General features: G+C 38.6%; 5 protein-coding genes across 8 annotated transcripts; 4 read left to right on the top strand and 1 right to left on the bottom strand.

Annotated features, from left to right (window-relative positions):
• The first annotated feature begins 2508 nt into the window (after positions 1-2508).
• tdrd12 (tudor domain containing 12) lies at positions 2509-21524 on the top strand. The gene is made up of 29 exons (XM_059546536.1): positions 2509-2563; positions 7666-7830; positions 8141-8277; positions 10239-10358; positions 10445-10500; positions 10579-10664; positions 10800-11025; positions 11208-11314; positions 11398-11483; positions 11660-11702; positions 13531-13589; positions 13742-13822; positions 13948-14008; positions 14101-14208; positions 14428-14613; positions 15397-15550; positions 15648-15775; positions 15867-16058; positions 16136-16264; positions 16421-16538; positions 16873-17012; positions 17106-17323; positions 17445-17526; positions 18148-18329; positions 18493-18700; positions 18785-18877; positions 18979-19151; positions 20853-21074; positions 21431-21524. The coding sequence occupies exons 1-29, from the start codon at positions 2540-2542 to the stop codon at positions 21507-21509; spliced, it is 3663 nt and encodes a 1220-aa protein (XP_059402519.1). The 5' UTR covers positions 2509-2539; the 3' UTR covers positions 21510-21524.
• A 53-nt stretch (positions 21525-21577) lies between these two features.
• Positions 21578-23101, top strand: LOC132133368 (putative ATP-dependent RNA helicase TDRD12; the record flags this gene model as incomplete). Its single annotated transcript, XM_059546156.1, has 5 exons — positions 21578-21666; positions 21749-21862; positions 22016-22169; positions 22294-22354; positions 22945-23101. Coding segments are annotated over 5 exons (486 nt in total), but the record flags the coding sequence as incomplete, so codon positions are not given.
• A 3095-nt stretch (positions 23102-26196) lies between these two features.
• afg3l1 (AFG3-like AAA ATPase 1) lies at positions 26197-34794 on the top strand. The gene is made up of 15 exons (XM_059545692.1): positions 26197-26413; positions 26737-26827; positions 26903-26988; positions 27492-27641; positions 27813-28015; positions 29219-29489; positions 29568-29705; positions 29790-29943; positions 30103-30210; positions 30953-31078; positions 31300-31410; positions 31717-31832; positions 32130-32330; positions 32682-32876; positions 34248-34794. Exons 1-15 carry the CDS (start codon positions 26306-26308, stop codon positions 34470-34472), a joined length of 2283 nt encoding a protein of 760 aa, XP_059401675.1. The 5' UTR covers positions 26197-26305; the 3' UTR covers positions 34473-34794.
• A 2333-nt stretch (positions 34795-37127) lies between these two features.
• dbndd1 (dysbindin domain containing 1) lies at positions 37128-43785 on the bottom strand. 2 transcript variants are annotated; one of them, XM_059546594.1, is made up of 4 exons: positions 43465-43785; positions 41208-41354; positions 40638-40775; positions 37128-38270 (listed from the first exon to the last, which is right to left on the bottom strand). In XM_059546594.1, the coding sequence occupies exons 1-4, from the start codon at positions 43493-43495 to the stop codon at positions 38086-38088; spliced, it is 501 nt and encodes a 166-aa protein (XP_059402577.1). In that variant the 5' UTR covers positions 43496-43785; the 3' UTR covers positions 37128-38085. The 2 variants fall into 2 exon arrangements, with proteins under 2 accessions (XP_059402577.1, XP_059402578.1); XM_059546595.1 differs by having other exon boundaries at positions 37128-38258; positions 43465-43783.
• Positions 43786-48816: 5031 nt separating this feature from the next.
• Positions 48817-68018, top strand: LOC132133493 (nuclear factor of activated T-cells 5-like). 3 transcript variants are annotated; one of them, XM_059546345.1, is made up of 14 exons: positions 48825-48843; positions 49000-49124; positions 55214-55339; positions 58188-58764; positions 58914-59097; positions 59190-59380; positions 59474-59646; positions 59737-59871; positions 60015-60067; positions 60170-60302; positions 63552-63626; positions 63755-63864; positions 64020-66297; positions 67155-68018. In XM_059546345.1, exons 2-14 carry the CDS (start codon positions 49052-49054, stop codon positions 67367-67369), a joined length of 4323 nt encoding a protein of 1440 aa, XP_059402328.1. In that variant the 5' UTR covers positions 48825-48843; positions 49000-49051; the 3' UTR covers positions 67370-68018. The 3 variants fall into 3 exon arrangements, with proteins under 3 accessions (XP_059402327.1, XP_059402328.1, XP_059402329.1); XM_059546344.1 differs by having other exon boundaries at positions 48817-49124; XM_059546346.1 differs by lacking the exons at positions 48825-48843; positions 49000-49124 and adding an exon at positions 57569-57631 and having other exon boundaries at positions 55212-55339.
• Positions 68019-71223: the final 3205 nt, after the last annotated feature.

Here is a 71223-nt window from a genome sequence, read left to right on the forward strand (position 1 = left end):
TGTTTTTAGTATGTTTTTTCTTCGCTCATTGTGTTGTGGTTGGTCTTGTGGAGTATGCAGAAACAAGTGAATTTCCCCAGTATGGGTTTATAATAAAGTCTATCAAATCAAAATCAAATCTTTTTTTAAAGATCTGATGTTTTGAAGAACTGCCATGTTTCCATGTAGCATACAGTATATGTCTGTAAACCACCACAATCATATTTCCTGGAATGTTTAAGATTTGCGTGCACATAAATACATTTGTAGGACATTTTATGGTCCTAAAACAGCTTTTAATTAATGGATGCAGTGACTCTAGAATGCAGTTTTAGCCTCGCTATTAAAACAAACATAAAGATTATGCTTTAATTTGTGATTATAAGTATAATTTCAGCATGATGCTTGCCAATTACATTAAAATTAAACACCAGAAATTATGTCATGCCAAGACCTGCACACTATGCATGCATGTATATAATTAATTTGTAACGTGAAAAAAGGAAAGCCTAAAACCATGATAAACACCCCACTCAGATAATTGTAACAGTACAAAATATTTTTTGGCTAAAAGGTTGGCTGAAAAGGTGCTTTGCTGATTGTTTGGAGTGATGTAAGGTAAAAGTGCTTGTAAGTGGATTTTGTCTTTTCTGTTCAAAGGTGCTGAGGGGTTTTAAAAGGTATTTTATTAATTATCAGGAATGTCACTATAATTATCAGAGGTACAGCACTGAAATGTTTCAAGGTTTTAATCATCATTTTAAGGATCAAGAGTAAGCTTGAGAAAAGTTCACCGCCAAACACTTGCCTTTTCAAAATTAATTTAGTTTTCATAAATAGAATGAAAGCAAATGCATTTGACTTAAGTGCATTTTATTGAACAAAAGTTTGGCATATACCCCTAAACGTGGGATGACGTCATCCGTATTTAGGTGAGTTTTCCTGACAGAAAGATAATATTTAATATTTTACGCAACTGTAGTTAAAGCTGAAGAACCAAATCTTTGTTTTAAATAATAAATGTGATTTATATTTGTTGCACGTGAATCTCTGCTCGTCTGATTGATGGCGTCACTGATTTCCACGTGCACGCATTTCTTGATAAGCAGGTGAGGTAAGGGTCTTTTTTTTTCTTTCGTATTTATGCCTAAACGATCATTTTTCACACCACACACGCTATTAATTATCACATTTAACGATTAATAAACCTTAACGTCCTTAAGAACCACTCGAGAAAAATAGGGGTTCTAGTTTCATTCCAACACCAACTTTGTGCAAAAACGTTTGCTTAAACTAAACTCACAAACTTCCACAATACATCCAATATGTGTTAACAAATAGTTTACGTTTTTATATATAATTTTAAAAGTTTCACCTGTCCTGTAGTATCTTCCGTTATCTATTGCGAATGTGCTGTCGTGTTGGTCAGCGTGGTCCTCGTGCAGTTTATACGTGTAATAAAAACTGTTTTAATTATTAAAAACCGTCATCTGATTGTCAAGCAGCACTTGGACGTGACTCTTTCTGCTGGTCACATCGTTAGATGACAACAAATGACCGTATTTAATGGAGTTCGGTAAAACTGGCAAGATATTCACAGATTCGGCTTTTCCGGATCAATGACTCGCGAGCAAACTCTTTTATGGCAGTCAATCATTCATTCAACCGATTCGTTCAAACCGCTGAATGAGTCATTGAATCATCCACTGAACCGTTTTGTTCCAAAACGAGGAATCAATTCAGGAACAAGATCAAGGTGCTGCTTGGATTCGCGGCGGTTACTCGATATTAACATGTTTATTTGCTATTAACTTTTGTATAAAAGCGATTGTGCTGCCTCCTTGTTGCTCCATCAATTAACATTACCTTCTCAGGAACAACACACATTGTCATTGTTGCTAGTTCTTGCTAGTTCATGATGTTATTAGCAATAACGGAGGCTTTGGGCATTTTTAAATTTGCAACGGCAAAACCGTGTTAGTGTGGATTTACTTTAACTATCGACTATTTTCCCAACAGGTAACTTACTCCGAATTTGTCCTGTTTAACAGATTGTCCCGTCCTAAACTCATCGGCTGAACCAGACTTTGACAGAAAACACGCTGTGAGTCTTTGTCATCCAAAACAGTCTTACAAGACTTCATTTGGACCATTTTGATGGGTGATGTGATGCCATATATTTCTACAAATAATACAAATTTGACTGGCATTTAAAACTACAACAACGAAGTTTATTTAACTGTCTTTGTAAAAACATAGCTCATCTAACGTTAGCTAACGTATGTTGCTCTCTTTTGCAGAAGTAATGTCTTTGAGGGTGGTCTCCTAATTTGTCCTTTAGTCTTTTTACAAAGGCTAGGAGAAATTGCCCTCTGTGATTTTTTTTATATATATATTTTTAGTCACTAAGATCATCCCAAAAAAACTATTCATGAGATGTACATAGTATTTCACACTGGATATACATTTTCCATCATGTTGATGTCTTGTGAAGTATGAACTTTATGAGTATCTTATTCTTTTTCACTCTTTTGCAGACTTTGCTGTGGAAATCTGAGAAATGTTAGAAATACAAATAATCAAGGTAGAGCACTACATGATGGCCGTTTCTATCAGATACGAAGCAACCAGTATTATTTTAGTATTGTAAAGATACTATTGTTCATTATTTCAAGTTGTTTTTAAAATGTTTTGGTTTTGTCATTTTTATGCTTATATGGTATTCATTTCTATTTGCGTTTTATGTAGAAGTACATCAAGTCAAAGCAGATGAAAAGTCTAGTAAATTGTTTTATAAACAAGTAAAGCAAGTGTTTTTATGCTTTTAATAAATTATAATAGCCCAAATAGTAAGGCTCTTGCTGGGATGTCATATGTAACACTGATAATTGTTTACAAAAAGAAAAAAAGGCTAGGGGATATTTTCAAACAATTTATGACAAGATATTTACGTATTTGCCCTGGAGTGCTTTACAGTAGGCAGCACAGTATTGGCTTATTTCTAATAATTTAATTATTCAGTCTTTTCCACTTCCACTTTTTTAAAATGTCATTATATCTCCTGAGACACCATTGAGCATTATGCTGTTTTTTGCCTTAAAAGGATACTCCACCCCAAAATGAAAGTTTTGTCATTAATCACTATACCCCCATGTCGTTCCAAACCTGTAAAAGCTTTTTTCGTCTTCAGAATAAGATTTAAGATATTTTGGATGAAAATCGGGAGGCTTGTGACTGTCCCATAGACTGCCAAATAAATAATTGTCAAGGTCCAGGAAAGTATGAAAAGCATCGTCAGAATAGTCCATGTGCCATCAGTGGTTCAACTGTAACTTAATGAAGCGACGACAATACCTTTTTGTACACGAAGAAAACAAAATAATTACTTTATTCAACAATTTTTAAATGTATTTACCATAGACTGTATAAAAACACGCTGCTGATGTGTTATTTTTATTATTGGGTGCGCCAGAAAACACATCAGCAGCGTTGTACGTCAACTGTCACAGCAACCACACTCACAACAGACCCATAAGTTGTAATTTTTGCTATTTTTGGACCAAAGTGTTTTTTCGATGCTTCAACAAATTCTAACTGACCCTCTGATGTCACATGGACTACTTTGATGATGTTTTTATTAGCTTTCTGGACATGGACAACCCTTTAATTATTCATCCCCAAAATGTTTCATATATTCATTTACATATGTATTACATAAATAACGAAAAAAGGTTCAGCACATCCAGTGCCCAGTCTCCACTTTGTTAAAATGGCATACAGGTGCTGGTCATGTAATTAGAATATCATCAAAAAGATGATTTATTTCACTAATTCCATTCAAAAAGTGAAACTTGTATATTATATTCATTCATTACACACAGACTGATATATTTCAAATGTTTATTTCTTTTAATTTTGATGATTATAACTGACAACTAAGGAAAATCCCAAATTCAGTATCTCAGAAAATTAGGATATTACTTAAGACTAATACAAAGAAAAGATTTTTAGAAAATACTGCAACAGTGTGGTGTGGCATGGAGTCGATCAGTCTGTGGCACTGCTCAGGTGTTATGAGAGCCCAGGTTGCTCTGATAGTGGCCTTCAGCTCTTCTGCATTGCTGGGTCTGGCATAGCGCATCTTCCTCTTCACAATATCCCATAGATTTTCTATAGGGTTAAGGTCAGGCGAGTTTGCTGGCCAATTAAGAACAGGAATACCATGGTCCTTAAACCAGGTACTGGTAGCTTTGGCACTGTGTGTTGGGGCCAAGTCCTGTTGGAAAATGAAATCTGCATCTCCATAAAGTTGGTCAGCAGCAGGAAGCATGAAGTGCTCTAAAACTTCCTGGTATACGGCTGTGTTGACCTTGGACCTCAAGCAACGTGTATTGTGTGCCTCTTCTCTCTTCCTCAAGACTCTGGGACCCTGATTTCCAAAGGAAATGTAAAATTTACTTTCATCAGAGCACATAACTTTGGACCACTCAGCAGCAGTCCAGTCCTTTTTGAAGTTAGACGCTTCTGATGCTGTCTGTTGTTCAAGAGTGGCTTGACACCAGGAATGCGACAGCTGAAACCCATGTCCTGTATACGTCTGTGTGTAGTAGTTCTTGAAGCACTGACTCCAGCTGCAGTCCACTCTTTGTGAATCTCCCCCACATTTTTTTAATGGGTTTTGTTTCACAATCCTCTCCAGGGTGCGGTAATCCCTATTGCTTGTACACTTTTTTTTTTTCTACCACATTTTTTCCTTCCCTTCGCCTCTCTATTAATGTGCTTGGACACAGAGCTCTGTGAACAGCCAGCCTCTTTTGCAATGACCTTTTGTGTCTTGCCCTCCTTGTGCAAGGTGTCAATAGTCGTCTTTTGGACAACTGTCAAGTCAGCAGTCTTCCCCATGATTGTGTAGCCTACAGAACTAGACTGAGAGACCACTTAAAAGATCTTTGCAGGTGTTTTTAGTTAATTAGTGATTAGAGTGTGGCACCAGGTGTCTTCAATATTGAACCTTTTTTCACAATATTCAAATTTTCTGAGATACTGAATTTGGTATTTTCCTTAGTTGTCAGTTATAATCATCAAAACTAAAAGAAATAAATATTTGAAATATATCAGTCTGTGTGGATTGAATGAATATTAAATGGAATTAGTGAAATCAACTTTTTGATGATGTTCTAATTATATGACCAGCACCTGCAATGTCTCTTGAGACACCATTGAGCATTATGCTGTTTTTGCCATAAAAGGATACTCCACCCCAAAATGAAAAGTGTGATTTTTCACTAACCCCCATGTCGTTCCAAGTCCGTTAAAGTTTTGTTTGTCTTTGGAACACAATTAAAGATATTTTGGATGAAACCCGGGATGCTTGTGACTATCTCATAGACTGCCAAGTAAATAACAGTGTAAAGGTCCAGGAAAGTATGAAAAGCATCGTCATAATAGTCCATCTGCCATCAGTGGTTTAACCGTAACATTATGAAGCTACAAGAATACTGTTTGTACACAAAGAAGACAATTCCTCTCCTCTGTGTCTCTCCAAATCAGCGTAGTGCCATTTTGACAAACCTGAGAAGTACGCAGATGGTGTATGCTCTTCTGTGTCAGCCACACCACAAGGATAAATTTGGAGAGAGACAGAGGAGAAAAAATGAAGTAAGTTGTTAGTTTTGTTTTCTTAGCATACAAAAATGTATTATCGTAACTTCATAACATTACAGCTGAATCACTGATAGCAAATGGAGTATTCTGACGATGCTTTTAATACTTTCTTGGAACTTGACACTGTTATTTATTTGGCAGTCTATGGGACAGTCACAAGCCTCCCAGTTTTCATCCAAAATATCTTAAATTGTGTTCCAAAGACGAACAAAACTTTATGGGTTTGGAACGACATTGGTGTAAGTGATTAATGACAAAATATTCATTTTGGGGTGGAGTATTCCTTTAAAGCACATTGAAATGAAAGCTATCTTCCTTTTGTATCTTTAAAAAAAAATTGTGTGTACAGTCGTGGCCAAAAGTTTTGAGAATTACATAAATATTAGTTTTCAAAAAGTTTGCTGCGAAACTGCTTTTAGATCTTTGTTTCAGTTTTTTCTGTGATGTACTGAAATATAATTACAAGCAGTTCATACGTTTAAAAGGCTTTTATCGACAATTACATGACATTTATGCAAAGAGTCAGTATTTGCAGTGTTGGCCCTTCTTTTTCAGGACCTCTGCATTTTGACTGGGCATGCTCTCAATCAACTTCTGGACCAAATCCTGACTGATAGCAACCCATTCTTTCATAATCACTTCTTGGAGTTTGTCAGAATTAGTGGGTTTTTGTTTGTCCACCCGCCACTTGAGGATTGACCACAAGTTCTCAATGGGATTAAGATCTGGGGAGTTTCCAGGCCATGGACCCAAAATTTCAACATTCTGGTCCCCGAGCCACTTAGTTATCACTTTTGCCTTATGGCACGGTGCTCCATCGTGCTGGAAAATGCATTGTTCTTCACCAAACTGTTGTTGGATTGTTGGAAGAAGTTGCTGTTGGAGGGTGTTTTGGTACCATTCTTTATTCATGGCTGTGTTTTTGGGCAGAATTGTGAGTGAGCCCACTCCCTTGGATGAGAAGCAACCCAACACATGAATGGTGTCAGGATGCTTTACTGTTGGCATGACACAGGACTGATCGTAGCGCTCACCTTTTCTTCTCCGGACAAGCCTTTTTCCAGATGCCCCAAACAATCGGAAAGGGGCTTCATCGGAGAATATGACTTTGCCCCAGTCCTCAGCAGTCCATTCATTATACTTTCTGCAGAAGATCAATCTGTCCCTGATGTTTTTTTTTGGAGAGAAGTGGCTTCTTTGCTGCCCTTCTTGACACCAGCCCATCTTCCAGAAGTCTTGGCCTCACTGTGCGTGGAGATGCGCTCACACCTGCCTGCTGCCATTCCTGAGCAAGCTCTGCGCTGGTGGCACTCCGATCCCGCAGCTGAATCCTCTTTAGGAGACGATCCTGGCGCTTGCTGGACTTTCTTGGACGCCCTGAAGCCTTCTTTACAAGAATTGAACCTCTTCCCTTGAAGTTCTTGATGATCCTATAAATTGTTGATTTAGGTGCAATCTTAGTAGCCACAATATCCTTGCCTGTGAAGCCATTTTTATGCAACGCAATGATGGCTGCACGCGTTTCTTTGCAGGTCACCATGGTTAACAATGGAAGAACAATGATTTCAAGCATCACCCTCCTTTTAACATGTCAAGTCTGCCATTCTAACCCAATCAGCCTGACATAATGATCTCCAGCCTTGTGCTCGTCAACATTCTCACCTGAGTTAACAAGACGATTACTGAAATGATCTCAGCAGGTCCTTTAATGACAGCAATGCAATGCAGTGGAAAGGTTTTTTTGGGATTAAGTTAATTTTCATGGCAAAGAAGGACTATGCAATTCATCTGATCACTCTTCATAACATTCTGGAGTATATGCAAATTGCTATTATAAAAACTTAAGCAGCAACTTTTCCAATTTCCAATATTTATGTAATTCTCAAAACTTTTGGCCACGACTGTATATGGTAATTAAAACACAAAGCTGTCAGAAGCTTTTATTGCAAAGATTTAATAAATATTCTATCTACTCCAGTGATCAGTTGGTATATAGCACGCACACACTCTGTTTTTTGTCAGATTGAAGATCCAGGATGTCTGTGGGCTCGAGTTCTGAAAGGACCAGGCATTCAGCCGGACAGTCCGGAGGATTATGAGAACCTGAGAGTGAAAATGAACCTCTTCTACCATGATGTCGACCTGGACGTTCAAAAACTAAAGCCTGCTGAACTGAAGGAGGGGCTGGTATGCCATTTCAGAATATAGATATGATAGAAGATGGATATTGAGTTGTCTAATAAATGAACTTAACTGACTCAAAATGATGTAATGGAAAACAGTTGATTAAAAACCAAAACTTAAAAAAGGTGACCGTTTATGTCACAAATGTGCATTTATGTAAATCTTCAACTAAAACGTTGGAGTTCATTTAAAGAGGGTAGAATAAGAGAATGTTTTGAGAGAGTGTGTTGACGCTGTTTGATGTAATGGCTTTGAATAATGCCTGTCTGCTCTCAGATGATTGATCTGTCAGCTGACCTGTCTCCTCCCTCAGGTGTGTGTGGTGTTCAGTCTGGATCTGAAGAGTTGGTGTCGAGCGGTAGTCGAGTCGGTCTTTCAGGGGACGGGGGACACTCAGGCTTGGTGCTTGTTATTAGACCACGGAGATCGCATCATCGTCAGAGCAGATGAGTACGAGACGTTTTGCAGTTTGTATCTGATAAAGCACAGCTGTAGAAAATCATTAAGTATTACATTGTTAATGTTATAAAATATTTATCATGTAATTTTCTCAAAACGTAATAAAATCTTGGGCTCATAATAAAAATGCTTACAACTTTCATGAGGTAATACCAGCACATTATGTAAATCAGTGATTACAATGTAGAAATTATTTTTCAGTATAATAAATTTGAGCACAAAGCGTAAAATAGTTTTATGTAAAATAAGGTATTACATTAAAAGGCTTATTAGGCTACATTGTGAACCCAACATTTTTATAAAAATCGTACTAATTGTATGATTGACATGCTCTGTCATTTTGAGTCGGTTTAACCCAAAAACACATTTAAAGTTGAATGCACTAAATTTAAAAAACGAAGTGTCTCCTTTATGTAAATATGCTTATTTAAATGGTTGATTTAAAAACAATGGGTGGGTTGCGAGCGAGCGCCAACCTCCCACTCTCTCTCGTGAGCCCAACACAGAAGTGACTAAAAAAAACTCAGTCCCATAGACTCCCCATGTTAAAATGCAAAACTTTACAGCAGGAAAAAACATGTTTACAGCTTGGTGCAAAAAAATTATTTTGGTCTATATAGCTAATTTTGCTCTTCATAACAACTGTGAGGGGGGTGAATTATTTTTACAACTCATCCATTTAAATTATATTAAGACTTAAAGTTCTGCATAATTAAGGGCGTGGCCACTTGAGTGACAGGTGGATTGTTGCTGCTGACACTGCCGTCGAGCATGTGGGCGTGGCTTCAGCAAATAGCTCCCGCCTTTTTACCCATTTTCGATTGTCCGTGAGAGTCGTTCGGTGACGCGCCGCCAAGATGGTGATGGCCTGCTCTGCACACTTTGAATTCAAGAGTCTATGGGTGACGTCATGGACACTGGGTCCATGTTTTTATGTCTATGGCAGTCTATGGTTGCGAGACATAAAAAATGGTTTGCCAGGATGATTTAAGGAAAATGTATATGTTATATTAAAAATAAAATAAACAGTGTGTGTGTGTATATATATATATATATATATATATATATATATATATATATATATATATATATATATATATATATATATATATATATATATATATATATATAATAGGGGTATAACGATTCTCAGTAAAAAATCGAACCTGACGGTTCAGCATCCACTTGCAACGCAGTTCAACTGAAATCTGACCACATCTGTAAAATGGTTTGTTAAAAATAACATGTAAAACAGATAGAGTTAGGCTAATGTATGTTTTTGTTGATATATATCCATTCTGGCTTCCCAATAGATTATAAAAACAGCGAACAAAAAAACAAAGAGAACATGGATACACACTTTGTTCAATGCAAGGACCATATGAGTCATTGAAGCCGTGTGCATGTGAGACCTGAACAGCACACGTTTCTATCTGTGTTTAAACTAAACTCATTAATCCTTGCCAGTTACAATATTAACTAGAGCCAGAAGATGCGAATGAGAAGCTTCATCTTAAGCGCCGAATCCATGTCTCAGAGAGCACACAAATACAGAGTCCTCGTTCAAGACTTGTACTTGAAAAATGATGTCAAATGCCCATCTTGGTGAGGATCCCAGCAGTCTAATAGTCGGCTGAATGTGCAGTCTCTGTGTACTGGATCCGTGCATTGTCTTAAAGTGACACCACTTTCTTAATGTTCATCAAACAACAAAATACTAGGAAATATTCAGTGCTCTTGATTGAATAGCTTTTTGTAACTTTTAATAAGGATTCATTTTTAATAATCAAATATGCAATGTTATTTTACATTTGATAAAACATTTTATCAAATGAATAATGTAATACTTATTACAGTATGTGCAGTTATTACACTGAGTTGCTACAACAGTTCATCCACAGGACATCCACATTACATTAGCGCTTGGGTTTATAGAGTGTTTTTTCTCTCAGTGTAAGATCTCCTCTTGAGAGGTTCCTGCAGCTGCCTTTCAGAGTGAGACGCTTTAAATTGGCTGGAATTCGTCCAATGACACTACAGGTGCCCATCGCAGAAAACACAGCAGAGCTTGTGTAAGTCAGATCTCCTGAAGAAACCTTTTTGCATCAATATTCATGCATGCATTCTGAGCCACTGTTTGTATCGGTCTTGATCTCAGTCCATCTTCAACATGGGACAGCTCTGCCACAAAATACCTGCACAATCTATTACAAGGTAAAAGTGTGCTTTGGTTTGTCCAGCTCATGCTTACTGTCAGTAAGTATTGATTTTTCAGGCTCTGCTTGTTTTTAGTGTCGACTCTGGTTGAAGCCGTTCTGTGTGAAACCCAGTTAGGCTGCTCTGCCATTGAACTCTACTTGACTGTCAACAATACAAAGGTAAAATATGTTTACATGACATTATTTTGCCATCCTCAAATCACAGAGTTGTCCTGAGCAGGAATTTGAAGAAGCGAGATGGACTGCAAATGATTTGGGTTAAATGTTATGTTGCGATTCACTGTGATTTTGTAGATCTGTGTAAACGATGAGCTCGTCGCAAAGAAATTTGCTTGTTTCATGAGAGAGGAGTCCAGTGCGCTGGAAGGGAACAGGAATGGAGATCGCACTCCTATCAGCCTGGCGTGGGACATCTACTCCAGTCCTCACCAGCTCCTAGAAATGAAAGGACGCTGTCCTATCAAACCTCCACCTCCAGATATTCCCATCAGAAAAGAGCGGAAAGATGGTCCACAGACAGGTCAAGCGAATTAATTAATGAATATATAGATATATATATATATATATAAACATACATACACAAGGGTTAGACAAAATTAGTGAACATCAGTTATTAAAGGGGTTTATATCATGTGTATTACTTTTTTGCTTTTTTTTTTTTAAATGATTAATCACACTACATTTACTTTGTTTCTCATTTAGAAATAGATGAAGTTTCTCATTCGGAAAAGCAGAAACCACAGGTGTCAGAGGAAGCACACATGCCACCTCGAGCTCCAAAACTGACCCGCAATGCTGGAACCGATACTGTGAGTGTTCGTTTATAGTGATATGGCAGTGTGCGTTTGTGTGTCTGCCAGTTAAAGTGTCTCTTAATTTCTGGTTTGATCAGATTGGCAGAGGATGGCGTATCAGAGCGGAGGCCACTGACATCTTCAGAGATGAATGCTGTGGTCAGACTCGCATACACAAGCCTCCGTAAGACTTCCACCTGCACCTCATCCCTCCTGACTTAAGTCATTACTCGTGTATAATGGAGTTTTTGATTGAATTACCATCTTCATTAAGTCAGGTGTCAATCCAAACTTAAATACACAAACTAAGTTAACTTGCCAACAAAATAGTTTAGTAAATATTAGTTTTTCTTTTCACAGATACATGTTTGACACACTTTCACATTCAAAGCAGATTCCTCAAGTAAGTACTGATGTGTCTTTCAAAACTTTATTACTTATATAAATATATACACACACACATATATATATATATATATATACACACACACTAGGGGTGTAACGGTACGTGTATTCGTACCGGACCGTTTCGGTACAGGACTCTCGGTACGGTGCACGTGTGTACCGAATGACCGAATGCAATCCTGCATGGCGTGAGCGTGGCGTTTCTGCTGCGTGTCAGTTGTGTGACGGCTGCTTCACGTTTTCTGTGTCTTTACACACCAGAATCATGCCTGGCGCGCTGCTGCTGCTGCTACTGTAGGTGACATCTTGGGGGAGGATCTTGTCTTCACGACAACAATATGTATACTTCATGTTGAGCATAAATATAAAGCCTACTGATAAAGGACACCGTCAACAGTATTGACGGCAAAATAGACTATGTTTGACAGGTGCAATATGCCAGTGTGTCACCAGCCTAAGGTTTTCAAAAGGCATCACGCGAGTGTGAACATCACTACAACTAGGGAAAAAACGATTGTAATTCAAACGCAGCTCCCGTCGGCATTTAAACAGACCTTTGCTCTTAATTCTGATCGGTCCAACGCAATACCGAAATCTGAGCAGGTCTAAAAACTGAAACTGTTGATGCTGCACTTTACACTTTGGAAAATTTATATATATTTTTTTAATATGAGCAGGCCTACAAGCTGGGGTTGGTAATGCTGCACTGTAATCATAGTTATTTATTTCTATTTTTCATTATATTTTATTATGTGATATTGGTTTGAGACTGAGAGTATTTTATTTAGTGGAGAACTTTGCAGCAGTATTTTATTTCTTATTCTTTTTTTATTTTATATATATATTATTAAAAAGTATTTAAAAAAAAAAAAAAACATTGTTAAAAAAAAGTTTATAGTAATAAACAACCTGCAGTTTAGTGTTTGCATTTCTTTCCCTTACTGTACCGAAAATGAACCGAACCGTGACTTTAAAACCGAGGTACGTACTGAACCGTGATTTTTGCGTACCGTTACACCCCTAATACACACACACACACGCACACACACATATATATATATATATATATTAGTGGTGGGCATAGATTAATTTTTTTTATCTAGATTAATTTCACTGTAATCTTGGAATTAATCTAGATTAAAATGGCTCATTTGAATTCTGCCGAAGGCATTCAGAATATGCGTGTTACCCAAATAAAATAATGACTAAAAGTAACGTTAAGTCTTTGAGAACGGGTTTCTCAAGATAGGTGGTGCATTAGACCAGGGGCTCATCTCCTGTTTCCAAAATATGGCGTTATTTCCTGTTTTTATACAGTCTATGGTTATTTCCCTGTCAAATGTCGAGAGCGCATTATTGTAGCGTGAAAGTACATTAATATAATGCGCGAGCGCGAATCTCTCTGCTCGTGCGCGGAAACTTGGCGCGCGCTCTCAGATAAACGTTGCATACTCTCTGAGCGAGCCCAGAGAACATTCTTACAAGAGCAACGTGTATCTGAGAGCGCGCGCCCAGTTCCCGCGTGCGATGTACTTTCGCGCTACAATAATGCGCTCTCGACATAGGTGAAAGTCATCATAGTTCACGTAGTATAGACCCAGCTCCCAACCCAACTTTGAGAATAGATTAACGGCGATATTTTTTTTATCGTCCGATAAGAGTCTCACGTTAACGCAGCACGTTAACGCTGATAATGGCCCACCACTAATATATATATATGTGTGTATGTGTTTTTTTATCTTGTGAAATTGAAGCAGTTAGTACACGAGTGAAGAATGATCAGAAAATGAGTGACTGGGAAATGACAATTATATTAATATTTTCAGCCTGATCAAACTGATAATAACAGCATTGCTTCAACACCAGCTGCAAGCTCACCATCATGGTAGGACCAAACACAAGCTTGTCTGATTGGGATTGAGTGAATCTGAACTTAGCCTCATTATACTTACTTGAGACCAGTTATACATTCTGCAACCCAACTAACTGACATGAAAATGTGGTTTTGTTTGTGCTACTATGTTTGTGTCTTCACAGTGCGAGTGACTCCCCTGAAGAGCAGAAAGTGGCAGCTCTCTCACAAGAGCCCAGTCTTGAAGATCAGCTGACCTCTTCTAGGTAGCTTTTTACATTAATTCTAAACTTCTATTGCCCCTCAGGTCTTAAACGTCATATTTATTTAATCTGATATGCTTGGTCTTTTTCATCTGATTCCACTATTTATTTTATTTAATTGTGGACAGACTTATGCAGTTTCTAAACCCTGATCCACTCAATCCAGACCAAGAGTCTCTTGATGCCAAAGTAAGAGCCTCGTAGTTTGTATTCTGAATTTGATCATTTCTTAGTTCTCATATGTATTGTGGTATTCAGTCTTGCTTGTGTGGTTTTCACAGATTGAACGCTGTAATCCGGGACACTTAGGAGTTATAGTGCACACTGCCCTTCGTGTTGAACCCTGCCGGAAACTGACACGTGCACCCATCAGTGAACAGTTCAGAAAGGTCGACCAGCATGCTTTAATATTATCCATATCAGAATAATCATTGCATTATTTATCATTTTGCATTATTTGTCACAAAGTCAGTCCAACTCAGTTAACTTCATGCTGTAAGTGTACAGAAATCGAGGAATGTGAGGTATAATTGGACCGTTGTATTAATGATTTTAATATATGATTCTTGACCTGTTGTGTCTGATTAGGTTGTTTTTGTTTGTTTTAGTTCCTGTTGTGGAGGAAGTATAATGGACCGAATGTAGCAGAGAGTTACTGTTGGCCCTCTGTGGCACGAGGTTTTGACACAGTACTGGTGTCACACAGCGGAGACAACCCTCTGTCCTATATTCCTCCTCTGCTGATGCTGTTACAGACGGTTTCTGTCGTCTCCAGTCTCGCTGCTCGCACTGGGGTGAGATTCAATGCTCTGTTGTTGTTCACAGAAGAATAGTGTTACACACTAAATGGCTTAAAAAAAATTATGCTACCGCTTCACCTCTGGGCTCAGGAGACCACATGATGTAGCTCCACCTCTGGGTGTACTGGTCCCTTTGGTGTAGCTCCATGTTTGGTTCTGGTGGGGCCTGTGGTGCAGCTCCACCTTTGAGCTCAAGGGGGCCCCATGGTGCAGCTCCACCTCTACCATCGGTCTTGGTTGATCTAATTACAATTCAATACTACGCTAAATGCCCAAGTGAAAGGTGGCTAATGCAACTTAGTCACTCAAACCACTGTAAGGGGTGGTCAGAAACCTCATATTAGTGTAAACATCAAATTAGGGCAAAATGAGCATTTCAAATTTCCAACTTTGTATGGCACAGTTGAATGTAGCATGTTTAGAAAAGCCTATACATATGCACAAGAGCTCATAGAAGATCTCTGGCATGGTGCAGATCCACCTCTTTACTGGTCCCTTTGGTGCACCTCCATGTTTGGGCTTGGTGGGACCTATGGTGCAGCTCCACCTCTAGGCATATCTAATCAAATAACATTGAATGATGACAAAATAAGGGTTTAATTTTTGCCGATTTCATGTGGTTTGGGAAGAAAAAGGCTTGGTGTAGCATGTTTGAAAAAGCATACGGTGTAAGCACAAGACTTCACAGAACATCTCTGATACAGTGCAGCTCCACCTTACTATTAATGATCTGATCCCGGTTTTGCTGCTACATCTTCAGTTTCTCTCTGTCTGCAGCCCATAGCCGTGATCCTGTGTCCGGGCTGGGAGAAGGTTCAGACAGTGCTGGAGCTCCTGGAGGACAGTAAAGCAACTTACAACCTCCATCCCACCAGTGTGCTGCTGGGTGTGGACCAGGAAGAGCCCAAAAAGTTCAAGATCCAGAGGAACTGTGAGATTTGTCTGCAGTAGATTGTGGAGCGTTTCAACTCATTTGAATCTGGACCGATGCCAAAGCTAGCTTTAATGTTGCTGTGATGTTAATAAAGGTCAGTTGCTGGTGACCACACCGTTTACCATGATGAGGCTGCTGGATGCTCAGTGCTTCCTGTTCCTGAGACTGTGTCACCTGGTGCTGGATGAGGCTGATGTCCTGTATTCACAAGCACCTGAGCAGGTGACACAAGAGAAGAGGACAGCACATTTTTAGAAAATGGCACACACTCAAATTTGCCTGACCGGTTTTGGCTCTTTACCTCTCTGTGAAGATGTCAGTAATCCTGAAGCACTTCCAGAAGGTGGTCTCTGGAGAGGAGAGGTCGTCGTGCCCCAGGCAGATCATCGCAGTGGGCAGCCGCTGGAGCGCTGGGATTGAGGCTCTGGTCAGAGAGCACATGATCTACCCCTCCGTCATCATCACCGTGATGGAGGAGGCAGCTCTGTACGGCAGGGTACATCAGGTCAGTCTTCACAAACTGAGTTCTTTCTCTCCCGCCCTCTGCTGAGCGCTGACTTCCTGTCTGTGTTTCACCTTCAGAGGGTTCAGCTGTGTCTGGACTGCGATAAGATCTCCGTTCTGCTCGGGTCGCTGGACTTCCACCCGCCCAAGCCTCAGAAAACCCTCATCATTACCAACTCCGCTGAGGAGACCGAGCATGTGTATAAGGTACAGACTTCCACCAATCACAGTGAAGGATGAGTTATGACCCACCAATCGGATTAAATATATAAAATCATTCCTTTGTGGTGGTGAAAATCTAAATTTAGCTTTCATGCTCGATACTACAGTATGATTTCATGAGAAATTGTTTATTGTAACAAGGCTGTGGTCAACACTGCCGTCTTCACACTGAAAGCTCATGAAGATGTGACGGATCAGTTTGACTTTGTCATTGATCAGTGGAGGAAAGACATCAGCCGTGGAACGCAAGTCATTCTGGGTAAGTATCTGTAATATGACAAGCCGTCAAACTAAATGTCTTCTATACGTCAGTAATGAGTAAATAAGTTTTATTCTTTATTTGTTGTTTGGTTAACAAAAAGCTATGAATCTCATATAACAAATAAATAAACAGGTATTTATCATTACCATGATATAATATACCATCACACGAGATAACATTAATTCATGGTCGCATACACAAAAAAAACAAAAACACTACAGACATCATTTCTAGAAGTTAAGAATTGGTTTGCGAAGACATAACCAAACGAGATCATGTGCTAATATTAGGGAGCGTTGGTTCTTGTCTGAACTCTTGATTCTTCCTTCAGTTACCACCAATGACTGTCTCAAGGCTCTCGGCATCCGGGACGCCACGTGCGTGGTGCATTATGGGTTTCCCAGCTCCCCCAAACTCTTCGGCAGCCGCCTGTTCTGCATGTCAGAGCATTTCAGAAACCTTTCGGATATGGTACCTGCTTCGATTTCTGTTGTTCTCTACAATCGTTTGGGACATTTGTAAATGTTGTGTGATGTAAGCTTTGCTCCGTGACATCCCGCACAGGATCATGCCGAGAGCTCCTCTCCTGCAGCTCAGTCCGTGTTGCTGCTGTCGGAGCTGAACGCCCGTCACGTGTGTGGCGTCCTGCGGTACCTGAGGAGAAGCGGCGCTCTTCTGCCCCCGGAGCTGCTACAGTTCGCTCTGGGCGTCCAGCAGGCCAAAGAGGAGCAGAAGACCGACAGACCCCTCTGCTCCTCGCTCAAGAGCTTCGGCTTCTGCAGGTCTCTGCTTCATTGTAGTACTTCCACCAGGCCTTAATAGTGTTAAATGCAAGTAGAAATTGTAATACATCATTTGTGAACATATGTTGCTAACTTGAAAATGTATGCGACCTCTTTCCAGAGACAGCACAGTTTGTCCGGATCGACACATGATCAACAAAGCCCTGGATCAGCCAAAGCACCCTGACTCTGGGAATATCATGGTTAGTTAAAATAACTTCTCTGAATTTAATCATTAAAAGGGAATCTGTTGTACAATGTGGAAGGTCAAGAAATTTGGCAAGTTTTGGCTTAATGCAGTCTATCAATAGTAGGGCTGTAATCAAATTCAAATAGCTGTACGAGCTATCTTTTTAAAACCACAAAACTGCTTCTTTAAATACAAATTCACATTAAATGTGAATATCACATTTTGCATACATGTTTTAATTTATATGTCTGTTATATATCACTTTATTTGTCTAAAATAAAGGTAAGGGGAAAAGTAAAGGAACTGAGTAAATGATTTGAGCAGTTTGATACATTTGTATTAAATCACAAAACTTGTAATTAAAAGGAAAGATGATAGATTTTAAAGGATGAAACGGATTTGAAAATGATTAAAATGGAATTAAATCAATTAATAATGTAATGAAAAATAAATAGAAAACTAGGTAGTTTGTTTTTCATGCCACAAAATAGCTTTTTACAATCTGTTCTTTTATGTTTTGAGATCAGGTCATATTTTTCAATAGCACTGAATATTAATTCTGGACCTTTTGATTGTGTCTCAGTGTCCCTTCTGCTAGTGGTTGACTGTAAATGTTTCTTTTGACTTTCAAAAGGTTTTGCCGCTGTGCATAAAGTCAGCGAATGTGTACTCTGGCCGTATCGTGAGCCAGAAAGAGGATTGTTACGAGACTCTCGCTGCTGAAATGAACGCACACTACGCTAGTGAGAGACGCTGTGCTGTCCAAGTGCTGAAGGGAGAACTTTACGCCATTCAAGAGGAGAACATCTATAACCGGTAATCACACAGACGCCCTCTAGTGAACACGACGCTTTAATACTACGTTAACCAGGAGTCACTCTCACTACGCCTTATATCCTGATTTATTTTTATCACTTCTTTCCTAAATGACATGTATCAAATGTAAGTTGATGGGAAAGAATTGTTTGATTGGTTCTAGGGTATGCGTGATGGAGCTGCCGGAAAAAGGAGAGCAGCTGTTCAGCAGCGTCACTGCCTGCTTCATAGATGAGGGCCGCACACAGGAAGTGAAGTCACACCAGCTTCTCCAGCTTCCTCCTCAGTTCCAGGCTGTGCCCAGCCAGGCTGTGGAGATCATCCTGTGCAGAGCGCAGCCCGTCGATGGGGAGGTGGACTGGAACCCGAAGGTCTCAATAATCCTTCTGAAAGAACACAGCTCTTCAGTTTGTACATAAACGGTTGTTTTAGAAAAGAAAAATGTCTGTTTTCAGGTCACCAGAGCCATCAGTCAGAAGATCAAAGGGAAGCTGCATCAGGCCAGGCTTGTGATGAGTGTGGGAAATACTGTCTGGGTTGATCCTATGGTACGTGTTCAACATGTTTGCATCAGTTGCCTTACAAGGTTTAGCTGATCCAGTCTAAAGACACTCTGACGCTCTTTTCTGGATCTGTTCTCTTCACACAGGTGCGCATGACACGTGTTCCTGGTCTGAAGACCTACATTAATGAGTATAACGTCCATGCTGAGATCTTGGCCTCTGGGTTTGGTGTCAATAATCCTCAGCATGTGGACCTGCTGAAGAGAGTTTTCCAGGGAGACGAGAACGCAAGCATGCTCCAGCACTTGACCGATGACAGGTTTATTACTAATATTCAGATCAGTCTAATGTTTTAATGCAAATAATCTTGAAATGTTGGTCATGTTTTACAATAGAAAGGAATTGAAATTTATATTTTGTGTCAAGAAAATCAAACCTATTTTTAGGTACATTAAGGCTTATTTCATTGTTATTGTTTTTCACTGCTGTTGTTTGTTTTTAATAAAAAATTAACCCTTGGGTGTGCAGATCAATGAAAATCATAATGACGTCAAATGGGAAATGCAGGATCCGAACTCACTTGTGTATTTTATGATGATTTGTCGATTTATTTTATTATACAAAAAGCACGTATGGATCAAACGTTTCGGCACTCAGCCTTGCTCGGTGAATCATTCCCATATGAAATATTTAGGTCACATTTCACAATAGAAAAAAATAGAAATATATTTTCCTTTTGAAATGGTCCACATTGCATTGAATCACGATTGGCAGGAAAATCTTCATCCGAAAACTGAAGCCTGATTTGTTTCTAATTTGATTGGATTCTAGATGAAACACCTCTGATTGGTGACGTGTAGTCAAGTATGGTGTCCCATACTCTGAATCTGTGCTCTGCATTTCACCCATCCACGTGAACACATCAGTGAACGCACCCGGAGCAGTGGGCAGCCATATTGCTGCGGCCCCCCGGGGAGCAGTTGTGGGGTCGGTGCTCTATATGCTTCTGCATGTTAAACATTTGTGCAAATTTAAGCAGTTTATTCTCCCACACACACATACACACACGTCTCTGACCACCCGCACTTGTTGCGTTGGGTCCTGCAGGAGTGTAGGTCTCTGCTTCACTCTATGGTGGTCCTCCCAAGTTTTCCAGGCCAAGCTCCTCCAAGCCATGGACGAGTCCGGCCCAGATCCAGCAACTTTTAGGGAGCTGTGCAGTGCAACTGACCTTGCCCTTAGCCTACCAAGCACTTCCCCTTAACCAAGTGCCAGGGCCCCCACCCCAAAGTGACGCTGGACCCTGAGCTGCAGAAGCCACCTTGATCTGTCAAGAGAAAAAGGGCTTAGTCCAGCTGACACCTGACCTCCTTCGAAGAAGACTCTCGTTTGCTTTCCTTGGTTCAGGACAACAGTGCTCATGTTCTCTGCTCTGAAGTGCAACGTCTCCTGGTGAAGGAAGCCATCAAAACGCTCCCACCAGAGAACAGCCAGTTAGGCTTTACAGCAGTTATTTCCTTGTACCAAAGAAAGATGGTGGGCTCAGGCCTATCCTCAATCTCAGGCTCCTGAATCACACTTAATGAAGCGGCCATTCAGGATCTGAAAAGATCTGAAAGGTGCTTACTGTTAAGTTAGGTTTTATCTTCTGCGCATGTGCAAAGAGCACCATTTTGGGGGGTTAGCGCAGGTTTTTTTTTTAGTTCAGTTCGGTCTTGTATATGGAGCTGGTGTAGTTGAACGTGTTTGAGCAGTAAAGAGTGTTATTGCTAAAAACAGTTGTGGTTATTGAGTCAACACTTTCTTTCATATCCAAAAAGCCCCTCATCACGAGCCCTTCTTGAGATTCACATTCAAGGGGGTGGCTTACCAACTTGCAGTGTTAGTATTCGGAGGAGGATGGAAACTCACCCCCCAAAACATGATTCAACGCAATGCTAATTCCTGTTATCTCAGAGAACCAGGATTACTTTGGTAAAGAGTGATTTTGTTTCAAGAAACCAAAATTTTTGTTTGACAGGTTTGAAAGCCCTTCGTCATCCTCACAGCAGAGAGTTGATGTTATAGAAGACGCTCTGACCAGTAAGATGAAGGATTTAGTCTGCAGTCATAATGCAGTCCTGGAGTTCAGCCAGACTCCCATCAGCCCCCAGAACAACAGTGCTGGCCAGTGCAATGGAGACCTGAAGGACAGTAATGATGATGATGATGATTCTTCAGAGGGAAGCATGGATATCATGAGGTTTGTTTAACTGATGTATTCAAAAAATCTCACCTGCATGTATTTTAGAATTTCTTTTTGTCTTCTTCAGTGTGTTCCAGTACTATTATGCCAAGATTAGTAAGATTTCTTTATCTTAAATCTATTAAATTATTATTTGTCTCCGTTTGTTATACTGTGTAACTTTAGGCTACAGGATACATTGAGTATAGATGCTTTTCAGTTTCTTTCTGTTGTTTTGATTTATGTAACACGAACGTCATTTGTTCGTCATCAGACTACATTGGTTTATTTTCAACCAGTTCAGAATAAGAACTGACTCTTGATTTCTTCTCTGGTGTGTGATAACTGATTTTCTCATTGTTTTTAATTTTCAGCCCTGATCCGAATGGATTTTCATCTCCGAACCCGACCAGACCTGCCAGCTCTGAAACAGGCATTTTTATTCACATCTAAGGAATAGTTTGAAGTCAACTAGTCTGTTTGTTCCCATTTATAGTAACACTTGGTTATGCCCAAATTATGTAGACAAAGGTGAAGCCCTGAACATCAACAAATTGCAGACAGTCAATGATATCCACAATCCAGCCGCCTTCTTATTCCAGCCTACCAGGTGAGTTAGAAGTATTGTAGAAACTGTTGAGACTCTGATTATCGTTCACATCTGACAGTAACACAAAGTGTTTCCCGGGTAGTTTTCACCCACAGATCAAATGGTTCCAGAGGGCTGAGCTGGTCACGGTCTACATAAAGCTCATCAGTCCAGTGATGCAGAAGTGTGAATTCCACTCAGACGCAGTCGTTTACAGGTCACATGCTCATAGAGCATCTGTTTATTCAGTTGTTTATTAACTTTTATCATGTTAGAAAGGCAGTTTAATCGCTGTATTTTCTTAATATTACTGGCATGGTTTTTTACACGTGTATATTTGATGGGAATTTCTCATGTATTTGAATCTCAGTGGGTACGTGAATGACCGGCATTACTACGCAAAGCTTGAGCTGTCCGGTGACATCCTCGCTGAGGAGTCCTCGTGGGAAATGAGATGCAATGAGCCTGTGATCAAACTGAAGAAAAAGGAAAAGCGGGACTGGAGTACACTCCTCAAACACAAGGCACCATCTATATCTTCTTAAAATATTGACAGTTCATTAGAACAGAGAAAGGGTTTTAATACATGAATTGGGATTTATAATTTGATTTCTAATGACTGTTTTTGTCATGTCTGTTAATCCACAGAGCCCATTTGTCAGCTATGAATTTGACTACATTGATGAGACTCGTGTTTCTTCTGTAAACGGTGAGGAGTTGATATGTATCTAAGATGATGTTTGATTGGGGATGCCAACAGTGTAATTTAATTTTAAACCATAATCTCCTGAGGGTGTAATAACAATAAAATTCTGCACTTTTGTGGGGTTTCCATGTTATTTAGATCGGGGGTTCCCAAAGTAGGGGTCGGGTTCGCGAAACCACGAGGAGGGATCTCAAGATGATTTCCAGAAATCAAATAATTTAAAATAATTAACCACCTCAGAGGAAAGTGGGGGTCCCGAAGTAATGACACTGTTATTTTGGGGGTCGTGGGCTGAAAAGTTTGGGAACCCCAGATTTAGAGCGTATATATCCCTCCCTTTGCTCCATGCTAGGGTCTTCCTCATTTATTTCCCATGGTTGGTCAGTTTTGACCACGAATAACCAAAGAGGTGTGATGACTTATGTATGACCAGTTGTCATCAAGTTTTGAACCACTCAGATTAAGAAAACAATTAAATAATAATATATATTTTTTAAAGTTCCGTTTTAAATATTTCTTTTATTGGAGTTAAATCTGCATTTTTATTCTGTCACTTTAAATGCTGTGTGTTTAATCATGTTGTTGTGGATCAGGGCACTTGTTCCTGGCTGAGGTGGGAGAGGAGGGCTGTTACGTCAGCTCTGAGAGCGACAGTGACTGAAGACAACCGATCCCAAATACTGAACTCTTGTACAGTACATTCATTAGCTGAAATACAGATCCATTTCATTGTCCAATTACCCAATAATAATAATAATTTTCAGTATTTGTTTTGTTTATACAATGTCTATTGAATGACTCCCCTAGAGTTAAACAGTTGAGTTTTACCATTTTCGAATCCATTCAGCTGATCTCCGGGTCTGGAGGTAGCACTTTTAGCTTAGCTTAGCATAGATCATTGAATCGGATTAGACTGCTAGCATCTCACTCAAAAATTGTGTAATGAATAGTTGCTATTTTCTTGGCTGGGGGTAGGCAAGTTGGGTCCTGGAGAGCCTTGGTCCTGCAGAGTTCAGCTCCAGCCCTAATCAAACACACCTGAACAAGCTCCTCAATGTCTTCAGGATTACTAATTTACAGAAAAGAGAGGGGTTTTTTCAGGTTTGGAGCTGAACTCTGCAGGACTGCGGTTCTCCAGGACAAACTAGCTGGGGACTATTTTTGGGGGGGATTAATATCATTGGGCCTGCTGCACCCATGGTGCGGCATAAAAGTTCCTTGATTATTACGCCTGATTGAGAGTATAGTTCCTAGCCAAATCGGCCTAGAAAATCGCAACTTTTCATTTTCCATCGCTCTTAGTACACGATGTAACTACAGAAGAGTCAAGTTTTAAATAGGAAATATATCGAAACTCTTTGGTCATTTTTGAGCGAGATGCTAACGGTCTAATCTGATCTTATGATCTATGCTAAGCTAAAAGTGCTACCGCCAGACCTGGAGATCGACTGAATGAATTTGAAAACATTAAAACTCAACCATTTAACTCTAAGGGAGTTGGAAAATAAGCCTATTCTCAAAAATGGTGGAGTGTTCCTTTTAAGTTAAACTAGTTTTGTTCAAATGTTTTGTGAATGTCAACCTTGCTGATTGATTGCAGTGCAAAATGTTTCTTTCATAATCTTTTTTTTTTTCGATTTCATAAATTAATACACATTGTGTAACATAATTTTGTGTGTTCTTTATGAAGCAATAAAGCGATACCAAAAAAAAAAGTTTCATTGTTTGTCAGATTAAAGTTGCCATGAGTTTCACTCATTGAATTAAAATAAATTGTTCAAGCGATGATATATGTTTTAGTTGTAACTAAAATCATAGGCACGGCTAGTCATGTGATCTACATTAACTGTTAAATATGGTGACACGTGGATGGGAAAATGAATAGAAATTATATGCAGATGAGGTTATGCATAGTAAAACCAGAGCCGTTGGCTCCGAGTAAAACTGCGTTGTAAGCTCCATATAATGGTGATTTCGGGGAGGAGTCAGGGTGGAGAAGCACGTACGCACAATCTTCGGTCTCATTTATAAATGTTGCGTAGGCTACGCACAAAATGGCCGTAGAAACAGGTAATTTTCCACGCGCATATAGGTATTTACAAAAAATAAACTTGGCGTAAATAAGGATGCACCGTACGGACATTATAAACCATGCGTACGAACTCTTTTTCATGAAGTGAGAAAAGTAATGAAGTAAACAATGATTTTAAACTGTTTTCATGTCGATATACACATTTACATTAAATATTGCACTCGCATAAATGGAGATAAACAGTCTAAATACATAATTTAAAAAAAATAATAATAATTACATAATTTTATTAACAATAGGCTAAATAATTTTCCTTTGGCATGCTGTGTTTTAATGACAGCGAGGAGTGCTATAGGTGCACAATAATTCATCTTTAAACTAAACTACAGACCACATGTTATGAGAAATATTTTAGCGAGAATGATCAATGATGCAATTAAAAATTTATAATACTAATTTACCAGTAAATTAACCGTAGCATAGCTTGAGCTAAAAAAACATTACTATCAAGATATAACTTCACATCAACAAACCTTCCACTGTCCAACCACACACTGCAATCGATATACACTGTTGCATATGCACTGTTAAATATACACTGCTGCATATACTGTTAAATATACACTGCTGCATATACTGTTAAATATACACTTTTAAATTAAACTTGTACATATAGACTGTTGCATATACACGGTTAAATATACACTGCTGCATATACACGGTTGCATATACACTGTTAAATATATATATAAGTGACATTCGGCCAAGTATGGTGACCCACACTCATAATTTGTGCTCTGCATTTAACCCATCCGAAGTGCACACACACAGAGCAGTGAACACACACACACACACACACACTGTGAGCACACACCCAGAGCAGTGGGCAGCCATTTATCCTGCGGCACCCGGGGAGCAGTTGGGGGTTCGGTGCCTTGCTCAAGGGCACCTAAGTCGTGGTATTGAGGGAGGTGAGAGAACTGTACATGCACTCCCCCCACCCACAATTCCTGCCGGCCCGAGACTCGAACCCACAACCCTTCGATTGTGAGTCCGATTCTCTAACCACCAGGCCACGACTTCCCCTTTACTATTTTATATTACTATTTTTATCTATAGGAAATATAATAATAAAAAACATTTTGATATGGTGTTGTGTCAAACATTAATATAAAGCACATACACATTTATATATTTATATTTGCTTTATTCTAGTGTTTTAAAAGCAGTTGGAGGAAATTAGTTTAGCGTCTTCTATTAAAATGCACAAAATGTCTGTCTTTTGTGTATTTTATTATTAGATAAGAAAAGATGTTGGGAGCTGTACCTGTATGTGTTCAGTGTATTATTTATTTCTTCATTTTATAAAGATTGTGGCGTGGCGAGAATTCTAATAATAACTAATAACTAATAATAATCCTCAGCTCACACCTTTGACTGTACAAGCACCTGATTGTGAGACTCTTGAATGGGACTCAACGAGCCACTGAGCGCCCCCTGAAGGAAGATGCGAGTTACACATGACTTACACAACCAATGAAATCCTTAGAATCGTTTGCGGGGCGGGGTTTGCGCTTAAAAAAGTCACGCCCTCACGCAATGCACTGCATGCATACAAGGACCCAAAGTCGCCTTGTACTGCCTGTTCAAAGCTAAATTAAATTTTGCTGATGGCTATTTATCTATATATCACTAACTAGAATTATACCATCAAAAATATACTTAATAAATAAAATGACTTATTTTCCCATGAAAAATAATTTTCAAAACGAAAGCAACATATTGGAGATCTTATCAGGCGTCACGCAGGCGGCCCGTGGGGTCCTGTTGGTGGAAATGTCATTCAGCGCAGCGGTTACTGAACTCATGGAGATGGCTTCAGAGCGACTGTCGTGAGGGACTCAGGCTGAAGAGTGGGGCTCATGGCAGGGCTGCTGTCCGCCGCCGCTGCCGCTTCCGTGCGCTCCGGATCCAGAGCTTTACTGCGCTTCAACACCGCTGCTGGGAGACTCACCGCCGCTCGGCCACGGGTGAGAGAGAGAGACAGACACAGACACAGAGAGAGAGAGAGAGAGAGATGTGTGTTTATATTCCATCAGGCGCACACTGATTTATTATATCTGATGTTTTCACCTTAAAATGTGTGTCTGTGTGTATTAGTTCAGTTATATATATTTATTTTTATTTATTTATTTATGTTGTACATCAGTCTTATATACACTACTGACGTGTGTGTTATGATGTAACACATCTTTGTTGTGATGTAACAGATAACTGTGTCATGATGAGTAAGCTTGAACTGCTCTAGCTGTGAGTTTCATGTAAGACTGATGACTCTTTCCTTCTTTCTCAGTTTTTAGCCCTGAACCACCTTAAACCAGGATCATCCGTAGGGAATCGTTACACATCCCCGCTCTTGTGTTATTCCACCGACACACCCAAAGGTAAGGCATCACCAGACGTGTGACAGTGTTTGTTTACACTTGAGTCATAATTATAGACTGTTATAAAACTCTCAGATGGTAAAGCAAGCGGAGCAGAGAATCGGCCGGGAGGAGGAGGAAGGAAAGGAGGGAGAAAGGACTGGAAGAGTCGATTATTACAGGTAAACACTGACACAACATTCATGTTTTACCCCAAAATCTTAAGAAATAGTTTTAGGATCTTTAACCTCAGTTCTGATCAAAACTACCAAATGTAAAAACAAAAACAAAAAAAAAACAAGATTAATTGCCAAGTTCATAAATTATGTCACTGATTTGGGGGAAAACACACACACAAAATGACTGATTTTCAATATAGAAATTGATTGTGGACTGGATATTTTTTTACCTTTTATCACAGTCTTGGGCATGTCAAAGATTAGTAGCAACATTGGCTTTGATGCATTGTTAGTTTTTGTACAGCATTAGATTTTAATTTTTTCTCCCTCATTTATTGTTGGTGGCTGTTTTTGCCTAGAGACCTTTGCGCACTTACATTGATGTATTTGAGTAAATCTAAATGTACACCTCAGCTCTCAGAACTACATGGAGTAAACAAAAGTGTATTTATGCACCTGCTGCCTTTAAGTAAGACTGAAGCATGTGTGTTTAATATGTCCCTCAGGGAGACGTACCGTGGGACGATAAGGATTTCCGCTATGTTTTGATCACAATGGGAGGCATTGCATCCGTCCTGCTGTACCTGTACCTCCGAGATCCGGGCCGAGAGATCACCTGGAAGGATTTTGTCCATCGGTACCTGGACAGAGGACTGGTAAGAACAACATCTGTGATTTACAGGCGAGAGTTATGACTTAGCTTATAGCCTATCGGTGTGTGAAGGATGTTAGCAGTGTTGTGTCTTTTTCTCGATAATGAACACATTTCAAAGGTCTTCAAGGGTCACAGCACACAGTGAAATGCTGTTGTGTCGTTTTCCGCACAGGTTGAGCGTTTGGAGGTGGTGAACAAACAGTTTGTCAGGGTCATCCTGGTCCCCGGGGCCGACAGCTCTGAAGGAGTGAGCTACGTGTGGTTTAACATCGGCAGTGTGGACACGTTTGAGAGGAATCTGGAGGCTGCTCAATATGAGCTGGGTCTGGAGCCGTCCCATAGAGCAGCGGTGGTCTACACCTCCGAGAGTGACGGGTCAGTCTGACTCCATCAAACCAATGTTTCACTACTTCATATTTCATTTTAATTTCACGTGCATGCATAACACTACTGTTCAGAAGTTTGGGGTTAGTAAAAAAAAAAGAAAGATTTTTAAGGCTGTTCTGCTCACCCAAGGCTGCATTTATTTGATTAGAAATACAATAAAACCTTCATATTGTGATATACTAGTACAATAATAGTTTTCTATCCTAATATATTTTAAAATATAATTTATTTCTGTGATCAAAGCTGAATTTTCAGCATCATTACTCCAGTCTTCAGTGTCACATGATCCTTCAGAAATCACTCTAATATGAGGATTTTCTGCTTATGAAATATTTCTGATTATTTCACAATGTTGAAAACAGTTGAGCTGCTGAATATTTTAGTGATGCATTTTTTTTTCAGGTATCTCTGTTGAATAGAAAGTAAAAAATAAATAAATAAATCTTCAGTCTTTTTTTTTAAATATTAATTTCTAAGTAAATATATACATTTTTTAATCTTAATGACTCCAAACCTTTGAAACAAAATTATGTTTATTAATGTATAAAATGTAATATTTTGTAATGGTTCTTTCCTGTTAATTATATTTTATTTTAATCTGTTTTGCCCAAAGTTTTGGTCAGATTTTTTGCATTAGCTGTAATCAGCACAATATGATGACTGAAAAAATGTCAATCCATTAAAATAAAGTATACTGAGAGTAATTTAGTTTCGGTATATTTATTGGAATTATGTTTTTAGTAAATAGCAACATGTTTTCAATAACCGACAGTAAAAGTGTTCAAATAATATATATTTTTTTATTATTATTAAAATATAATAATTTAAATTGTGTTTTGAATTAAATAATGTGTTTTTGTTTTTTTTTGTTTTTTTTTTTTAATTAAAAAAAAATGAATAAAATATTTTAAATACATTTTCATCAGTTCCATTCAGGTAAAACAAAATCGTATTTGTTAATCGTATAAATTATTGCAGAAATATTAATTGCATGAATGAATAAAATTAATTACCAATTACACAGTCACTTGTGAAATGAATTGGTTTGTTCCTTTGAGTAATGAGCAGAGTCTGATATGTTGATCGTTCCAAGGTTACGGATGCAATGATGTGTCTAGATAACATTAAACAAAAAATTAAACATTAAAACTTAACTAGTAAACATTTTTTTGCTACTACCTCTTCCTCCAGGTCTTTTCTGATGAGTTTCATTCCCACCCTGCTTTTAATTGGCTTCTTGCTTTTCACTCTGCGACGTGGGCCAATGGGAGGAGGGATGGGTGGAGGAAGGGGCGGGCCCTTCAGCATGAGCGAATCAACTGCCAAGATGATGAAGGACGATATAGACATTAAGTTTAAGGATGTGGCTGGATGCGAAGAAGCCAAGGTGGAGATCATGGAGTTTGTTAATTTCCTAAAGAACCCACAACAGTACCTGGATTTGGGTGCTAAGATCCCTAAGGTACGACCTTCCAGAAGGAAAACACGTGGAGATAATTGGCAGAGCATTGTTATTAATTTAGGTTTTGTGTTTGTTCAGGGTGCTATGCTGTCCGGTCCTCCAGGGACGGGTAAAACGCTGCTCGCTAAAGCTACTGCCGGAGAGGCAAATGTTCCCTTCATTTCAGTCAACGGCTCTGAGTTTCTGGAGATGTTTGTTGGAGTTGGTCCAGCCAGAGTAAGTCTGAAGCAGTGAACTCTTCATTTCAAATGATTATAAATCATTTTGACCTGTAACGCTTTGATTTGTGGTTGTCGTTAGGTGAGAGACATGTTTGCTATGGCGAGGAAGAACGCCCCATGCATCCTCTTCATTGATGAGATTGACGCTGTGGGGAGGAAACGGGGCGGAGGGAATTTCGGTGGCCAGAGTGAACAGGAAAACACACTCAATCAGCTGTTGGTGGAAATGGACGGTAAGAGGTCAAAGGTTTGATAAAGAGGTCATAGGAGAGATTAAAGTCATGGAAAACTCTGATACTTTCAGTTGTATGCATGCTGTTGAGTTCTTGACTTGTATTGAATCTGAAAAATCCTTTGTCTAATAAACATTATAACTATTTTTGGTTATACAGGTTTCAATACAAGTACAAATGTTGTAGTTCTGGCTGGTACGAACAGGCCGGATGTCCTTGACCCTGCATTGATGCGACCAGGGAGGTTTGACAGACAGATTTACTTGGGTAAGAGCTTTCCCTTTCAGTTCAGTGCCACAGAATGTATGTAACATTTAGTGATCAAGCGATATATTACATCATTCAATGCTTGGTGCATTTTTTCTGTTTAGCCAGTAAGTATCAGAAGTGTGTCTTTTTATTTTGACAGCCCTGGGACGTTTGTTTTGACAGTACTGAGAATATCAGCACCTGAAATTATCTGGTTTTAACCATTCTGTCTTAATACATTATGTAAAAAGGAAAAAGTATAAGAAATGGTATTATAGATTCTGAATTCCTATTATTATTAGTATTAGTAGAAAGTTAAATGCTATAATACTTTATAATATACCATCAGCAAATACATAGTTAAATCATGTAAACAGATCTTTGAATATCTGACAAATTTTTGTATTTAAATGTATTTCTTTATTCAGAGAACATGCTTTCCAGAGCACTGTGTTACTGTGTGTGTGTTTTTATTTTTGTATTTTTTATTTTTTTTAACTATATTTCTTTATCTGTTTAAAAAAAAAAAACCAACATTAGGGTTTCAGAATCAAGATGTTGCTATCTAAAGGTCAAGTCTGTTTATTTTTAAAGTTTACTTTTTTTTTTCTAATTCAGTAAATATGTTATGTAGATTAATTGCAGCAAGTGTTATTTACTGTTTAAAAAAACTGAGCTGACCACTGACAATATTCACCTGTAGTGGGCTTCGAACAAATATGTACCAATATCTAAGGTTTGTACTGTGTCAATCCTTCAGGACCTCCTGATATTAAGGGGCGAGCATCCATATTCAAAGTGCACCTGCGACCACTCAAGCTGAACCCGAGTCTGGACCGTGATGCCATTGCGAGGAAGATGGCAGCTGCTACGCCTGGGTTCACTGGTGAATGAGCAGTGATTTAGTTAGATACCCATTTTCCTATTGAACAGAATTAATGTGCAAGCCATAGCAGAAAAATTATGTGTTGTATGATAATTATGTATTTGAAATTCGTGTTTGAGCGTAGAATGATGTAGTTGATTTGATATTTAAATAATTATAAGTGTAGCCATAATATTGGTGTGTTATTGAAATATAAATATCCTAATTTTTCTCTCCTCCAGGTGCTGATATTGCAAATGTCTGTAATGAAGCAGCTCTCATTGCTGCTAGACATCTGAATGAATTCATCAATGTTAAGCACTTTGAGCAGGCCATCGACAGAGTCATCGGAGGTAAACAGAAGAGCTTAGAATTGCAGTATATCCTACAAACATTCACTAAGTATGATTTACATGTTCTGATCTGTAAGTCATATTAGCAACGTCAGCAGTGTCCTGCGGTGTACCTCAGGGTTCAGTCCTGGGCCCCATTCTTTTTCTTATCTGCATTCCTTTCATTAGATAAGGCAAAGTAGGGGTATATATTTTTTTCTTCTTTCCTTTTTAGCGGTGCTGAAGCTTGAGTTGGCTTATGCAGTTTTAACTATCCTAAATTTTAAATAAAATGCATTTCTTTTTTTTTTTGCTCTAATATAACAGGTCTGGAGAAGAAGACTCAGGTTTTACAACCCACTGAGAAAAAGACTGTAGCCTATCATGAAGCAGGGCATGCTGTAGTGGGCTGGTTTCTCCAACATGCTGACCCATTGCTCAAGGTGATGTCATTTCCCAAAATATATTTAAATCCCAATGACTTCAGTCACCAAATGAAACAAATAACATATATTTTAGCTTAAAGAAAAAAAAAATTGCTTTGTCATTAGCTTTGATTAAAAACAGTTAACAATGAACAAGGGGCAAAACTGATTATGTATAAACTATAAACTTCATGTTACATCACCAGAAGTAGCATTGCAGCTATATAGTTCAATTTAAATTGCGCAATTCATCTTTAAAAAAATTTATTGAAATGTATTGGATTCATTCTCACATTCCGTAATTTTATGTTCCAGGTTTCTATAATTCCAAGAGGGAAAGGCCTGGGCTATGCACAGTACCTTCCAAAAGAGCAGTATTTATATACACGGGAGCAGCTATTCGACAGGATGTGTATGATGCTTGGAGGGCGGGTTGCAGAGCGGGTGTTTTTTGACAGGATCACGACTGGGGCTCATGATGACCTTAAGAAGGTCACACAGTCAGCATATGCTCAGGTAAAGATATTGTGCTTGCTTTGTATTATAAATTCAGTGGTTCAGTGTGCTACAGCATTTGCTGCAGCAAAATGGCAACATTATGTACTTTTGTTTTCATTTAGCAGAAGCTTTTATCCAAATGTACAATCCATTTGGAGTAGAGCTAAAACTAATAATTATTTTGTTGATCTGCTAACCATCTAATGGAATGATTCTTTGACTGTTCTGGCTGTTAATGCAATGATAAATCAACACAGTTTTGATAGCCCATTGATTGCTTCTTGAGACTTTCAGCCTATAACTTTCTGATTACAAGCCAAATCTTTGGCACATATCACCTTTATTTGACACCCTTCTTTTCTGTTGTAGATTGTGCAGTTTGGCATGAGCGAGAAAGTGGGGCAGGTGTCATTTGACCTGCCCCGGAAGGGTGAGATGGTTCTGGAGAAGCCCTACAGTGAGGCTACGGCAGAACTCATTGATGAGGAGGTCAGAGATCTGATCGATCGGGCCTTTCAGAGAACACTGGAACTCATCACTGAGAAACGAGAGCAGGTGGATATGGTGAGAACAACCAACATACTGATGTTATTTCATCCTGGAAAACAGTGGTGCCTCATGGTGTGCTTGGATTTCTAGCTTTAAATAGTGTAAAATCAAGTTTCTATTTCAACAGCCCTCAAAATAATGCCAGAGATGTCAGAACTAGTGACCTGTGGAGTGCCTCAGGGTTCAGTCCTTGGTCCCATTATTTTTCTCATCTACTTGCTTACTTTCTTTAAATAAGCCATAATCTTTAACAGTTATGTTGAGGTCACTACCTTAAATCAGTTCATTCATTCATTATTTATTTATAAAGCACATTTAAAAAACAAACCAAGGTTGACCAAAGTACTGTACAGATCAAGAGGCACAAATAATAAAACAAAACAAAAAATTACACTCTATAAAGAAACAAACATAAAACTTAAATGATACATTAGAAACCCACACTAAAGAAAAAAATGTGTTTTAAGTTTTAATTTAAAAGAAGAAAGTGATGACACCATTCAGATCGATACAGTGTAGGCCATTCCAGAGTTTGGGGCCTGCTATCGCAAAATCTCGTTCTCCACAGTGTTACCTAGATCTGCAAACAGAAAGCAATCCAAGGTTGTCAGATCTAAGTGACTTAGATGGGTTGTGACAACGTAGAATGTCAATTAGATGCGTTAGTGCTAGGCCGTGTAGTGCTTTGAAAACAAAACAATTAACATTTTAAATTCTATTCTCAGTTTGACACAAAGTTTCTAGTTCATACTGTGATATTTATAGCTCTGAATTAAGTGAAGTTAAGCTTTCAAAAGTGCTTTATACACTGTGCTTAACCCTGGGTTATCGTCACTCTAAACCCTGCTTTAATTCCTGGATAAAGGAACATTTCATGGTTGTAATTCAGAAGTGGGGCTAGCACTGCTTTTTACCACGGGTTAAGGCTGGCAATGCTTTTGTGCTATTAACCCTGCATTGCAGTGGCAAACAAACTTGTACCATGTGAAACGCTGCAGTATTACAATGTTACTACTAGATGCTCAGCAACAGACATCCAGTTGAGTTCCTCATATTCATATCCTTTGCAAAGTGACCGGAACATATTCAGGGAAAATTGTCAAATACAGATGGAAAATCATTAATTGGAGAGTTTAATCATTATGTTTAAAGTCCAAAAAGTTAATTCAGGAACAACTTGAATGTACATTATCAATACAAAGTAGGAATTGTTAACCCTGGGAAAATTTTAATCAGTGTAAAACACAATGCAAAATAACCCCAAAATTCTGTTGTTCCAGGGTTTAGACTGACCCAGGGTTAAATATTTCAAGCATGAAAAACTGCATGAAAGCAACCATCTCTGTCAGGTGGTTGATGCAAATATGCATTTGCATTTTTTAATAGGTCGGCAAGCGTTTGCTGGAAAAAGAAGTAATAGACAAAGCTGATATGATAGAGTTGCTGGGGCCCAGGCCATTTGAGGAGAAGTCCACATATGAGGAGTTTGTGGAGGGCACTGGAAGCTTTGAGGAAGATACAAGTCTTCCAGAAGGGTTGAAGGACTGGAACAAAGAGAGAGGAGAAACCCAGGAAGAACCTCCAGCTTCACAGGACAAACAGGCTGCTTGAAACAAATAATTTCCACCTGCCTCTCACACTTGCCTTACTGTGGAAACTCAGTGGGAAAGCAGTCTTCTTGGCTTAAAAGAGGAAGATTGTGAGTTTTGTTGGTATCTGTATTTCAGTTCCCTTGTTAATTCAAAGCAGGGGCTTTTTACTGAATTTGAAATGCCTAATCTGTGCATTATGTTGGCATAAACTATACCTGATAAACTTAAACACCTAACACCGTGAACTCTTTATGCCAGGTCAACAACTTAGAATTATCTTATTTGTTATTTTTATCCTTCTGTTTCTGCCATTTATATAATAAACGAAATTCTATTCTTTTCATTCTCTCTTCCTCTTAATAGAAGTGCAAGAAATGTAAATTTGTACAACTTTCAGTTGTGTTTTTAGAAAAAAAATATTGAAAGTGAAATTGTGATTATTTAAATTAAAGGTTTTGTTTCATGCATTATATTTCTCATGGTCTACTTAGAATGCAAGTCAAGGTTAAACACATAAGGTTGCACATAAAACAGTCTTTCATGATCAATTTCCACCTTTTATCTGACCCTTGGATTTAATTGGATCATTTTTGTAGCTTGAAACTCTTAGTATATTATGAATTCACCACTTCGCCATGGTCATATTTACAGTTTATAATCTGTAGAAAGGGCAAAAACCTTCTGAAGCAGTAAAATGTTGTTATATTGTATCTCTGCACCACACAGTCTACACTGACATCAGCAGAAGTAGGGCATAGCTAGATGATTTATCATACTTCCTTATCCAAGCAAACTGTTCATTAGGGACGCTCCTATTTTAGATGGGTGAGATTTAGCCAAGTAGCATCCAGAATCAGTGCTATCTACAAATATGATGGTAATAAACTGAGCAACAACATCTTGCTATAATTTTTGGTTGTTAACAAAAATTATGGAGAGTATTAAAGCCCAGTTTATGTTTGTGGATATTCTTTACAAAAGGCTTCTCTTCAGACAAAAGCACCTTTTGTTGGACTGTTCTGTAGTCTGAAAGAAGAGCCTCTTAAGGTGCACATAACGTGCTGCTTTCTGTATCATGCTTTGGTGTCTGCATGACCAGTGCTGCTCATATAATCTCTTTAATTAAATTGTACCATGTTGTCTCCATTTAGAGCTAATTGAGAAGGTGTTGTGTCACAGGACATGCTTTCTATAGTAATAAATACAGTAAAATGGATTGGTGCAAGAAAAAGAAGAAAAACAATCTGATCTTTGTCATTTCACATTTATTCCTGTTAGTTTTTTGTCCTCCTTGATTTGGCAGACTTGTTGATTCCGGTAGTTTGTAAATTTCTTCTCTGATGTGACCTTGTGTATAGATCATGCTTGACATCATTGAACCCTGTAATAACCCTGGTGACATATACAATACAACTTTTTGATTGGAGTTCAGAAATTTGTGGATTTGCATTTGGACTTCACACCCAATAGCTTTTTTTATTCTCTTTTGTGGATCAGGCATAATTTACTACTATGCACTGGTGATCACAACTGAGGACTTTGATTTGAATGTTATCTTGATGTGAAATTATGAATGACATTTAATGATACAGAGTGGTTAAAAAACATATTGCTAAAAGATTATTATCCCTTTCGTCCATTCAAGTGCAACTTCAAATGCTGTACTCATTAAGTTAGGCCAGAAACATATTCTACACAAGTCGGAACGCTTTTGTGGTCCTGCTGTACATATTTAATGTGTATTCGTGTGTTACTGTGGTTGTAACAAACCTCAGCACTCAAGGGGGTGATAACTAGAATCAAAATTGCTCAAATTTAAAATAACACGTTCAGCAGTACAGGTGCTGGTCATATAATTAGAATATCATCAAAAAGTTGATTTCAGGTCCAAGGTCAACCCAGCCGTATACCAGGAAGTTTTAGAGCACTTCATGCTTCCTGCTGCTGACCGACTTTATGGAGATGCAGATTTCATTTTCCAACAGGACTTGGCCCCTGCACACAGTGCCAAAGCATCCAGTACCTGGTTTAAGGACCATGGTATCCCTGTTCTTAATTGGCCAGCAAACTCGCCTGACCTTAACCCCATAGAAAATCTGTGGGGTATTGTGAAGAGGAAGATGCGCTATGCCAGACCCAGCAATGCAGAAGAGCTGAAGGCCACTATCAGAGCAACCTGGGCTCTCATAACACCTGAGCAGTGCCACAGACTGATCGACTCCATGCCACACCACATTGCTGCAGTAATTCAGGGGAAAGAAGCCCCAACTAAGTATTGAGTGCTGTACATGCTCATACTTTTCAGTTGGTCAAGATTTCTAAAAATCCTTTCTTTGTATTGGTCTTAAGTAATATAAACATTTTCTGAGATACTGAATTTGCGATTTTCCTTAGTTGTCAGTTATAATCATCAAAATTAAAAGAAATAAACATTTGAAATATATCAGTCTGTGTGTAATGAATGAATATAATATACAAGTTTCACTTTTTGAATGGAATTAGTGAAATAAATCAACTTTTTGATGATATTCTAATTATATTACCAGCACCTGTTTACTCTTTTTAAACTGATATTCCACCTTGACCGCAGTATTTCCTAACACACCAAGTGTGGAGGCACACCAACAATACCAACGCCATCATTTTTTGGATGTATCCCTTATCTGACCTATCCCTTCAGGTCTTGCAGTGTCTCCTATTGAGCTGATTTAATCTGGTGTATTGTATTTAGGAAGAGTTTGAATATGTGTACTGTCAGTGTGCCTCCAGGAACAGGGTTGGGAAACACTGCCTAAAGGGATAAAGGGCTATCCAGTCCTAGCCAATGTGTTAGGTCAGGTTGAAGATAAAGCCCACTGGAAGGTGACCTTTCATATCAGGATTGGACTTCACTGGCTTATGTTAATTCTAGCAGAAACACCCTCTTGTTGGCAATGATGAGAATATGCTGCAATATCAATTCCGTTCTGACAAATTCTGAAACACAAAGATATATCAAATCAATCAAAATGTCTGCATTCATGAACTTGCGTAGGGTATGTTTCAGGCCTTAGGCATGAATTTTTTTTACAAGACATTTGACTTTGTGTCTAGGTATCGATACTTTCATGTAGAATCTCCTCAAAGGACACATTTTTTGGGAATTCTTGCAACTTCTCTCTTTACGCTGCATTGACATGTCTTTAACTATGCTGTAGATTCTCTGGAAATGTCTTATCACAGTTGCTGCTTCGACACATTGCACTGTTCAAATTCAAATCACTGTGGTATTCCTCAGTTGCTCCTTAGATTCACATTGCTTGAGCCAGTGTTGTCCATTATGCTACATCATGCTGCAAGTTCTCCATAAGCAGTAGCCACATGGAGAAGACTGAAAGTAACTCGGTCCAAAAGAGGAGTCCCAAAATCCTAGTTGTATGAAGTCTGTTGCATCTTGAGGAAGAGTCTACACTTACTCTAGCTTATTGGAGCTCTCTTCTTGTCCATAATGGACAAAGGGATTGCATTATCTTTAGGTGGAATGAATATGTCCTTTGATCCCAGGAGTTCCTAAACTTCTTTCTTGTGAAGGAAGCTCCACTTTCAGCACAAGGGCTTTGTTTTCTTCCTAAGCCCCTGTAGCTTCCCCTGGCTCAAGGCTGTTGGGATTGGGAGCGCTCTATCTTCAGCATTGGCTCTGTGTTTTCGGAGTCACTGTGATGCTTTCGATCTCTTGACTGCTGTTCCGCTTTTCCACCACGGGTCCAGGATGGTGAGCGGACGTAACCACCGTGTGGAAATCTAGGTAATGGTGGCTGCTGCCGATCTGAGGGGTGAACTTACAAAACCAACTAATGAAAAACACATTCATGATGACTGGCTAACCATTTTTAAACAATTTGGATGCCATAGTTCTGTTCCAAAACATAGTCAGTTGCCTGCCATGATGGCATTTTAAGGTAACATAGGTCCAATCTTTTCCAACAGGTAAATTGCCTTCTAACTGACCTTTTTTTGGCACAATTATAAAGTACTTTTCACATTTACATAAGCATTTTAATGCAACTCTTGAAAAAAAGTGTCTTTTATCTCCATATGAATAGCACTAGTATAGGACAGGGGTCTCCAGCCCTGGTCCTGGAGAGCTACCGTCCTGCAGATATCAGCTCCAACCCCAGTCAAACACACCTGAACCAGCTAATCAAGGTGTTCAGGGTAGCTTGGTAATTACAGGCAGGTGTGTTGGAGCAGGGTTGAAACTGAAGTCTGCAGGATGGTAGCTCTCCATGAACAGGTTGGAGATCCCTGGTATAGGGGTAGCCAACACTGCTACTGGAGGGTAGCTTCCTGTAGAATTTAGCTTTAACCCCGATCAAACACACCTATACCAGCTAATCAAGATTTTCAGGATTCCTTAAATTACAGGCAGGTGTATTATAGCAGGGTTGCAAATTAAGTCTGTAGGAGGGTAGTCCACCAGGAGCAGGGTTGGCTTCCTCTACATGAGTAGCATCATGAAAGGGTGGTTTTAGTCAGGGATGTCCTGCACAGTTTATTTCCAACCCCTATTACACAAACCTGAACCAGATATTCACATCATTTTCAGGATCACTAGGTGTGTTTGTGGCAAGTTGGAGCTGAACTCTGCAGGATGTTGATCCCTGGGAACTGGGGGGGTTTAGCAGAGTGGCCACAGGGATGGCAAGGCTTTGGTCTATGGTGGCCATGGCCACACCTGTACACCCCTAGCTCCGCTTCTGGGTGTGAGTGATCAGACACTGAGCTGCTGCCCATGAAGAGCTATTTAAACCAGTCTCTTATGAGGTTCCATGACAGTTAGGATGCTGCTTTAGAGTTGCTACCAATGTACACAGCAAAGCAGCTCATTAGATTTTGATAAAGAGATCATATGCGTCATGTCTGTTTGATTCCTCAACATGCTGCCTTTAGGGATGTTCACACTGACAGGGATTTGCAGTAAAAAAAGAAAAGAAAAAAAAAGAAAGCATCTGTATTTCATTAATTTTCAATGAAACTCATGAGTGACAGACATTGTAAGAGTTTAGTTAAAGTTTACTTTCGTGCATAGTGATACACTGAGGTGACTAATAATGTATAAGGGTACAACAATTAAGAAGGAATGCCTACTAACAAGCAGAAATATAAATGCATCTGTCTTCATTTTAAGCCCTGACAAATTTGGGGTCTAGACAAATGTTATTCACATAACGTAGAGACCAGGGAGCATAACATTTAAGCAGCAGGTTCGAGGTAATGCTAATCTAGATTGTTCAGAATGCCACTGACATTGCCTCATAGTTTAAATATTTAATATGTTCACATTTGTGCACTTCAGTTTAGAGCTTAATCAAATAGTAATGTGCTCACTGTAGATTTCCATGGAATCACCTCACATTGCTAGCAGCCAAGTCTCCAACATACTCTACTCAAAATGCTATCCATCCATTTTATTTTTCTTGCTTCACAGTGAACATTCAGTCATGGACAATAGAGTGGTGCAGGAATGAGTCCTAAAACACAAAACTTGACACAATTTTTGCTCATCCAATTTGAATAGGTTTTTGGTTTCATGCCTGAAATAAGGTCTGCTGTAAACACAAGCTCAAGATATTTTCACATTTTATTATTTTTATTCAAATATAAAAGTAATATCCCACTCGTGATTTTTTAAAAAGCTTTTACTTCTCCTGGTTATTAACAAATTGCTAATGGGACTCCAGAGGTTGTCAAGGATATTATCATCATCACACCGAATAGGAAAAATAACCTACTCTCTAGTGCACTTTTACAGTCTTGTTGTGTTTATACTCATGCTTTTGCGAACTATTATATCATGAAGATATTAAATAAAGATTGTAAGTTGTCAGAAATGATGCATGTCTGTTATGTCTTGCAGCCTTTCCATAGTTTGTTTATAGCCTAACTTTAGCTTTTTAATTCTAAGGGTTGTATTTAAGCTTATTAACATTTGTTAGACAGAGCTTAACTATCCAAAAGGCAGTGGGAAAATCCTATTGATTTCTTGTTGAGGGAACCAGGGGGATGCTAACATCCGGGTTGGCCTACAAAAATACGTCATCATTCCTGCAGCACTCTTTAAAACAGATTCTGAATAATATGTTTGAGGAATAGGTTGATTTCATTTTAAGCCTCCTGATATGGTAAAAACTGATAGCTGACTCACTTGCTGGGGATTCTGTTTGATTCTCCTCATCTGAATCAGCAAACACCTCCCCCAGCTCCTGGTCAGACATGTCTGTGAGCTCCGTCAAGTCCAGGAGGTCAAAGTGTACCTCCAGAGAGGACACACTGCTGAGAGGCTCTGAGATCAGGCAGAAGATATCAGAATCTATACTGCATTACTGGTTAAGAGTACTTCAGTGATATTCTTAAACTGACCTCATTGTTCAGACATGTTGTGCAATATTAAGTATGGAAGCCCATATCTGCCACTGAATAAAAAAAATCAAAAGGTAATAGCGAATTTTTATCTCACAATAGTTCATATCCTACAATTGTGAGAAAAAAACGTCAGTATTGCAACTCGTAATTTTATTGTTTTTATTCAGTGGCGGAAACAAGCTTCCATAACTAACTGAATCTAATGACAACGTTTAACTTATATCTCTCCTCAAAATATGTTAATCATTACTAAAGGTCACTTAATGTAATGCAAAAAAAAAAAGAAGTAATTTCTTATTTTGAGTTGTTTTGACTGGGATGAAATATGGCCTGCATGCAATCTTTCACTCACGTCGTTTCTCGGTGATCAGCACCTGGCTGCCATGATGTGATGGGGTGCCAACGTACTCTCCTGAGGCATTGTGGGATGCCTCAGTGGTGAGACTGGCGGAGCTGGAGGACTTCAGAAGCTTCTGGAACTCTCTGTCTCTAAGTGGCTCTACAAAAAAAAAAAAAAAAAAAAAGGCATTTTATAGAGCATTATTATAGTATAACCTTTATGTATATTGACTGTCTGCTGTTAAATATATAACAGATAATGAAATGTCTATTTCTTTTTTTCTGAACAAAATGTGAGTAGTGCTTGCCCATTCAGAACTGTCACAAGAACAGTGTTTTCTGCGTGGTAGCCAGATCATTGCTGTACAGTTACTAAGGTGTTCTAAGTAGTTGTTAGCGTGTTGATATATGGTTGCTAGAGTGCTCTAGGTGGTATTCAGAGAATGTATTTATGTAGCTGATAAGATGTTCTAAGTGGTTGTTAGTGCACTGCTGCAGAAGACATTTGCTTGGGTGTACTAGATGGTTGTTAGCATATGGCTATTTGGTTGTGGTGGTGTTGTAGGGTGTTTTCTAGATGGTTGTCACATTGTGTGGTTTCTGTGAGGTTGCTATTCTGAGTGGTAGCCAGAAAACTGCTATGTACGTAGCTTCTAAGGTGTTCTAAAAGTGCATTGCTACAGTAGGCTGTTGCTAGAGTTTCCTGAAAGTTTGTTAGCACATTGCTAAGTGGTTGCTAAGATGTTCTGAATTCTGTTCTCAGTGTTTGTTAGCATGTTCCTATGGAGTCATTATGGTGTTACAGGGGGTTGTTAGCACATGTTCTGTTTTGTGATACCTTGACCATTGCGGTTGCTCTGGTGTTCTCAATCACAGTTTAGCTCTACGTCTAAAGCTGATCCCTTGCTTTCCATGTCTCGTTCTCTAAAAGGGTTTGCCAGCGGTTGCCAAAGAAGTGAAACAGAAGATGCTTATGTTTCCCTGAATGTTTAACAAGCTTTCAGCCCTCTATTGATTTCTTGCGGCAGTAGTCAAAGCAGACAATCGTTTCATATCATTGAAGGCAGTTAAATTACACACATGGGATAAAAAAAACAAGTGGGCAACTGGATCTAAACCTGTATATTTTTAGAATGAATACACAGCTAATTTTTAAGATATGCAGCAAACATGTCCTGAAATTTAAAAACAAGACTATTCTAAAGTATTATATATGACATTATATAATAATAAATGTTATATAATATTAAATTATTTAATAATATTATTTTACTTGATCATATTTACTTTATTTTATAAAAATATGTATTATGTAAATGTATTTCTGGTATACAGTCTGTGCTTTGTGTGGTTTGGCGAGGCCCTTTTCTTGTAGTTGCAATTGGGGCTGCATTGACTGCAAAAGCAAGATAGGAAATTATAGAATTTACATACAGTTCAGAAGGCATAACTAAATGTGTTAATGATTTCACACACTTTTATTTTAATTATTACAAATTATGTTAAATTATCATTAAGAAAAACTAAACACATTTTTTAGACGGAAGTAGCAGGAGATTCAACCTAAGAACACATTTCTCAGTACATAAACGTATTTTTCACTTCCGTAGCATGTTAGTAAACTTATTTTTCACTTCTGTAGGACACCACATCTCAAGAATCCATGATGTGATGATACAGACTCTCCGCAGTCTGCGGGTCATCCCTCCCTGCTTCACACCGCTCATTAGCCCACACACAGCCGATTCTGCTGGCTTGTTCTCTTTTTGTGCATGCCAGTCATGCAAATATTGGTGCATGGATTGGGATATATTTCCGTATTGCAAAAGGCTCTCAATCCAAACCATACGTGCTGACATGAACTATATTTTTAGTAGCACCCAGTGGTACCCAACTCCCATTGTCCCAAAGCAACCACTGCAAAGATGCAATTCAATGTCAAATTCTCAAAAAGGCTTGCATCCAAAAATCCCCCTCGCCCATGAGCTTTGTCGTTTATTCACATAGCAGTTCTAGTAATCGTTAGACAATTCTGCTATTATTCATAAGCCACCACCCTAAATTTATTCAAGGTGCTGTACCCTTTCCCATGTGCACAAATGCAAGCTGCCAGCCACTGAGCACTACCGGCTTCCTCTGACTGCCTGCTTTGTCTGTGCATTCAAGAAAAAAAGACATGGTGGCAGCTCTTACAGCGGGCTATTGAATTCAATGGGAGTAGACATTTAAATGTGTTGCAGCATGCCGGCTGAAGAAATGTTTGCTCTTACCTGCAGCACCAGAGTCTGCCTGAGCCTCCATTAAGACTATTGTAGCAGCCGGTGCAATGCTGTTTGGCGTCGCAGCCGGGTTTAGAGGGAGCGCCTCTTGCCTCGTGTGCACTCTCTATCTCTTTCTAGCTACCCACTTTCTCTCTCTCTCTCTCTCTCTCTCTTCCCCACCCCTACATGCACTGTCACACATTAGCTCCCATTGTCACTGCAGCACACACAACAGTGACACATAAAGGGTCCCACAAGAGAGAAATGCAGTCAGCCACTGCACAACACTGCATGACACACCAAAACAGTAGGGAGGGAGGGATAGAGGGAGGGAGGTGCCCGTAGACAATAAAAAGGATTCATATGGGCGGCAGAGGTCTAGTGATCTAATTTTTACAATGAGATGAAAAAAGAGGCATATCTGTGAGTCTATCTAATAGGCCAGAAAAATAGGCTGAGTACAGATGCTACTAGCATGTGGCTCTTGTAGTTACAACTCCAGTACTCAAGGGGGCAATAGATTTACTTTCAAATGTCAGTGTCATTATTCAGGTAGTCTCGCATAGCCAGATTTTCAAGAGGTCTGGGCTGCGTTTCCCAAAAGCATTGTAAGCCTGAAGTGATCGTAGAACCATTAATCATCAACAGGTAAATCACTCAACAACACCGTCTTCAGTCGTCAAGAGTGTATGCCGTGGAAAATCGGGCATATACTTTTGAAAATCCAGTGTTTAGCGTCTCCTGATAAGTGCTTCTTGTTATCATAGCTGTGAACATGACAGCTTCTTCCATGAGAGAGTTTGTCATCATGACGTATTTTGTTTCCAGGTGGACTCATAGAGAAAGTGACCATAGACTGTAAAACAAGATGGATGACATGTCTCCACTTCCACTGTAGAAAAGTGAAGCCGAAATGTGCCAGTTATGGCCTCTGTCGTCTTGCTCCGATGACATCATTAGGGGCCCAAGTCTGTTCAGTAGTGGTCATGAGCTGGAGCCGCATTATCGCTGTCCCACCCAAACTCCCGCACACCCAAAAACATTACCCACACCCAGCATCAAATAACTAACAAAAATGTATTAGAAAAACATACATCAGTGTGATAAGAAGTTCCAAAAATTATGGAAACCATCTTGGGGAAAAATATATTCTAAGTGTATTAGAGTTTTTAGTTTGCTTTGCGTTCCAGAGGACAAGGTTTTTGACCCAGCCAGCCACCAGATGATGATCAAAATGTTTTGGCTTTAATTTTCTAGACGTGATTGCAACAAACACGTCTCCCAGAAATCCTGTCCGATGTCTACTTTGAAACTCCTGAAGTGTTTCCCATTTTGTGTGCCTTACGCCTCAGTTATTATTCAGGTAGCTAACACTATAAAATCAACTTGAACTAAAGGCCTAGGTATACTCCATTTTCACTAGTGACGGCCCTGCACAGTGTGCAAACATAGTGGACCTTTCTTTTCAAATGCTCAAATCACTTGCACATGGCACATGTTTGTTTTTTTTTCTCTAAAGATTGCATTATTCACTGCCTACATAACGCTGAAAAAACCCTAACCCCTGTTCATTACCTTCATTAACCCTAACCTTAACCTCAGTGGAGAATTGGCAGAGCATCCTGATAGCATTACTGTCCATCTCAAACTGATCCATCCATGCTATTGTAAATTCTGAACTCAATACATGAAGTCTGAACGTCTCTTGACAGGTGATTGAGTTGGCCAGTGAAATCGGCTATGGGGAGGGGTTTACTGATTGGACCATTGATTTTATGATGAATGGGAGAAATCACAAAGCACAACAGTGCTGCCATCCAAAGAGCCAACTGATGTTGGTTGGCCTGATTGAAAATAGCTGTCTAAGCTGTCTAAGCGCACTCCCAAGATGGCTGCCAAGTGAACTGCCTTGTCCTGACCGACTTCGACAACATTCTCTGTGAACGGTCATGGTGGTAGTTGACCTAAAATGCAAACTGTCTTTAGAACACTTATAGGTGTACATCATTAATTGCCCCTTGTGGCAATGCTGAGATTGCAATGTGTACTTGCAATACGTTACGATGTGAATTGCACTCAGACACATTTCGATACACAATACCATAAGATAAATTAATAAATAATAAATTAAATAATAATAGATTGACCTAGTGTATCTATAAGTGTTATCATTACAGGTTTTGTGTTTATGTTTCAAAGATGGATAGCTACAGTAACTACAATTAAATGGTTGAACATTGAGCATGCATACATGTATGTATACAGATAAATGTGAAGGTCAATGTTGGACTTACTGTTGCTATAATACACTTAAAGATATCCGTTTTAAAGAGGAATTAATGTTTGTTCAGTTGATTGAGACATCTATTCTGGGCTCGGTCTGTTACTGTACTTGTTTTTATGGTATGCCATGGGGTGCCAAATTGGATTAACGTCAGCAGATTCCTCAGCTGAGCAGAGAAACTCTTCCATATGTTGGATTGATGAGCAATCCAAACCTGTGCAATCTGTTCATTGTCTATTAAGAAGGAATAGGATAAAGTATTTTAATATCAAATAAATTACACACTTCAGATTAGAGTTCAGAGTACGAGTTATTAAAAGCTTGTGTTGTCTTACAAAATGCATTTAGAGGCTCATGTCATAGCTAATAAAATAGACATTAAATTATTTTAAAATGAAACAGCATTCAGAAACTAATTTACTTCAATTGTTTGACATTTTTCCTAGTAAGACAAGATATTCAATGAGAACAAAAATGTAGGGCAGAACTTGTCCATCAGAAAGTAATTGTGAAAAATCAAAAGTCAAGTATTTTATTCTTCCCTCAAAACATGTTTTTGATAAGTTTGTTTGCAATGCTTCTTTTGTGTTTAAAAAATGTATTGCTTGAGATGCTTTCATACCATTTCTTTCCAAAATGGTTTGCTGTGGTTACGTAATATTTAAATATAAATTCTATAAAAATTCAGTTTTCATGTTGACTTGCAATGAGGTTCTTTGACTGTGAAAATGTTCTCAACCTTGTTGTTGTATTGCTGCATTCCATTTGTACTTAGAATTTGGAAATTCCGAGTCACCAGTAAGAACTTTTAGCTGGAATGCCCTTCAAAGTCAGAGTTCCAACTTGGAATCTTGGAGGAATCGCAACAACTCCAACTTCAGAATCCAATATGGCTGATCGTCAACTGAAGAGAGATAGTAGTAATACATTTTTTTGTTAGCGATAAAAAATATAAAAATGTTCGTCTCTGTCTCAATAAACTCAGTGGTGCACACAGTACTATACATTCTGTATTTGTGGACATGATACTAGTGTTATTTGTGCAAAGTAAAATTTGTATGTGTTTTTAACTGACTGGTTCTGCTAACTTTGGTTTTAGGATTTCTCTACTGGAACATGGTCCACTTGGCTGTGACGTCATTCCCAACTATGACATCTGACTTCCAAGGTAAACTGAATGCAGCATATGTATAGAACAGTAAGACAATTCTGGATATCATCGTCTCGTATCATCAACAGAGGAATTAAAACAATATTGAATGCCTGGTTGATTGTTAATTTTAGTGGCATCAATGCTATTGGTTAAGCCAAAAGCAATGCTGTTTTAGTCTATATGCTATACATCAGTCTGTGTGAAAAAGACTTTTGGTAGACAAAAACTCTGAAAGTTGTGAGCTGTGAAATTTACATTATCTAGGACCTTTATACAGTGTTTGCCATTATAAAGACTGTAAATTTGATTTGGCATTTAACCTGTATGCAATTCTGATTAGTGGTGCAAATCATAAACTCGTGAATCAGCCACAAAAATAAATCTGCCGTATCTGCAGTATCCAGCTTTTTCCTAACGAGCCTACTGATTACAGGGAGACACTTCTGGTTTTGGGAAGTTCCACTCACAAAGACTGAAACAAATGCTTTTAAATAATAAGGTTGGCCTACAAATAATCCTTATTGCTCAGTTTGACTGAATTAACTATTTTTGAAAATATCTTATTTTCAGACATCAGAATAACATAATGGCTGGTATTTAAATGTGAAATAATAATATTATATTTGGCTGTCAAAATAATAGAAATGTAATTTATATTCTGCCTCAATGTTCCAGTTAATTTACATTTTTGGTGAATGAAGTGCATGCTAAACAAACATTCATTACTACATGCAGTGATAGCCTATTTAACATGTCCATACTCCATGATATTGCTGCAGAAATAATCAGGCTTTTTGGGTTATTCGTCGTCTGTTGTAGTAATTTGTTAATGCTTTAACACTTTTAAATTTATTTTTAATGTTTGATGGTTGAAGGGTAAGTAACCCTGATAGCAGACGTACATCATGGAGACGTCTATTTGACATCTTCATGTACATCTTCAAGACATATTTTTTAGAGTGTTTGCACATCTGCAAGTTCCTATCAGATGTATAACAGACATTTATTAGACGTCTTTAAGATGTTTGTGATTTAGAATGCATGTAAAACTGACATCTTACAGACGTCTATCAGATGTTTGTTCACACAGCAGATGCTTTCATGAGGCGATCTTTAACAGACATCTTGCAGATGTACATGTGCTATCTGGGAATAATGTCCCCTCATTGTACCCGGTTTTTGAAACTGGTTTTCAAGTTGAATCTGCAGATTGTTTCTTCCCTATACTTCCATGATTCATGCAAAGCGTCATGCAGGTGTAGAAAAAAGGTGGATAGTTGAATCTTGCCAGAACATCAGTTTTATTGTGTTCACTTTATAGCCAGCATAAAAAAATAGATCAGGTAGAACTAAATGATGAATAAAAATGACCCTAATTAAAAAACAGGTGTTTAGCCTAAATTCAACACTGCTAAGGGAACATTTTAAATGTGATCTTTGCCTGTTTTTGATAGAGACTCTCATACTCTCACACATTTCTCGTCTTCACCGTTAAAACGACTCTATTCCCAGAGCAGCTCGTTATTCATGTGTCGCAATGCTGCTTTCAAGTTTTCTGAAAAATAACTCCCACGACTTTCTCTCTAACCGCTGGCGCTTTGTCAGATTTGTACCCCCACTGTTTTCTTTTTTCTTTGTGGTCGCTTTTTTTTTCTGAGAAAATCGAAAGAAAATTTGCGTTTCGACAGAGTGCGTTATTCAGTTCAGTTCATTCCCCAAAACGAAATGCGTTATACATTTGATAGATTCACTGACTTATTGAACATGGACATAGGAACTTGAATAATTAAAAAGCATACACTTAATTTTATCATTTTACTATAACTAAACAGCAGGTAATATGATAGAAACCCAACACTAATCGCACAGTTACAGTCGAATAATAATAGTGTCAGAAGCAGTCGAAATCGTGCGCATGCGCAGAAAGGGGGGAGGAGTCGCTGAGAAAAAGGTGAATGGCTCTTATGGCTGACTAGCTAATCAGATGGAAAAAAGCATATTAAAACCTTCCCGAGTGTGAATATTACAACAGTACATTTGCTGTAAAGCCTTTATAAGGATTTTATGATTGAAACCATCTCTATTTCTGTATGCATTGCTCTTGAAGCTGAGCGTGATGAGTCGTTTCCTTTGATCTCATGAGGCTTTAGCATGCTAGCATGCCCTCTGATTTTATATCTCTACTGAGCACCGATATCGACCCCAGTTCTCCCAAATCGCTGTATTCCAAAGGTAAGAACGCGTTTTTATAATAGCAAACCCTTTCTTCATTCATTTAGAGTTGCGCTGGTCTTTACGGAGACGTGTAGCTGAGCATAAAATATGAAGAATTGCTAACGTCACTTAGCACGAACAGACACGCGCTAGCTGTGTGTATTTATAAATGTGTGTATGTGAGTCCATATGAACGAGTGAATGTGTGTCTGTGAGTCTATATATAAATGCGCATGTGTTTAAGTGTGTGTGTGTGTGTGTGTGTGTGTGAGAGAGAGAGAGAGAGAGAGGGAGTGGGTGTGTGTGTTTGTTTACCTTTATACACATTTTAAGTGACTCGTGACACCGAGACAACCAAAGTTTCTTGTCTAACAACAAAAAAATAAAATAATAATAAATAAAATAACACACTATAGGTCCTTTTTGTGGTGTTTCGTGTTAATCGGCTTGTATGCACTGTAAATGTTGGACTAGTGCCATCGTAGAGGATGCCATGTGCAGAAACCGATCCTCAGCTATTATAATTAATATTTCATCTGCCAACAGCAACACATTCAGCTTGAGAACTAACATGTCTGAATCTGGCACTGTTCACCTCGCATGTGATTGACTGGTTTGACCATATGATGTTCCTCTGTTGATGTGATGATAATAGACTTAAAAGTTAGTGGCTTATGTACAGTAAGCCTTTTATTTGTACTGTGAATGGTTTAAGACAGATACAGCTACAGACAGTCCCTCTGTGGCGAGCCACCGGGAAGTGGACAACATCCTTTTTTGGGTTTACATGCAGAAGGATGCAGATTTGAATATGAATTGAATGTCTTATTATATTGATGCACTTCTATTGTTTCTCGTCCAGCACTGTTTGCGTTACAGACATGAATAACACTTCAAATGACGATAAAGCAGATTAATTCACTTTAAGAACACATTTAAGCAGACTATAGCAGTAACTATATTAGAGGGCATTTACACAGCATCATTTCAACGTTTTGTCTGTTTAGTTATACGACAGCAGCGTTTTGGGGCTGTGAAAATGCAAAAAAATTGAATTAAAAAATGGGTTTCAAAGTGCAAGTCTTTGAAAATTATGTTATTTTTTCTGTTTATCTTATAAAAATGCGAATTTGTGAAAACGGTGGTGTCCCGCGCATATTATTTGTTCGCGTAAGTATGAAATTCAAAGTCACTCTGACAGTACGTGGCACTTGCAGTAAAGCAAAAATAGACTAACACTAACAAGACCACACTTTTCTTCATAAAATACATCTGGTGTATTTATAGTTCTCAAGTTGTTTGTCATGGGTCATGTGATCATGCTTGGTCTTGTGTGTTCATCTCACTTGACTTGACTTTGTTTAATAGTTCTTTCTAGGAATTGCTTTGCTTTCATCATGTGGCTCCACCTGTGTTTGGTGGAGTTGTACAATGCCAGTGTTCACGAAGAAGAAGTGTGTAATTATTGGGACACTTTGGCCTCCTTTCCTGCTCCAAGAGAAGTTTTTCTGTACTTATGAATTCTTTTGAACAGATTTAATCCCTGCAATATAAAACACCGCCTAGGCTGAGGAGAGCCGGGCCATCCCATTATCTCTTTGTCGTCCAGGGATGCTTAGTGTTTAAAATAGCAGGAATGCAGAACATGTGGTATGCAGACCTGCTGACCGCGGCTTCAGTTTCACTACAGGCACCAGCGCTTTTATTTACAAAGCATTTCTGTAGGGGAGTGTTGATTCAGGCTCCGATTTCCATCTCTGTTTGTCCACTTTGTGTCTCTGTGCCAGAATGCTACACTGATCCTGAAATTGTTCAGTGAATAATGGCCCATTCACAGCAAGGACAGTAACTATAACAATAAAGTATAAAAAAATAAGATGGAGAGATAGATAAATAAATAGTTGCCATGGATCTAGTCTTTGCATCTGTTTGTTTTTTTGTGTGAATTAGGTCGTCTCTGTTGGAACAGAATTGGCTTGGTGGCATTATCAAAAAGAAAAAAAAGGGTCCTAGAAATGCAGTATTGCAGGAATATAGTATTGGCAAGGTCCACTCCACGGCTGCAACGATGATGATACAGAAGAACGTTATCGTTGCAATCACTTACATTTTTTTCCAGCTGATGGATGATAAAATCATCTACAGGCAATCAGAATCCATCCTGCTTTAAAGAGCTGGAGTTGTAGCGCACAGTCAAGATAAATACATCTGTTGTATCATTATAGGCCATGTCCACACGTACACGGGTGTTTAAAAAAAAAAATCTCTGTCCACATGAAAATGCAAACTCATGCGATGAAGCACTGTCAAGAACATGCCAAGCCAACAGGTGGCGATATAATCTCAACCATAAAGCCATGTTGGACAATGAGAAGCCTGAAAAACTTCCGGTAGGTGGAGATAAGCGTGCATGCTTCGACGTCAGAAGCCAAAAACTCTGGTTTCGTTGTCTATGTGATGACACTTCAATTGGAGTTTTCAAAAATGTTGGGTTTCAGTGACCTGCTGCTGCGTTTGCGTGTGGACGAAGGGCCAGATCGTGTAGAAAAAGCTGCGTTTTTATAGTAACCCATAGTTATTTTTTGAAAAAAGGTCAAAATTTTGTTCTTTAACAAAAAGTTGGTGACATGCTTAACATTCTGGAAATATTGTTTGTCTACCTAGAATGCGGCTTATTTTTGGTACCTTTATTTCTTGTTATTTTGACTTAATCACAGTTGAGACTTTGTCTCATAGCTAAGGTTGGGTTTGGAGTTCAATACCTTTCAGGCAGAAAACTAAATTGCCTCGATAACATAGAGTATCGAAAAATGGCTTGACTTTTGTATCTAATTTTGATTCCTAAGGGGTTAATCTTGTCAGCTTCAGTGAGCCAATAAGCATGGAGCATTCTTGATGTGCCTAAATCAAGTGCCGGTGATTGGATCTAGTGAGGCGTCAGGGAAAAACACTAGGTGTGTTCAACTCGAAGCAGCGCTGCGCAGATCGATCATGTTTGAGATCAACGTACGAGAGCAATTCGAGCTGTCTGCTCTCTATAGCTCTCACGGTACTTTCATGTCATACACTGATTGTTCAAGTTGAACACACCTAATAATTTACACCGGCTCCGCCCAGAGACGTGGCTCACACGTGAGGCTGAAGCGTGTAAGCGAGCGCAGCGAATGAGCTTCCTCCTCGCTGAAGAGAGAACACTGGCACATGGCGCTGGAAGCAAGTAATGCTCATCACTAAATCAGTGGAATATTAATAGAAATTATGATTCTGAAGCTCTGGGTTTAAATTGAAAACACACTAGTCTAAACGTAGCCTAAAAGATCTGTAAAACTGTAAACTATTTGAACTTTATTGAAACTATTTGCACTGATTTATTGTGTTTGGTGACTTTGTTCCTTTGTGCAGTGGCTCTTTGAGTCTGTAAAAACGTCAACAAGCTAAAAAAAATAAAACCAACGTTTTGTGATGTCATGTACTGTAATCTTGTTTAAACGGGTTTTATAAAATTGGTATTGAATAAAAGTATTTTTCAGGAACTGATATTGAAGTCAAGGTATTGTATCGCAATCGATATAAAATATTTTGAATGATACCTAGCCCTTAAGCCCACATCTTAATGTGACCTGATTTCTAATCTTAAACTTTATTCCCAGTTACGAACTAGGCCCATTTTAAAAACAGAAAACATGCTTCTATTAACTACCCTATTTCTTTTTTTATAATTAATATATGACCTGGTTTTATTTGTCATTTTGCATTTTCATACTTGTATTGAGATCACATAATCCTTCTGAACACAACCTTGACTTGTGTAATATTTATATTTTCTAGCAAGATTAATAAACTTATGAATTAAATTAATATGACAGAACAAGTAACAAGTTTGCAGATTTAACACTAGGGTAACTCGTTTATATATATATATATATATATATATATATATATAAATTAATTTAGTGCAGTTGAAACTGGCCAAATGTCACAATTTAATGTTACACTTTTTTTTAATAGGGGGTAATAATTATTGAATGATCCTGGGATTTGCTTTAAATATTGTAATTGTGTACAATTGTAATTCTTCTGTTGCATACCATTTTTTTTCTCACACAAATGAATTGTGGATGAATCTTTAATTTAAATTTAAATTATTATTACGGTGTAATCATGTCTTGTTTTGTGATGGGAAGTAACTCCAGTCACCTGTCCAGGGTTTGCAGGTAATGTGAGAGAAGCTGTCATGGTAAAACCGCTTCAGTGCTTCCCTATCAGCAGCGCTGGGATCATCAGCATGCACGAGACACACAGGCCTCATGGGACGAAGTGTCCCTAGAGCTCTGGGAATCATAAACACCTCTGCTCATTAAATATCTGCTGCTGCGCAAGAAAGAGGACGTGCCGAGTGTTGATGCGTTATGATAGAACTACACGTGCTGGACCTGCAGCATTTGTTTAATTATAAATAATAAAGGATAAAAAGAGAAATATGAAATTAGGGAAAATGTTTTAACTGCTGACAATATTTTTGTGAAATTTTAAATATTTATTTAATTGGCTTGCTAATACAGCAGTAAATCATGTTTGTCATACAGCTTTTGTTGTTTGTCGTTTTTTCAGAATTGATCTAAAATAAAAGTGTCACATTTAAGGTAAAGGGGTCCTATGATGCTTTTTTAAAGATCACTATTTTGTGTATTGGGTGTAACAGAATATGTTGACATGGTTTAATTTTCAAAACACATTATATTTCAAATACTGTACATTATTGTAGGTCCTCTATGCCCCGCCTCTCTCAAACGTGTAGTTTTCTACCAAGTCCCTCCTTCTGACAAGCGCAGTCTGCTCTGATTGGCCAACTGACCCAGTGCATTGTGATTGGCTGAACACCACAAGCACTCGTTGGAAATATAAAACGCCCCTTTCCATAATCGCAAGCTTCATCTTTCAAGATAAATGTAAAGACAGTTAATAATGTCCTTAGTTTTACCATCAGTTCAAGTCTGAAAGAGGAACAGAGTCATGTGACAGACAGTGATGAAGCTCGTGTGTGTTTGCAGAACACAAGCCACGGACGGTTAAGACAGCCGACTCTTTGTGTGTGTGTGTGTGTGTGTGTGTGTCTCTCTCTCTCACACACACACACACACACACACACACACTCCACATTTGAACAGTCAATAGCAGATACTTAAACTAATAGCAAAACACACTTACAGTAGCTGATTCAGAAGAGCCAAATTGTCGTAGCAAAGTCAGAATGACCTCCTCTCCTAGGTTCACAAATCCAATCCGTAAGATGCATTTCTGTTCTGTTGTGAGGAATCTTAAAGATTCCTAAATGCATCTACTTTTGGAAGAACAAATAAAGTGCTTTTGCTTTCTGCTAGAAACACACACATCTCCCTGACATGACTGCTTCAACACTAACTGCGGTTACTGAAACCACGCCTTCTTTCTTTGCGTGATCATTTGGGCAGCATTACGCAAATCTTCCCACAGTGACATAGACATGTGGGGCGTGTTTAAATGAGTCGTCTTAGGGGGCGTGGTTGACTCTTAACTTTAATAAAGGATATCTCTTTGGATTTGAGACTTGAATCTTTGCAACTTTACAGATCTTCTTCATGCACCAAGAGCTTGTAACACTCCAAAGAGAAAGGAACAATTGAAATGACATCATATGACCCCCTTGATGTTTATTTTATACAAGTATATGAAAATGTTTTATTTATGGTTTTAGTGAAAACCTTTGTACACTATCATAATTGGATCATGTTATGAACTGCACTTAACATTTAATTTATTTAGACATCTCTTGAAGTCGGGGGGGGGGGGGGGGGGGGGGGGGGGTCTTTTAGTCATGTGGTAACGTGATGATAACTTGTTTATTGTTAAACTTTAATAGGCACACAACAATTTTTTTTTAGGCATTTGTCTTGATCATGGATATTTAGGCTATTTAACCTGGATTTAGTTAAACATAAAAAACCCTACATGTTCAGTGTTTCCTAAAAGATGAAGCACTGCATGCAGGATGTCATCATTGCTCAAGATTTATTGTTCTTAGTACAAGTGAGTACATCTTGAGCTCACCCTGACTGTCTCTCACTCAGAGTCGGTGTATGACCTGCTCCCTAAAGAGCTGCAGTTGCCCTCGATCGTACAGCAGGACAGTCCCAGCATGAGCCAGAAGAGCGGTGGAGAGGCCGGACCTCCTCCTCCGGCGGCCCTGGCCTCAGGTAGGACACTGTACACATCTCTCCTATCGTCCTCTATCGATTTCTGTTCAAGCTAGAAAGACTTTCCGAATCAGTTTCGCTCAGTCCCATGCGTGTGATGTTCAGGTGACTTGCTGTGACGCTTAACTTTAGATTTTTGTGTTTTTGGAGCTTTACTAAACTTTTCTCTTGAGTGGTGTGGTGTTTTAATTTTTTTTTCTGTCTCAGCATATGGGTTTGTAGACTTTGCTTTCTAGTGCTGCTGACTAGTGCTTCCTCTTTCACTTATCACACTTTTTTTAAACCCATCTGCACGTCCTGACCTTTTCTGTTTTTTTTTTCTCTCCTCTCTTTTGGCTGTTTAGATCATTTCAGATTTTGCAGGCTAACTCATTTCAAGTGTCTTACTTGACCTGTCCCATTAAACCTGTTAAAAAGAGCTTCCTGTTATTGCTGTTAGTGGGGTAGAGTGATTTCCTGACGTTTCCCAGTCTGGAGAGCATGTTATGTTTGAATAGGGCCCTATGATTTCCACAATGTGGAAAACACGGACAGAATCGCGGAATCCAGTCATAATAATGGAATTTACTGTATTACGCGGAACGTTACGGAATTTGTCAAAGTTTGAGTGAATTCATCAAAAGTAGGTCATTACACTTAAATCCAATCTCGATACAGACTACTATCTGTACTTATAAAGCTAGAAAAATATATTCTGAATCCTGCATGTTCTGAGTGTCTCTGTTAATGAATGGTGCATATGTGCAGTTTCCTTTACTACTGAGCGTGCGACACTCGCTGTGATTTCCTAAACGTCATTTAAAAAAACGTTTAAATTGTTGTTAAATTGTATAAGTTTCATGATTTTTAATTAACTAGAAATTAGACCTTTTTTGATTGATAAAATGTAATTTAAACGCTAACAAAAGATTTTTTCTGGAATCCAGAAAAATTTAAATGAAATTTGGGAAAAAATAAAGTGGATTTCATAGGGCCCTAGTTGAAGCCAGTCAAGGCAATATAAACAGCACTTACTGACTAGCAGCGGTCCGTGGCACATTAGGTGACATCTGAAAAAAATAAACCATAAATTATTTTTCTTCTTTATCAATTATATTGGCGTTAGACCTAATTTTGGGCTTTTCTCTTAATCAGTCAGATTGGGACTGGGCAATATAGCAAAAAACAAACAAACAAATATTAAATCTGTTTTTATATTAATTCTTCAGATCTTGTTTATGTATGCATTTACAGTGGAACTGTACAAAACAAACAAAACCAGAAATGTTTCAATACAATACAATAAAATATAAATTATAAATGAAAAATTTAATAGAATAGTTAAATGTAATCATGAATTGTTTTCTATGTTTTTATAAACTGAATATAAAAGAGATTGTTTAATTATTTCTACTTAAATGCACCAATATAAGAATGCATATTAACAGCATAATGCATATCAATATTTAGTTGAGATTACATCATAAGTGGTCCTATGTATTTTCTTAATTCTTATCAAAATGTTTTGTCTTCATAATTTTAATCAGAATGTAATCCAAAATATAGCGGTTTCACTTGGAAATCCACTGTTTTATGCATATATGTATATTTGTATTAAAAAAATTGTCACATGAAAAATTCAGTGCCACATAAGGATGACTGTGAATATTCTAGAGTGAATAAATACTTTTGATTAAATTAATTTGCAGAAATCAGACTGTTGTGATTTCTGGAACTTTAAATTAGAGACATTATTAAAATATCTTTTTTTATTGCTTTAGGTGTTTAAAGTCATTTTGACATTTACAACTTTGCTTCGGTCAACAAAATATCAAATATATTGCCCAGTTCTAATCAAAAGGCAATACTGTAATTGCAAATATGTTTGCAAGTAGCCAGGTTAACGTTACACTACTTCCTGTTTTGACAGGAAGCTGAGGGATCTTTAAGTGAAGCAGCCCAGACAAATATCAGTGTTTTTGCAGCTATAAATTTGAAGTTAAACAATCAACCAAAACCAAACCCACCACCAAATTAGGATGGTGAGAAAACCAATTATTTGATTCCGTAAAAAAAAAAAACTGGCCCATTTGTTATTTAAAAACAACAACAACAACAACAAAAAAAACATATGTTTTTTATGAATATTATGATTTTTGCTCAAATGATTCTGACCAAAATTTGCTGATATCTACATTGGATGACCAGCACTTATTGTTTATTCGCTGTCATTTGTCATTTTTATTCCAGGGAGTTCCCTCTGAATCAGGGAGAGTCTGCATATAAAATGGTCTGCAGTTCTCTGCTTCGTAGGTCAGAAGCTTGTTTATTCTGTCTCCATGGCTACGTTCAGTCCCAACCAAATCTTCCAATTGGCATGCATTAATCGACACCTCAGAATTGTCATTGTGCAATATTATCTGTCTATGAGAGGCTGTGTTTCATAGATCAGCTCTGGGTTATTAACCAGTACCATACCAGTTTGCCAGTTGGCATGCATTAGTTATCATTGGCCAATGTAATTTGGCTTTTTTTTTTAATAGATCATCACTGGGTTATGCAGAAGCAACAACAAATGCTCTGTATACCCCTTTCGCATGTTTATTTTTTGCTTTTTTATTATAGGACTAGTTATTGGGCCATTATTGAGATTCTACAAAATAGCTACAATGTTCCAAAGAAGAACTGATATAGATAAGAAAGAAATTAATTAACCCTACTTTAATTAGCGATTTAATATTAACAAGACATTCAAAACCGATAAAAGCCAATGACCAGATATCATGTCGAGTTTCACTGCTTGATCGGGACTGCTAGCCAGATTTGCACGGACAAGTTTTATTAACGCTCTGCATTGTGCACACTACAGATGCTGCTGCCACTTGCGCCGCTGCCTCCTCCCCTGGAGGACTCAGCAGTACACTTCCTTCCTGTCCCAGCATGCTCTCTGCTACCTCAGCCCCAGAGCAGGCTTCCAGGCTCCACAGCGGTCCTGCCGCAGAGGGGATGTCAGAGAGGATGGGTGTGGAGTCTGGATCAGTGGTGTCTGTCAGTGCGGTAGATTCTGTCGGAGCCACACAGAGTCAGGCGACTCCCTCGAAGCGGCGGACCGTCCTGAGCATCTCGCCCCCTCCAGAGGACCTTCTGGATGACAGTCGCATGTCCTGCCAGGATGATGTGCTTCCCAACCAGGACTCGGAGCAGAGCAGCAGTATGTGGATGGACGACTCTGTGTCCAACTTTAGCGTGGGCAGCAGCAGTTCATACAATGACAATACTGAAGTGCCCAGAAAGTCCCGGAAGAGAACTCCTCGCCAGCGGCCGGGGCCAAAGCCTGCGGCCCGGGAGGAAGCTGGAATGGATGTGTTTGATGCAGACAGCGCTAAGGCGCCGCACTTTGTTCTTTCACAACTGGGTTCAGACACCAAAGTCACACCCAAAGTGAGGTTGGTGACCTTACTTTGTCGTTTTTTTTTTTGACTTCAAAAAATGTCAAAATGAGTTTTGATTAATAATTTTAAAATGTCATGGAAGAGGAGTCACTGTGTTTATGTAGTTGCTATTATCTTAATTTTTTATTTTATTTTCCCTTCAGCTCCCTGGAAGTGTCAAACAATCAGAAAGGGGGCATTCTTTCCATTCAATACCCGCAGAAGAGTGAAGGGAAGGAGCTGAAGATTTTGATTCAGCCGGAGACGCAGCACAGAGCACGATACCTGACGGAGGGAAGTAGGGGATCCGTCAAAGACCGTACACAGCAAGGGTTTCCTACAATCAAAGTAAGCACTTAATGCACATCACATTATCTGGAAAATATGGGTTTATGGATAATACAGTTTATGTGGTAATGTTTCTAAATCTGGTGCATCAGTTAGAGGGAGTCAGTGAACCAGTGGTGCTCCAAGTGTTTGTGGCTAATGACGCTGGACGTGTGAAGCCTCATGGGTTTTATCAAGCCTGCAGAGTGACGGGCCGCAACACAACGGCCTGTAAGGAAGTGGATATTGAGGGGACCACAGTTATTGAAGTGAACCTTGAGCCGACCAACTCTATGAGCCTAGCGTAAGGATCATTCTGTCTGTGGTTTCCGGTGGCAATTACAGTCTCTTTTAGTTAATATGTATTGTTAAAGTGTAATGTGATGCGTCTTGGCAGCGTGGACTGTGTTGGAATCTTGAAGCTGAGGAATGCCGATGTTGAAGCTCGTATAGGGGTTGCTGGCTCCAAAAAGAAGAGCACTCGAGCTCGGTTGGCCTTCAGAGTCAACATCCCAAGACCTGATGGATCTGTCCTAACCCTCCAGGCCCTTTCCTCTCCTATCTTATGTAGTAAGTGCCAAAGATATCAGGGTATAGATTTGATATTAAGGGATATTAGTTTACACATTTCTAACTGTATTCCATTTGTCACATTTTCAGCTCAACCAGCTGGAGTGCCTGAAATCCTTAAAAAAAGTCTTCACAGTTGCTCTGTCGCAGGAGGAGAGGAAGTCTTTATTATCGGCAAGAACTTTCTCAAAGGAACTAAAGTTCTTTTTCAGGAAAATTCTACAGGTATTGCATGCATGGTTATCTAATGCTTTTTGCTTCTAACTATATCATTGCATACTTGTGCTGCACTTTGATCTGTTTAAATGCAAGTGTAGAATATGTTTTGAACCCAAGTACATCCTTTTCCTGTTTTCTTTGCTTTTCAGAAGAGAGTGGCTGGCAGGCTGAAGCAGAAATTGACATGGAACTTTTTCATCAGGCAAGTGCAGGAGATGGCTGAACTGTTTTTAGCTCTGTTGTGTAATGCTTATCATTCATTAATATCTAGTTTAAAACATCATCTCAACATAATTTGATCCAGAATCATCTAGTGGTGAAGGTTCCCCCATATCATGACCAGACAGTGACCTCTCCGGTGTCCGTTGGGATTGCTGTAGTGACAAATGCAGGGAGAACACATGATCTACAGGCTTTTACCTACACTCCTCTGACAGGTTGGTGAAGAGAGGATACATTTATTAAATCAACAGATATGAGAAATATTCAGAGACATACAGTTGGTATCATATTGTGAATCTTAGCATAGCAGAGGCTTATCTCATGGATGTTAATTTGGTCATGCTGACAGTGCCTTGTTACTGTTCAGAAGTGTCCTTTTATTTTTATTTTATTTGTTTGTTTATTTAACAGGGACAATACACTAGGCATTGTTACACACAGACAACCAATGCAGTGTACATAGGGCATATAGCATAAAGCTAGTTTGCAGCCCTCGTCCCTGGTTAGGCTTTTACATAAAATCAAAACAAACACATAAAAAAACAAGCACAATCATCACAAGAAACAAAACGACTACAAATAAATATATGCAGATAACTGTGTGCATATATGTTGTACATATTGTCATACCTAAGCCCATATACAATTTTATACAAAGTCACAAACATAAAGTGTAAATCAACCAGCATACAGAAAGAAAATGTAAACTAAACCAGCCTGAACAGTGTTTACATCGCTGTAAAGATTCCAGCCATTGTTTCAGCTTTGTGGAGAAAACTGGGATTTTTGATTGCAATTTTAAATCAACAGGCATGGTATTCCATGTATGTGAACCTTTCACTGAAAAGGATGATTGACCCACAGTAGTTCTGCATCTCCAAACTCTACAATTCCCACTTATAGCCCCTCTGGTCTTTTATCCATCACTACTGAGTTTTTGTATTAACTGACAGACTACTTTGGGGTCAAGGTCATGTATACACTTAAATACTGTTTTTATAAATGAAAACTTTAGTTTAACTTAGGGCTGGGCGATATACAAAAAAAAATGATATCTCGATATTGTCAAATTTTTTACGATATTCGATATATATCTCGATATGTTTGCATTTGCATTTAAATAACAAAAAAATAAAACATGATTTTCTTTTGCCCATTAAAAAAAAAAAAAAACATTTAGATTAAACAGCTAATTTAAGCAGTTAAAAAATCTAGACCAAGAGATCACTTACTGCTTTTTATTAAATGAATACATGTAGGCCTATATGTAACTGAAGCAGTGCAAATTAAGTAACAGTTACAGAAAGTGCATTCTGTCAACTTTTTAGTGCATGCAATTCACAATTTAAACTATGCAACTGGGAGAAGTATTTTACTTTAATTTTTTTTAACAAGTTTTTAAGCTAAGAACACAAGTCTGTCAACTGTCTGTGGTTTTAAGAGAAGCTCTGTGGCATGAAACTATGTTCCTACTGACACTAAAAACCCTCTTAGATTGGGAGCTAGTTGCTGAAGCACATAGCTATTTCTTTTATATAAATATATATAAATGAAATGAATACCAAAGACTTTTGCATTTTCTCTGTCTATATTATGGAAACTGGTAAACATATCAGTGAAATTCCCCAATAGTAATTCCAAATGGCCATAGCCTATGTTTCTCTATTCAAACATCAGCGGTCGAGTAAGTGCATTTATTTTGCGATCACAAACGCAAACAATACAGTTGAGATCTCACGACAGAACACAGACCGACTGAACGACGCTTTCATTAGATCGCTCAATTCCAGCTTGTTAGTGTTTTCAGATTACCGTCAGTGGCTCTTCCGCAATGAGGAGTGAGCACGTGCGCATGGTTGCCAGATTGCTTAAAATAAGCAAACATCGGGCAGAAAATGTATCCTTGTAACAGTGGAGCTCTGATTCGGAGATTTAAACTCTTGTTATCTGGCAACCGCTATCATTACAGCTCTCGTAGTAGAGGGGCGTAGAGCAGTCAGCAGTTACAGGTTGCTTTTTTGGACATTCGGCGCGTTCTTTTGGGAAAGTATGCTTGAATTTGAAATATTCGATATTCCCGATATATTCAAATTGTACATCGTCGTCAAAATTATTCCGATATTATCGCTAATATTCGATATATCGCCCAGCCCTAGTTTAACTTAATTATCAAAACTTAACAAATTATGCTTTTGAAGAATTTGACAATGATGCCATTTCATTGGTTTCTGATCCATTACTTTTTGTTTGTTTGTATAGTGACATTAGTAAAGGGAAAGTGACATTCAGCCAAGTATGGTGACCCATACTTAGAATTCGTGCTCTGCATTTAACCCATCCAAAGTGCACACACACAGCAGTGAACACGCACACACCGTGAACACACACCCGGAGCAGTGGGCATCCATTTATGCTGCGGCGCCTAGGGAGCAGTTGGGGGTTCGGTGCCTTGCTCATGGACACCTAAGTCATGGTAATGCCGGCCCGAGACTCGAACCCACAACCTTAGGGGTTAGGAGTTATACTCTCTAACCACTAGGCCAGGACTTACCCAATGGAAGGCTTACCAACTGATTGAGAAGCTTTACCCCAAATTATCTAACAATAGGTCATATGTTCTAATATCATAGCATGCATAAACACTTAAGCTACTTTAAGAGATATACATGGTCTTATTATACGCAAACAGTTCAAATTTGTCTTAATAGTCTTCGACATTTTCTTAATATGGGCATCAAACTTAGTCTACTATAACCCCTTAATATTTAAAATCGCTCACTTCCGTGATTTCCTTTTGGTCAATTTTGGTTTTATTACATACAGTGCTTTGTTCTTTAATGAAAAACACATTGAAACTGTTTTGTTGTAAATGTAAAGTTAAACAGTTATCCTGCAGCCACTGGGAAACACAGACCAGTTGCCTGGTTAACATTTCTGCAGCCATGTGAGAAGTTTCTGCTGTTACATAAATAATTGTGTCTTCTGCATACATTTGACAACCAACCTTCTTGCAACTTTCAGGTAAATCATTTATATACAAACAGAAGAGCAAGGGTCCTAATATTGAACCTTGTGGTACACCCAGTTTGCATTTTTGTAGTGATGACTTCACACCAATAATTTTAACACATTGCTGTCTACAATTATTATTAATTTCTTTTGCAAACATAGGATTGGAACATTTGCTCCTGAATGCATTTTTGAAGAACAAGTAACAGAAATGCAGGATGAGTAGAAGTGCTGCAGCTGCAATTTGAAAAGATAAACATCTACAGAAATGCATTGAAGTACCTTGGATTAAAGATTAAATGCTACTGTTTTTGCGAATATTGCTATCAAGAGTCGTCCATTGTTCCTTGTGAAATTTTGTTTTGGGGACACCTCTTGATGGGCCAAAGTATTAAATTGCACTTCCACACCAGTAAATGATGCTATCATTCATTATTTTAACTCTTTTCATACAGAGAAAGTTGAACTATCAGTAAAATCAGAACTGCCAGCCACAGTCAAGGCTTGCACCTTTGAAGAGCAGATAAAAGGTGTGGCATTATTTATTTTCAATATTTTCACAATATTTTCATGTTTTGCATCCATTACACTTATTTTTTTTGATAGACTCTTTAGAACTTTAAAGTTTGAACTGATTTGTTTATGACTTTGTTTACAGCAATGCAAAATGAGACAAATTGTCTAAACAATGTCTTAATGTTACCTATGGTCAAACGAGAAGAACCTATGGAAGTTTCCTGCAATGCAGCACCTTCAGACATTTTTAAGGTACTGTCATTTTTAAGGTGCTGTCATCCTTTTTTTAAATTCAAGTTACAGTTTTAATCTTGGGATCGTTTAGTTTAGAAAGTAAACCAAAGCAAAGTATTGATTTCATGAATGGAGCATGAGATTTAACACATTTTCTCATTTTTGCAATGCAGCCTGTAGAGGCCCTTAGTTCAACCCAGCAAATCTTGGAGATAAGTACTGTCCTTCCCTCTGCCACCAAGTCTTTTCCAAGCCCTGTGGCACTTCAATCCGTCGACTCACAACCGCCATCAGCTCAAATATTTACGACTCAAGAAAACTTATCCTCCATTCAGAAGCAGGACATTCCTTCACCTACATCGTTCCAAGTGTCCTTGTCAGAAGACACAACAGTTCTCCAGCCTGTTCCCCCTCAGGTCCCTCAGCAGTTCTTGCGTGAAACCCCAGAAACTTTGTCTCCAGAGGACAACAGTACAGATGGAAGTGGAATGGTATTGGTGGGAATAGACTCTCGGAATCCTCCATCCCAGCGCCCACAGGTTCAGGCGCTTTTGCCCCAGGATGGAGTTGCACAGCTAGAGAGAGCAGTAAGAGAGCTGCAAGCACAACAGCAGCTAAATTCTGTACTTTATAGCCCAACGCCGTCTGCGGAGAGCCTTCAGCAACACGTCCAGGAAAACATGAACAGTTTAAGGTTGGGTGGAAATGAGACAACTCTAATGAACCAGCAACAGCAGCAGCAAGAGCAGAATATATTGGAAAATCTTCAGCAACAGCAACATAAAGCACTTGTGGATCTACAACATCAACAGACAGTCCTTGAAAATTTGCAGCAGCATCAGAAGGTCTTGGAAAACCTCCAGCATCAGGCTCTTGGCAACATTCAGCAGCAGCAAACACACAAAGTTTTGGAGACTCTACAGCATCAACAGCAGCATCAGAATGTCCTGGAAAACATTCAGCAACAAAGTTCCATAGTGACTCTGCAGCATCAAAAAGTCCTCGATAACCTTCAGCAGCAGCAACAGCATCAGAAAAACTTAGAAACTCTTCAGCATCAGGAAGTTTTAGAGAACCTAAAGCAACAATTGCAGTCAGAGCTCTTGCAGACACAGATTCCAATGCAGTGCACACCTAGCTTCGCTAGCGAACAGCAAAGTTCCACACAGACTAGTACTCTATCGCAGCCCTCTGAAAGCTTCCTCCAGAACCCAACCCAGCAGCAGTTGCAGCAGCAGACTGCTCTTTTCCAACAGACAGGAGGTCTTTTAACCATTCAGACATCAAGCTTTCTGCAGCAGCCATCCTCTCAACCCTCACCTCCACAACCACTTTTTCAGAGTCATAACCCCTTGACTGAAACACAAGACTCACAGACAGTACTCTTTGGAACCACAAAGTCACCACAAGTCCAAGCAACGTTATTTCCTGGTACCATGACAATGCTAACAAGCACCAATCTACCTACAGATCAGCACGCTCCTCCAACTAGCCTGTTTATTGCGCAGAGTGTGTTGCCCAGTCAGCTACCATCGGATAATAACCAGAACCAACAGCAGCAACAGATAACCTTCCTCACACCCATGCAGACATCTGGAACAGAAGCTCAGGCTGTCTCACTTTTTCAGGGACAAGCACAGTTGTCCACCCCAATGGAACAACAACAGTCTCCCCAACAACAACAGATGCCAACACCCCAACAGGCCCCTCTTTTTCCAAACATTGCCACAATATCCCCAAATCAAGCAAGGCAACAAACACAGACTGGCATATTGTTCTGTACCACAACCATTAATCCCCATGATCTGCCCCAGGCTTTGCTTTTCAGTGGTCGGAACCAAGCTTCTTTAGGAAGCGACCGTCTCCCAGAGAATATATTTCAGGAGCAACAACCCATGCAAGTTGTTCCCAGCTCTGAAAATGTTGCTGTGGGCAACCCTTCAAATCAACCCACTGCCTCAGCAGCCCAGCCAACTCCAAATCCATCAATTATTTTTCCACAACCCAGTGTTGTGAGTGTTGCCCAACAAGACTCGGCAGAGCCCATGTCTTTTCAAGACCAGAGCACCGTTGTTAGTGACTCGTCTGCCAGTATGTCTTCAACACGGACAGAACTTTTTCAGGACCAGCAACCTATGCAGGTTGTCCCCAGTGCAACCACCGTAAACCCTGTCTCTCCTACAGACCAACCTTCTGTCAACATCTTTTTGCCTCAGTCAGCAATTTCAGCCCTGCAAGGTGGTGTAAGTGCTCAGGAGTTACCTCCAACTGTCTCCGCAGCCACCATCTTTAGTGGACCAAGTGGTGTGGCAGTGGGTGGTCTCCAGAACACCACATCTACCGCCCCTCAGCAACCGCCCAGCCAACTCTTTCAGACAGCTATTGGGGGAACTCTTAGCCAACCTGGGCAGCCAGGACAAGCAGGTCTTTATCTCTTTGATATTCCTAGTGGTAAGTGCTATTAAGTCAAAACATGAAATCAGTATTGCAATCATTCTCAAGAGATTCTTTGGAGCAGTGCTTTGCAAACCCCTCTCCCTCATCAGACAAACCTAATTTAAGTTTTGGAATATCTGTTAAATGAGCTGGTCAGTTGTTTTCAGGTGTTAGATGAGGAAGAGACGATGTGAATTTGTGGGGAGACCCCAGGACAGGTTTGAGAAGCACTGCTCTGGAGGGTGATCCAGGTCAAAACTGCTTTTCAGAAGTGGGTTCTTTTTCTTTATGAGATTACCAGTTGCAAGTGCTATCATATCAATTTTACATCAGAATTGCAATCGTAGCAAATAATGGTAAATTTGCAGAATAAAAAAAAGAGTAACATTGAGAATTGTTCAGATGCTCTGGAAAGTGATTCTGTCCTTGACCTAGTCCAGGCATGCCCAGACTTGATCCTGGAGGGTCACTGTCCTGCAAAGTTTAGCTTCAGCTTGCCTCAACACACCTGCCTGTAAGTTTTTAGTATGCCTAGTAAGACCATGATTAGCTTGTTCAGTTTTGTTAAATTGGATTGGAGCTAAATTCTACAGGACAGTGGTCCTCTAGGAGCAGGATTGGTCATCCTTGATCTAGTCCCAGTCAAATAATCTCTTAAATTTGTTGTAGCATTGGAGTAGTCCTCCACTGTAGAATGCCCACATTTTATGATCCAGCAAATTCAAAGCAAAGGGTTAAAATCAAGTCTGTCCTACATTTATGACTCATGAAACAGTGTGCACATCCTCAGATGTTGCATTAAAATTATAAATTAGGTTGATTGCAGAAGGTGACTTTCTGAGACTCAAAAAGCCTATTCTCTCTTTTATTAGAATGTGGACCACTAATGAATTCTCCTGGTTCATCGTTATCAGATCAGCTCGTCACCATGGGCCATCCTGGTTCAGATCAGACCCAGTTTCAGACTAGTGCGCAGATTCATCCCTTACTGGACCAGTCCAACAACCTCGATGATAAGATAGACGAACTTCTGGAACGTTTTCAGGAGCAGGGAAAGACTCTTCCAAGGGATTTTTTGGACCATTAAAGATAAGTAGTCTGAAACCTCAATCCAGTAGACCACTGTCCACACTGCTTGTTGATGTTTCTTTACATCTTCCATCTTGTGTAGGTATTATCTAAACTTGGGGGTTGTCTCAATTTGGAAGTCTTCACTTGTATCTATGTTTCTGAAAGCTTTGTAATGTGTTGTTTTGGTGGGACATGTTACATATGGATCTCATCACAGCTCCTTTTCTTGGACATAAAAGGGTCCATCCTTTGAGGCCACTGTTTGGCATGTCAACATATCAATGCGACCCATTAAGCCATTAAGTATATTGGCACTTTGCTACTTTGTATTGTGTTCTTGACTTCCACTTGAATCTTGTCCATTTATTGCCATCATTAATCTTTTATTTTTATTATTTTTTTCAGTATAAACTAGCCTAGTACAACATAAATTCAAAACTTTTTTGTTGCGGTTGAGATACTAATACATTGTGAATGAATTTGATATATATTTAGCACTTTAGGGAGTTTCTGCCAGAGATACTCCCTTTTAGCTTTGTAACCCATATGCGTCTACCTGGCTGTCAGAGAGTTTCTTGTTTTAATAGTCATAACGCTTTTCTAAAATTGTGTTTGTGTTTCATTACTCTTTAGTGTCTCCTTTCAGAATATAGCCTATTTTATGAGCCATGTTTAATGTTTTTTTGTGTTTGAATGTTTGACATGTCCATCTAATCTCTCCATTTCCACATAACATTTAAAATCAAGATGCTCTATGGAAATCACTCCTCCATTTCTCCTGTTTTAGTTTTGTTTTATTTAATTTTATTTAAATGATAAAGAGGTCCAACTTGTAGACATGAATTCCTATCAGGGATGTGAAAATGTGCAACATTGCCATTGAGATATGTGAACCGATTATATTATCATCCACCAGAGCGTCTACAATGTGTGTGTTTGTGTGCTCAGCAGAAAGTCATGGAGCACATTTGTACTATAAAAGATGCAGCTATGTTCTTGATTTTGAATTATATGTGGTTCATGGAGATTATTCAATTAAGCACAAGTTTGGGAAGAGGATTTGTTGTGATGGTGCACGCAAGGGATAGTTCACCTAAATATGAAAATCAATATTTATTCATCTTTATGCCGTTCCAAACTGGTATAACCTTCTTTCATCGGTGGTGCTCAAAAAATACACAATTGAAGATATTTTGCTTTATGAGGAATGCACGAAAGAGATTTTAGTTACCATGAAAATTTTTGGTCTGTTCCTCACACACAACATCTGAAAACTTGGAATACCGTGAATTATTATTATTATTTATTTTTTTTAATTTGACAGCTTTAGGTCATTGAATGGTTGTAAGGAAAAGAGCAGCGAGAACATTCTTCATAATTGTTCCTTTTGTGTTTCACAGAAGAAAGACAATTCTACAGATTCTGAATTTAATGACATGAGTGTTAGAAAAATAATACTAGGGTATTTATTGTTCGATGTGAACTATGACAACTATGAGGGTGGTTTTTGGGCAGCTTAAAATGGAAGTTAGGTCCATATTTCCTTGAGGGTTTAAGAAGGGATTGGTTAGTTTTCACCCCCCAAGTTACAATAAACCTCATCTATGATCAGATAGTCGATGTTGGGTTGTTAGAGGAGAAAATCTGATAAAATCCCAAGTTTTAAAACAAGCTATGATGAAGAGACTGCTTCAAACCACCACTGCATGACAAAATCATCTTACAAGTTTTAAAAATGATCTTTTGGAAAATATGAAAGCTCTTACCAGTCAGAAATCATTAGTCATGTATCCTAACTGGAAGATTTCTCTACAAGTAATCATCAGAGTGAAGAAGGGTGTGTGTACGCTGGTAAATTAACATGAACAGGGTGATATTAACAGAATGCTGCCACATTTTGTCATAACTGATACTAATTGGTTGTTTACATCAGTCTTGATTTTTCTTTATATTTGTTATTACATTTTGAAGCATTTTTTTTCTCATTTCTTTCGAAAGTCATTGTCACTCTCACTGAGGCGTTCTTTTCATTGTAGGACATTGCTCTGATATTTTATTAAACATTTATTTGACATTTTACTTGTTCACAGACACATGCCGTCTTTTACAAATCTTTTTTAAGACTTAACATCAATGTACAGTACTCTACTCTAAGCAGCAGCTTTTGCATTGACAATATTCTCATGCAAACATAATGTGAGGTAGTTCTATTTCAAATAAACATCTTTGCTTTGAGAAGTCAGTTATTTTTACATCACACTTACCTTTTTCTTGCCTTTATATTCTTTAAAAAAATATGCTTTATGTAAAATTTGCATAACTACTGTTGTAAATAGTAGATCGGCTGTTTTAAGTGTGCTGTTCCTTTGTGAGGTAGCAGTTTGTTAAAAGTGTGCTCTCTTTGTAGTAAAAGATAATATCTCACCTGCAAGTGAGGCATACATACAGTATTTTTGTAAGACTGAATTTCGAAATGTACTATGTACATTATAAACATTTTAAAAGTGAATTGTCCCTTCTGCAGTACTGTACTTCATATGTCAATATTCGGAGTGGTGGAATGATGGTTTTGTCCCCATCACTGTGTTACAAAATGGAGATTGTTATTTGTTTGGTAAGTGAAATTCAAATACTGTCAATTTCTAAACGATTAAAAAAAAGCCTGGTTTTGGGTATGGGTGAATCTCACACAGACTAATCGTTTGCCATATTCCACCCCAAAATCAATTCTCTGTAGTCCGTTGAATATAACAATAACTCTTGCTCTTGTAAGATGAAAAAATATTAATTTAAATATTAAAGTACAATTGTACACATTGGTATTGTTTTTTTTTTGTTTAATTACAGTTAAGAAAATTCAATTTTTAAGATGAAAAATAGTTTTCTTTTGATTTTGGGGTGAAATATGACCTGGATCTGTCTTTGTGAGACACACAGGCTAATGTTCTGGAACTTGGGTTCCATGCAAAGCCATAAAAAAAATCCAACTCTGGAATCAGAGTAGAAGAATGTGTGTGAGTGTTACCTCATGTTGCAGGACATACAGATTCACACTACATCTAACCTAAGGACCAATTCAGAAAAAAAAAAAAAAAGGCGTTCATTTCTCAAAACGGGGCAGCAAAATCTATGACTTTTGATTAAAAAAATAATTTGTCCATTCTTGTGTTTTTTGGTACTTATGCTCCAGCTTACGTCAAAATCATACTGTATGTATTATGAACAAAAATATATTTCTGCACAAATCCATCAACATTTTTTTTTTCATATTGTGCTTTTTGATTGAAAGTACTTTGTGCCTTTGCAAGCCTTTCCTCTTACTTCTAAAGGACCTTTGTATATAATTAAACACTTAGATGTTGGGATTACTAGTACTTAATCCAGAAGTAAAAGACTACAGTTTTTTTTTAATCGACATTGTTTTGTCTGGTCAAATTGTCATTTGTCTGTCGGTGTAGTCTCGAATACATCTTAACATTTATATCATGAAACTGCTATGCAGCCTCAACTCTCACTTTTGTTTTAAAATGTTGTCATTCTCATCCACTGGTGGTTATAGCCTCCTGAGATTTGTAAGATCAAAGTGTAAGGTTAAAGAAGGTTATTGATCGCGGTGATAACTGAATTATGATCACCTTTTTTCTGTTTGTTTGGCCAGCAGGTGTTTGAAGAATTTTTGTCAGTAAATATTAAATTAAAAGAGCGCTTAACCCAATCACCAGCAGTTATTTGTGCTTTTATTTGATGTGAAATGAGTATTTTAACTGCACTGTTTTTACACATTTTTAAATTTTGTTTGCTTTCATTTGATGTGATTAACGTCCAATGCTTTTAAAGTTGTCGCAGGACAGTGGTTCTCAACCCCCCTTT

The sequence above is a fragment of the Carassius carassius genome, chromosome 50 (genome assembly GCF_963082965.1).
Source record: "Carassius carassius chromosome 50, fCarCar2.1, whole genome shotgun sequence".
Classification (NCBI taxonomy): Eukaryota; Metazoa; Chordata; class Actinopteri; order Cypriniformes; family Cyprinidae; genus Carassius; species Carassius carassius.

Bases quoted from the DNA above. Each gene is read 5' to 3' on its own strand.
- tdrd12 (XM_059546536.1), top strand. From the start codon at position 2,540: ATGTTAGAAATACAAATAATCAAG. The intron at 11,703-13,530 runs GTAAGTACTGAT...TAATATTTTCAG, and splicing joins ATTCAAAGCAGATTCCTCAA to CCTGATCAAACTGATAATAA. The intron at 17,324-17,444 runs GTCTCTGCTTCA...ACCTCTTTCCAG, and splicing joins AAGAGCTTCGGCTTCTGCAG to AGACAGCACAGTTTGTCCGG.
- LOC132133493 (XM_059546344.1), top strand. From the start codon at position 49,052: ATGCCCTCTGATTTTATATCTCTACTGAGCACCGATATCGACCCCAGT. The intron at 63,627-63,754 runs GTGTGGCATTAT...CTTTGTTTACAG, and splicing joins CTTTGAAGAGCAGATAAAAG to CAATGCAAAATGAGACAAAT. The intron at 63,865-64,019 runs GTACTGTCATTT...TTTGCAATGCAG, and splicing joins CACCTTCAGACATTTTTAAG to CCTGTAGAGGCCCTTAGTTC.
- afg3l1 (XM_059545692.1), top strand. From the start codon at position 26,306: ATGGCAGGGCTGCTGTCCGCCGCCGCTGCCGCTTCCGTGCGCTCCGGA. The intron at 28,016-29,218 runs GTCAGTCTGACT...CTCTTCCTCCAG, and splicing joins TACACCTCCGAGAGTGACGG to GTCTTTTCTGATGAGTTTCA. The intron at 31,411-31,716 runs GTAAACAGAAGA...CTAATATAACAG, and splicing joins CATCGACAGAGTCATCGGAG to GTCTGGAGAAGAAGACTCAG.
- dbndd1 (XM_059546594.1), bottom strand. From the start codon at position 43,495: ATGGAGGCTCAGGCAGACTCTGGTGCTGCAG. The intron at 41,355-43,464 runs GTAAGAGCAAAC...TTTTTTTTGTAG, and splicing joins GGCAGACTCTGGTGCTGCAG to AGCCACTTAGAGACAGAGAG. The intron at 38,271-40,637 runs GTGAGTCAGCTA...TGGTTTTGTAAG, and splicing joins TCAAACAGAATCCCCAGCAA to TTCACCCCTCAGATCGGCAG.